Raw genomic sequence first — 72089 nt, 5'->3', positions numbered from 1 at the left:
ATAGTTACATCAGGTAGCTGTGACCTAGGGAACTCATTTCTATATTTAGCTCTGACATTGACTTGCTCTGCATCTTTGGACAAGTTGCTTAAGTTTAAATTTCCAAGTGTCTACTAATCTTGGTGCCCAACTTTACAGAGACTAGTGGGCACTTTTTAAAACATTTGCCCTAAATTATCAAGCAGGGAGAACTGGAGGTCCTGGCAAAGTCAGGGAATTATGATGTGACTGGAATAACGGAGACTTGGTGGGATAACTCGCATGACTGGAGTACTGTCATGGATGAATATAAACTGTTCAGGAAGGACAGGGAGGCCAGAAAAGGTGGGGGAGTTGCACTGTATGTAAGGGAGCAGTATGTCTGCTCAGAGCTCAAGTATGAAACTGCAGAAAAACCTGAGAGTCTCTGGATTAAGTTTAGAAGTGTGAGCAACAAGGGTGATGTCGTGGTGGGAGTCTGCTATAGACCACCGGAACAGGGAGATGAGGTGGACGAGGCTTTCTTCCGGCAAGTCGCAGAAGCTACTAGATCGCACGCCCTGGTTCTCATGGGCGACTTCAATCATCCTGATATCTGCTGGGAGAGCAATACAGCGGTGCACAGACAATCCAGGAAGTTTTTGGAAACTGTAGGGGACAATTTCCTGGTGCAAGTACTGGAGGAACCAACTAGGGGCGGAGCTTTTCTTGACCTGCTGCTCACAAACCGGGAAGAATTAGTAGGGGACGCAAAAGTGGATGGGAACCTGTGAGGCAGTGACCATGAGATGGTCGAGTTCAGGATCCTGACACAAGGAAGAAAGGAAAGCAGCAGAATACAGACCCTGGACTTCAGAAAAGCAGACTTTGACTCCCTCAGGGAACTGATGGGCAAGATCCCCTGGGAGAATAACATGAAGGGGAAAGGAGTCCAGGAGAGCTGGCTGTATTCTAAAGAATCCTTATTGAGGTTACAGGGACAAACCGATGTGTAGAAAGAATAGTAAATATGGCAGGCGACCAGCTTGGCTTAACAGTGAAATCCTTGCTGATCTTAAACACAAAAAAGAGGCTTGCAAGAAGTGGAAGATTGGACAAATGACCAGGGAGGAGTATATAAATATTGTTCGGGCATGTAGGAATGAAATCAGGAAGGCTAAATCACACCTGGAGTTGCAGCTAGCGAGGGATGTTAAGAGTAACAAAAAGGGTTTCTTCAGGTATGTTGGCAATAAGAAGAAAGCCAAGGAAAGTGTGGGCCCCTTACTGAATGAGGGAGGCAACCTAGTGACAGAGGATGTAGAAAAAGCTAATGTACTCAATGCTTTTTTTGCCTCTGTCTTCACGAACAAGGTCAGCTCCCAGACTACTGCACTGCGCAGCACAGCATGGGGAGGAGGTGGCCAGCCCTATGTGAAGGAAGAAGTGGTTCGGGACTATTTAGAAAAACTGGACGTGCACAAGTCCATGGGGCCGGATGCGTTGCATCCGAGAGGGCTAAAGGAATTGGTGGATGTGATTGCAGAGCCATTGGCCATTATCTTTGAAAACTCATGGCGATCAGGGGAAGTCCCGGACGACTGGAAAAAGGCTAATGTAGTGCCCATCTTTAAAAAAAAGGGAAGAAGGAGGATCCTGGGAACTACAGGCCAGTCAGCCTCACCTCAGTCCCCAGAAAAATCATGGAGCATGTCATCAAGGAATCAATTCTGAAGTACTTAGACGAGAGGAAAGTGATCAGGAACAGTCAGCATGGATTCACCAAGGGAAAGTCATGCCTGACTAATCCAATTGCCTTCTATGATGAGATAACTGGTTCTGTGGATGAAGGGAAAGCAGTGGACATGTTATTCTCCGACTTTAGCAAAGCTTTTGACACGGTCTCCCACAGTATTCTTGTCAGCAAGTTGAAGAAGTATGGGCTGGATGGATGCACTATAAGGTGGGTAGAAAGTTGGCTAGATTGTTGGGCTCAACGGGTAGTGATAAATGGCTCCTTGTCTAGTTGGCAGCCGGTATCTAGCGGAGTGCCCCAAGGGTCGGTCCTGGGGCTGGTTTTGTTCAATATTTTCATTAATGATCTGGAGGATGGTGTGGCTTGCACCCTCAGCAAGTTTGCGGATGACACTAAACTGGGGGGAGTGGTAGATATGCTGGAGGGTAGGGATAGGATACAGAGGGACCTAGACAAATTGGAGGATTGGGCCAAAAGAAATCTGATGAGGTTCGACAAGGACAAGTGCAGAGTCCTGCACTTAGGACAGAAGAATGCCATACACCGCTGCAGACTAGGGACCGAATGGCTAGGCAGCAGTTCTGCGGAAAAGGACCTAGGGGTTACAGTGGACGAGAAGCTGGATATGAGTCAACAGTGTGCCCTTGTTGCCAAGAAGGCCAATGGCATTTTGGGGTGTATAAGTAGGGGCATTGCCAGCAGATCGAGGGACATGATCGTTCCCCTCTATTTGACATTGGTGAGGCCTCATCTGGAGTACTGTGTCCAGTTTTGGGCTCCACACTACAAGAAGGATGTGGAGAAATTGGAGAGAGTCCAGCGAAGGGCAACAAAAATGATTAGGGGTCTGGAACATATGACTTATGAGGAGAGGCTGAGGGAACTGGGATTGTTTAGTCTATGGAAGAGAAGAATGCGGGGGGATTTGATAGCTACTTTTAACTACCTTAAAGGTGGATCCAAAGAGGATGGATCTAGACTATTCTCAGTGATAGCAGATGACAGGACAAGGAGTAATGGTCTCAAGTTGCAGTGGGGGAAGTTTAGGTTGGATATTAGGAAAAACTTTTTCACTAGGAGGGTGGTGAAACACTGGAATGTGTTACCTAGGGAGGTGGTGGAATCCCCTTCCTTAGAAGTTTTTAAGGTCAGGCTTGACAAAACCCTGGCTGGGATGATTTAGTTGGGATTGGTCCTGCTCTGGGCAGGGGGTTGGACTAGATGGCCTCCAGAGGTCCCTTCCAACTCTGTTATTCTATGATTCTATGATCTGTGCCTCACTTTTCTCATCTGTACAATGGGGATAATAACCGCCACCTACCTTATAGATGAATTGTGAGGCTCAGTTCATTCAAGTGTTCTGGACTCTTTACCTGGCAGAGACTGTAGACATGCCAAATACTAGTATCACCATCACTGGAATCCTGCCAGAAGCATACAGCATATCTAGCTGGAAGATGTGAAAATGATTTGCAGGCTACATTACTTCCAGCTGGGAACAAAGACATAGAGAGACGCTTTGTCTGTACCAGAAAAGATGCACCAGTTTTAACAAGATTGATTTAAATGAATTTAGTTAAACCTATGCAACCCGTACAGTACATACATAATCTGGTTTAACTCGGTTTTAAATTATTTTAGATTAAGTCAGTGTAACTGTAAACTCACTGAGGCATAAAATCCAATTTTATCTGTACTGTATAAACAGCCAGACTCTTGTGTATAGGCAGCAGCTATACTAGATCAGGAAAAGCTAAGCCTCCCTTGGTGCAGCTGCCGCTGCTGGACTCAGGTTTTGACAGTTTGTGAGTGCTGGGCTTCTGCCAGAGGAAGATTTTGCTTATTATTATGCGCCATGCAAGTTCTGGGGTGACTGAGGAGATGGTATCTTCTATTCAGCTTCCTGGCTTCATTGGTAATCTCCCTGGGCTCAAGAGAGATTACTGATGAGCCCAGGAAACTGATTAGCGGATACCGCCCCCTCAGCAGACCCAGAACCTGCATGGTGCATATAAAATGTTCAGCATGCTTCTGGAAGAGCTTTTGCTTTTCCCGTCAGGCGTCTCGGGAGGGCAGGCGCAGCATGGCTTGTTTCCCATTCAGGAGCTGGGGCCGGCCCGGGGCTTGGGCCATCTGGTATGATTGGGGTGGCTCAGGGCAGCCTGGGCCTCCTCCAGCTGTGTGTCTGCAGCAGATAGATTCATTATGTTTATGACCCCAGCACTATCATTTTTCCTTCCATACCTCCATAACCTCTCACTTTTTTTCTCTTCCCTAACTTCATAATCCTCGAGACAGTTTCAACTATAAGTCAAATAAATGATGTGTTGCATTATTTGTTCATTTGTTAGGTTTTACTAGCTCAGGTAGCTGGAGAACTTAAGATAAAAGGCACTATATAAGAACAAAGTGTGAACTGTTATGAGTCCATAACCTCAGTGACCTATACCCTATTTTTGCCTCCTCCTAATTTACAGCAAAAGTTTTGACCTGAAATTTCTCTGTTATGTTGATTATTATTGGAAATGATGTGTGTGGCACGGTAAATTTGCACAGCACTTTATAAATATAGATAAAGCAGTGTTGCCCTCCCAGAAGAGTTTACAGTCGACACATCGAAGACATAGAACAAGTTCCAGACAAGAGATGTGAGGGGATTATTAATGAAAGCAGACACAAAGAAAGGATTACTAGATGAGGTGGGAGGAGAGAGAGGGCATTTTCAGATGAAGAAAGGGAAATGACATCCCTGGTTTGCAGGACAGCATGACTGTGAAGCTGAGAGAAAAAATGGCAGCAGAAATGTAGATGGTGAGAGATTATTTAAGGTTCATAGATGAAGATGTGGTGCCTGAATCCGATGCACTATTTATACTGCTTGCTGAGTTTGTGTGTGTCACACATCTGGACGAAGGAGACTAGGCAATTTCACATTGTTTCTTGTCATTATCAGGTTCCCTTGTACTAGCAAAGTGTTATGAAGTGTGACAAACATGTGTTTGAAATATATATTTCCACTGGAGCGTGTATAAAGTGGAGCATTTCTTTTGAAGTTTTATAAAAAACCTGACAGTCAGTCTATCTGTCTATTTTCATCATAGACTCCAACCTCTCGCCAAGTAGTAAAACCAGAAATTACAATAAAATTTTCTCTCTCCCTCCAGCCATTACATCCCTTCAAAACTGACATTGCAATGGCAATTGCAGATCTCCTGACTTTGGAGTGGTTTATTTGTTTTATTTATTTAATGTATGTATTTTTGACTCTACTTCTCCGTTATCATTTTTACAGGACTCATATTTTCTGCCTTATTGAAGTTCTGTGGCTGTTAGTGAACTGTTTAACTCTGTACACCATGAAAGTGTGCTACAAAATAAAGTTTAATTGCAAACTAACAGAACAACATAATCCCCCACGGGCAGCTATTGAAACCATCAGCTGTAATTTAGCCACTTATTAAGTAAATCAGGGAGCTGTTATACAATGGAGCAGCTAGATCTGGCTGAAAGCCAGCTAATAATAACAATAGTTAGTCCCTAACAAACTAATTTAGATTAAATCTCAGGGAAAACTTCCTAACTGTAAGTGCAGTAGGACAATGGAACAGACTGCTTAGGGAGATTGTGGAAGCTTCTTCACTGGTGGTTTTCAAAAGGAGACTGCAAAGCCATCTGTCTTGGATGGTTTAAACACAACAAATCATGCATCTTGGCAGGGGGGTAGACTAGATGACCCTTGTGGTCCCTTCTAACCCTATGATTCTAATACTATGTCAGGAAATATATAGGAACAAATCTGAAATTAACTGTGTCTGTACTGTGTCTGTGGAGGATTACATCAGTTTCATCCAGGGTTAAAAACTGAATATCCGGAGAAGGTACAATCCCAGGATAAAATCTGAGAGGAGGTTAATATAACAATAAAATATTATTATTAATATATTATGTGTGAAATTGCATACATGAGCTAATAGTCCAGGAAAAGACAGCGGGCCTGATTCTCTGCCCTACACTTTTTGCCATTATTTACACCAGTACACAGTGAGTATAAAACACTGCCATTTAGATTTGGTAGCTTATTAACCCCTGTTTCTACTGGTGTAAAGAACGACACAAAGTGCAGGGAAATTGTGACTCATACGAAAATCCTGATCCTGCAGATACTTTGCTACTGGTATAGTGCTTACGACTCGGCATAGTGGTAAGTACTATGCCCAGTGGTACTGCATGTGTCTGCAGGATCCAGCCCTGAAATACGACATAACTTGTTGAGTGATGATCACAAACAAAGGAAGGTGAGGGAGAAATCAGGGATGATGTGACAGAAATAAGACCATGAATAGGTGAAAGAGAGAAAGAGAGACAGACTGATACGGTGATCTTTTTATGTTCACTTGAATAAGTTTGCAAGTAGCTCAGGTATTATACTGGATGCTTTCAGAACACCAGACTTCTTAGGAAAGCTCAGAAGGGCAAGGGCGACTCAGGGTTGATTACTGACTGGACTGGCTCTACTCTGACCCTCAATCTGTTCTGTCTGAGAGTTGTTCTCATCCGATGACTATATCAATGGACTATGCGGTTCTCAGTCCAATTCCTAAGTGGGCAGATGTACACATGAAAATAAATCCATCACAGCTCGCATTACTGGCCTCCTTGTTGTCAATCTCAGTAGGGAGGCGGGAGACTGAACTACCTGCTCACTCTTAAGATGGCCCCTCCAAACCAAATTGGTAAAATTGCAAGACATTAGTATTACCATTGCACCTGCTGTCTCTGCATGTGAAATTCTGTGTCTCACCACCAACAACAGATGACACCAGGAAAACAGCTAAGGCACAGCTTGAAATTTAGGGAATAAGAGGCCATCTTTCATAGTTTTATCATTTCTCTTTTAAAATAAATGCCCCATTAAGCCAGTTCCATGCCTACAGATAATTGTACAGACTAATTTGACTGGAGTCCCATCACCTGAGCTATTCCACCATAACTGACAAATGTACAGGACTCCTGCCAGGGAAAATGCAAGAAAACCACTGCAGAAATGATAGGGTTAAAAGATACTAATACTCCCCAATCCATGTCTGCTCATGATTGTTTTCTTTCCTCTTTTTCTTCAGTTCCTTCCCTCCACCAGTTGTCTTGCTCTCTGTTCTCCCCTTTTGTTTTCCTTCCTTCTCTCTCCGCTTTTCTGTCTGTTGGGCTGATTTTCTCCTTTCTCTCACTCCACCTCTTGTTCTCTACCACCTTCATTACAATAGTAATATTTTGCTTTTTGGAAGCTGGAGCACCACCCTGCTGCCCTGTTATCACTTCTCAGCAGAGACCAAGGCCATTCCTCCTCACTGTCTCCCATAGAGAAGGATGCAGCAGGCATGGTGTGCTGCAGCCACCATGAGGTTGCAGTAGTGGCTTAGGAGACGGCTTCCTTTCTTTGTTCTCTGGGCCATGATGCCAATATCTGAAAGCAGTGCCCTAGAACACTGCTTTGCTGCCAAATGCTGGATGCCTGGGATTTCTATAGAATGGGCTCCAGATAGTGAGTGCACAGGGTCATGGGGAGAGGCAAGCCATGGTTTGCGCACTAAAGGCTGTGCCTTAGGCCTTGTCTGCATTGGCTGCGGTGTGTAGGGTACATGGGGCTACACGTTGCAGTGAAAAGCAGGCTACATTCACCCTGTTGTGAGTAGTTACACACGGCTGTGAAAGCCTCTCTGGCAGTGGGGAAAGGCGCTCACAGCAGGATACTACATTGATAAAAACAGCAGTGTAGACAGGGGAGGCATTCCTTGGGCATGTAGACAGCCAGGCATGCTCTTTACTGTAGGCTTCTGTAGTCCACTCACCGAAGAAAAGCCTCACTGTCTACATTGCTGTTTATACCCATGTGAGCTGTGCATGCAGTGTCTACTCTACATACCGCTGCAAGCGTAGACACTCCCTTAAAGGCACAGTCTAGCCCTAGCACTGTGTCTGTGTCAGATTACAACAGTTGTAGCTGAGACCATTAGCAAGCACTATTTGAAAACAGCTTTTTCATGCACAGGTTTGTTTAAATTTTCAATGTTAAAAATAATTAAATGGAAATGAATTAATAATTAAATCCTTGAAAATTAAATAGTGCTGACTGTGACACACAGAGCTACCTCAGAGTTAGGCTGATTGTCTAGGAGAACTCACCAAAATGGCTGTACTCCACAAGAACTGTGTCACTGAAGAGAGACATATATTTAAATCCTTGAGTGCTGGGGTTAGGGGAATGACAAAGGCAGGATCCTGGCTGTGAAAATTATTATTAGTATTATTAATAATAATTTGTATTACAATAGTGCCTGATCAGGTTCAGGGCTTCATTGTGCGAGGCACTGTGCAAACACATAGAAAGAGACAGTCATTGCCTCAGAGAGTTTAAAATCTAAAAAATTCTAAATGGATCTATCTGTCCATACAATTCTCATCTCTTTGTCTTTCCTCTCTCTTTCTCTCTCTCTCACTCTGCAAAGCATTTAGCTCTTTTTTTCCACTGTGTTCATATCCAAGTGCAAAATCCACCTCCTTGATACAGGCTTCCCAAGGAATTATGTCCTTCTGCCTTTAGATGCAGACACACAATAACAAAACACTGACGTTACCATGAGACAAAGAAAGAAGTTCTCAATGAGATTGTGACTGGAGTGTAGACACCATCCTATAGATATCCTAGCTAATTAGACGATAATTACGCATCGATTAGGATAAAATATACCTGCACACTTCATTGTATATTAAAGTAAAAGAGGCATGGTAAATCCAACTGCATATTTAAAATGGGCAAAGTGTATATTTTTCATCCTTGTATTACACAACAGTGGATTAACCTGTTTAACTCGAATTTAAAAAATAAATAAATAAAAAAGCCTTCCCTTTGGAATTCCCCTTTGGGCTGAGACTAAACTAATAACATTTTGCCTAAAGGATTTAGTTTGAGAAGTGATAGTAAGATGTTGAAACTAGAGCTGGGAAAACAACTGATTTTTTTGGTTTGGTGGGTGAACTGGAAAAAACCCCATATCGGATCAAACTAAAATGAAAAGTTTTTGAATTTCTCAGTGAAATGAAAAGTCACAAAAATTTCATTTCAGGTTAAACAAAATGTTTCTCTCTGGTCTTGAGGTTTTTAATGTAATTTAATTTTTTGGGTAAAATTTCAGGAAATTCAAAATAAAAAAAAATCTTTCCAAAATGAAAAGTTGGAACCCTTTGAACATTTTTTGACCAAAACTATTTGCCAAAATCGACCCAAATTCATGAATAGTTTCCGTCACCCAAAATAAGCATTTTTCAGCAAAAAACCCTATTTGCATGAAAAAATGCATCCAGCTCTAGTTAAAGATTCTGAACAGTGATGAGGGGAATTGCTAAGGGCTGGCGGGAAGAATCTCTCCCATAAGGCAAGCAGAGGCAGTGTAACAGCTACAGGGCTGAAATAGCATCTAGCTTTGTGGGCCCTCCATGCATTAGGAATGACTGGTGAACCTGAAAAAGCCTAGGGAGTCATGGTGGATAATCAGCTGAACATGAGCTCTTAGTGCAATGTGGTGACCAAAAGGGCTAATGTGATCCTGGGATGCATAAACAGGGAATCTCGAGTAAGAGTAGAAAGGTTATTTTACCTCTGTATTTGACACTGGTATGACCACCACTGGAATACTGTGTCCAGTTCTGATGCCCACAATTCGAGAAGGATTTTGAAAAATTGGAGAAGGTTCAGAGAAGAGCTATGAGAATGATTGGAAAATATGCCTTCTAGTGATAGCCTTCAGGATCAAAATCTATTTAGTTTATCAAAGAGAAGATTATGGGGTGACTTTATTATAGTGTATAAGTGCCTACATGGGAAATAGAAATTTAATAATGGAGGGCTCTTCACACTAGCAGAGACAGGTATAACACAATCCAATGGCTGGAAGTTGAAGCTAGACAAATTCAGACTCGAAATAAAGCATACATTTTTAAAAGAGAGGGTGATTAAACATGGGGACAATTTACCAAGGGTTGTGGTGGATTCTTCATCACTGGAGATTTTTAAATCAAGATTGGGTTTTCCTAAATGGTATCCCCAAGTTCAAACAGGAATTAATTCAGGGAAGTCCTATGGCCCATGTTATATAGGAGGTCAAACTAGATGATGTCAGTGGTCTGTTCTGGCCTTATAATCTATGAATCTGCTCAGCACTAGATCCATTGACCCACCCAGCCTCACTTCTAAATCCCTACTGTGTAGCAGAAAGTAGCAAGCCTTCATGGAGCGGGTGTGCCAAAAACCAGTTGCCTGTCCAGAGTGGGATGGCTAGAAGAATGCACTTTCTGGTCATGGTAGAGAAGGGCAGGGTTTGTCCACTATGCTAGTGTTTGGACTTGGCATATTTAGTTGAGTAATTAAACATGGATTGATCTGGACCACTCTGGAAAACATGGGGAATGCCCTACGCCATCTGGGCCAGGCACAGACCACTGCTTCCATTTGGAACGTAGCGAAGTCAAGTATTTTTCCACATTCACATTCTCCATCCACTTCCTCCCCCACCTCCTTCTGGCCACTCCCCAGTGTCTAGGGACAGATCAGAGAGTACTTTTCCATCTCAGCATCCTCCAGCTACCCAAGGATATTTTCCACACTACACCCATTGGAGTCACTGAGTTTATGCAGAGAAATGCAGAGCAAATAAACTCTCTGCACTCAGCCCCTTTGCTCCTGTGTTGTTTTCTTTCTTTGCCTTTAACATTTTATAAGTTCAACTAAATGCTGGTGAAATGCTGACTTGACAGCACCTCAGACAGATGATCTCTGCTTATGCCCAGGTACAGTAAGGCAGACTCAGTGTAAACCTTGCCTGCACACACTCCAGTCCTTGCCAATATGCCTCAGTTCTAAACTCAAAGGATACTGGGGTTTCCTCTCCCATTTACTCCTTGTCTCTTTGCAGCTTCTCTCTCTCACACACACTGTCTCTGACCCAGAGAATCAACTTGTATGGGATTCTGTCTCCATTGTTCATTTCTCCTTTGTTTTTTCCACTGAGGCTGCCAACCCTGGGACACCCCTGCTCACAATAGGAAATTTAAAAGGCTGTTTTTTCCTCTCAGTTCACTTGCTACCTCATTACCCAGAAGTTTCTCACTGACCTTGGGGGAAAATATCCTTAAATATACATTAGGGCTTTGCTATAAATTCAGAAAAGTAATACACACCCTTGTTACAGTGAATCTGGACAACACTGATTATTGATTCTCTAACTAAACATTCTTTCCCTTTTACTCACTTCAGTGCCACTGTTGTAGTATACATATGTAGTTTGAAACTATAACACCTTAGTTTTCATTGTACTGCAAATTTATTATGGTAATACCTAAAGGCCCTGACTCGGGTTAGGGTCCCATGCTAGGCAACATACCAGGAGAACTGTCACTGTCCCACAGAATACATAAGTAGACCAATGGGGTGGGAAGAGAAACAGGGGCACAAAAAGGGGTATTGACTTGCCTGAACCACAGAATGTCAGCAGCAGAGATGGGAATAAACCCCACACCTCCCAAGACCCACTCAAGTATCTAAGCCACTGGACCACACTGCCTCTTCTATTCAGGGCCAGGAATTTGGCTCCAGTCCATCTCCTTTCTGCAACTCTTGCACAAAGGCAACAGAAAGCAGGATTAAAGAGCCATTTGGGAATTCCCATGGCATAGGGTAGGGCAGAGCTGGCTGCACATCACCATGCACTGTACACCAGTCTTGGGCCAGCAGAATGGCAGCTTCTAATTCACTGACAATTGGTACAGGTTCTTTCCAAGAGACTGGGAGATTGAAAGAGTAGGGTGCCAGACTAGGAAACTTGCTCATAGTGGGGGAGGCCACACAATTTCCAGAATGTCAGAAATGCTTGCTGCTCATGCAAACCTGCCTCCCATTGCCTTCGCCAATCTTCTGGAAAACTGCAGTCCACCTAGTGCTAGAAAGCACTTCTGACCTCCAGCATGCATTTCCCATGTGACTTGCCTCCCTACTACAGCCTACCCAATTCCCCAGCATATCATCCATATGTGACACCAGTTTCTGGAAAACCTCCATTGCTCTGGTCCATGGTTCCATTTTTCAACCATGACATGATGGAGACATAGAAGAGGAAGAGCTAGGGCACTCTTGGGTGAGAGCTGAGGAGTTGTGAGAAGTCAGGAAGCAGCTCAGAAGTAGGGTGAGCAACAATTTTCAGGAGACTTTTTTTATGAAAAATGTGTCAACCAAACCATTTCACAAATTCACATTGATTCTTTCACAGACAAAACCAAAAAAGAAATATATTTCAGAAATGTCAGATGGTTTATTTCAACATTGTCAGAATGACACATTTTGATTTTTTGGGCTAGATTCACAAGAGGATTGAGGTGCCACTCAACAAAGGCAATGGTAAGGTTCCCCCGTCATGCCCCAAAAGCCCAGTGATTAGGGCATTCACCTCTGAGGTGTAAGACCCAGGTTTGAGTTCCTACTTTAGAGAAGTGACTTGAATCCAGGCCTTCCCTCTACTAGTTGAGAGCCCTAATTCTCAGGCTACAGGGTAGTTTGGTGTTGGCCTCTCTGTCTTTCCTGTTGAAGCCGTTCTACTTTGTATGAGATACATGCATAGTCACTGGGCAAAAGAAAGACTCTGTATCCCACTGGTTATGACAGTCAGCTGGGAGATGTGGGTACAAGTACCTCCTCCAGAGCAGGGAGAGGTAACCTGGTGAGTTCCCTAACTACTGGGCTGTCAGACTCTGACTCTATTTTTGTCACTCTAGCCCTTTGAGATGAAACAAAAGTTTTTCAACTTTTTCAACTGGCTGAAAATTCAAAAAAATTCCAGTGTCAGTTTGACTTAAACCAATTGTTTTTTTTTTCAATTTTTCAGAATGAACTGTAAATGGAAAAATCAGTTATTCACCCCACCCCTCTACTCAGAAGAGAGTACTTACTTATCACAGGGTAAAGGCAGGGTGAGGAGCAAAGAATGGCCACGCCTTTGGTAGGATAAAATCTTGAGGGTTAAATCTAAAAGTCTTTTCTAATCCCATTTTTGATATGCAGTTCTGAGTAGCCCACGTGATTGGTGGGAATGTTTAGAATGTTATGAAAGGTCTGCGAAACATGAATGTGGTTCTGTGGGTTGTGGAGTTTGCATACCATTCTCTCAGCACCCAGGGCTGAAATTCTAGCTGACCTCATTTGTCCCAACACTAATTACAGCCTGGAAGAAGATTGCAGCAGCGATACACATGCTTTACCAAAGGAATAGATAAATTTTGTGCTCAGCTCTGGAGGAAGCTCAAGAAAAATTAAGACGGAGTTCAGCAGAACTGCCCATTCATAAAGAAAACATGCCAGAAAAATGTCAGCAATTTTCAGCCTGGGGAGGAATGAACTCAGGGGCCTGCCAGTATACTCAGTGACTCCCCTCCCACCACTGCTCTCTATAAACACATGCATGGAGGCATGGCACACCTGTTCCTAGGGACCCCAAATTAAGGCTACACTGCCATTCTATGGACCCTGGATCAAGGCCCTGCACTGTTGTTCCCACAGAATCTGGATTGAGAATGCCTCCCATTTCTAGTGACCCCCCACGATCAGAAGTGCGCTTACACTCCCATGTATGAAAGCCACACATCCTCAAGAGCCCTATGTAGCCCTGTACCCCATTCCTATGCACTTAGTTCAAGAACACATTCCCAAGGACCCGAGCTCAAAACCATGCATCTCCATCTCCATGGATCTTAGAGGCTTATGTTGCTATTCTCATGAACCTCAGATGACCTTATACTGCTGCTGTCTTGGTCCTCAGATAGAGTATTCCACCTTTATAGTCTGAAGGAAGTAAAAGTAAAAGTTGGAACAACACTTCTATTTCTTTCCTGGCTCAGGGTATCTCTACACTACGGAATAAGGTCGAATTTATAGAAGTCGTTTTTTTAGAAATCGGTTTTATATATTCGAGTGTGTGTCCCCCCACAGAAAATGCTCTAAGTGCATTAAGTGCATTAACTCGGCGGAGCGCTTCCACAGTACCGAGGCTAGAGTCGACTTCCAGAGCGTTGCACTGTGGGTAGCTATCCCACAGTTCCCGCAGTCTCTGCTGCCCATTGGAATTCTGGGTTGAGATCCCAATGCCTGATGGGGCTAAAACATTGTCGCGGGTAGTTCTGGGTACATATTGTCAGGCCCCCCTTCCCTCCCTCCCTCCGTGAAAGCCAGGGCAGACAATCATTTCGCGCCTTTTTTCCTGAGTTACCTGTGCAGATGCCATACCATGGCAAGCATGGAGTCCGCTCAGGTAACCGTCACCCTATGACTCCTGGGTGCTGGCAGACGCGGTACGGCATTGCTACACAGTAGCAGCAACCCCTTGCCTTGTGGCAGCAGACGGTACAGTACGACTGGTAGCCATCATCGTCATGTCCGAGGTGCTCCTGGCCACGTCGGCCAGGAGCGCCTGGGCAGACATGGGCGCAGGGACTAAATTTGGAGTGACTTGACCAGGTCATTCTCTTTAGTCCTGCAGTCAGTCCTATTGAACCATCTTATGGTGAGCAGGCAGGCGATACGGATTGCTAGAAGTCGTACTGTACCATCTTCTGCCAGGCAGGCAAGAGATGAGGATGGCTAGCAGTCGTACTGTACCATCTTCTGCCGAGCAGTCATGAGATGTGGATGGCATGCAGTCCTTCTGCACCGTCTGATGCCAGCCAAAGATGTAAAAGATAGATGGAGTGGATCAAAACAAGAAATAGACCAGATTTGTTTTGTACTCATTTGCCTCCTCCCCTGTCTAGGGGACTCATTCCTCTAGGTCACACTGCAGTCACTCACAGAGAAGGTGCAGCGAGGTAAATCTAGCCATGTATCAATCAGAGGCCAGGCTAACCTCCTTGTTCCAATAAGAACGATAACTTAGGTGCACCATTTCTTATTGGAACCCTCCGTGAAGTCCTGCCTGAAATACTCCTTGATGTACAGACACCCCCTTTGTTGATTTTAGCTCTCTGAAGCCAACCCTGTAAGCCGTGTCGTCAATCGCCCCTCCCTCCGTCAGAGCAACGGCAGACAATCGTTCTGCGCCTTTTTTCTGTGCGGATGCCATACCAAGGCAAGGATGGAGACCGCTCAGCTCACTTTGGCAATTAGGAGCACGTTAAACACCACATGCATTATCCAGCAGTATATGCAGCACCGGAACCTGGCAAAGCGATACCGGGCGAGGAGGCGACGTCAGCGCGGTCACGTGAGTGATCAAGACATGGACACAGATTTCTCTGAAAGCATGGGCCCTGCCAATGCATGCATCATGGTGCTAATGGGGCAGGTTCACGCTGTGGAACGCCGATTCTGGGCTCGGGAAACAAGCACAGACTGGTGGGACCGCATAGTGTTGCAGGTCTGGGACGATTCCCAGTGGCTGTGAAACTTTCGCATGCGTAAGGGCACTTTCATGGAACTTTGTGACTTGCTTTCCCCTGCCCTGAGGCGCATGAATACCAAGATGAGAGCAGCCCTCACAGTTGAGAAGCGAGTGGCAACAGCCCTGTGGAAGCTTGCAACGCCAGACAGCTACCGGTCAGTTGGGAATCAATTTGGAGTGGGCAAATCTACTGTGGGGGCTGCTGTGATGCAAGTAGCCCACGCAATCAAAGATCTGCTGATATCAAGGGTAGTGACCCTGGGAAATGTGCAGGTCATAGTGGATGGCTTTGCTGCAATGGGATTCCCTAACTGTGGTGGGGCCATAGACGGAACCCATATCCCTATCTTGGCACCGGAGCACCAACCCGCCGAGTACATAAACCGCAAGGGGTACTTTTCGATAGTGCTGCAAGCTCTGGTGAATCACAAGGGACATTTCACCAACATCAACGTGGGATGGCCGGGAAAGGTACATGACGCTCGCATCTTCAGGAACTCTGGTCTGTTTCAAAAGCTGCAGGAAGGGACTTTATTCCCAGACCAGAAAATAACTGTTGGGGATGTTGAAATGCCTATAGTTATCCTTGGGGACCCAGCCTACCCCTTAATGTCATGGTTCATGAAGCCGTACACAGGCAGCCTGGACAGTAGTCAGGAGCTGTTCAACTATAGGCTGAGCAAGTGCAGAATGGTGGTAGAATGTGCATTTGGACGTTTAAAGGCGCGCTGGCGCAGTTTACTGACTCGCTTAGACCTCAGCGAAACCAATATTCCCACTGTTATTACTGCTTGCTGTGTGCTCCACAATATCTGTGAGAGTAAGGGGGAGACGTTTATGGCAGGGTGGGAGGTTAAGGCAAATCGCCTGGCTTCTGGTTACGCACAGCCAGACACCAGGGCGGTTAGAAGAGCACAGGAGGGCGCGGTACGCATCAGAGAAGCTTTGAAAACCAGTTTCATGACCGGACAGGCTACGGTGTGAAAGTTCTGTTTGTTTCTCCTTGATGAAACCCCCCGCCCCTTGGTTCACTCTACTTCCCTGTAAGCTAACCACCCGCCCCTCCTCCCTTCAATCACCGCTTGCAGAGGCAATAAAGTCATTGTTGCTTCACATTCATGCACTCTTTATTAATTCATCACACAAATAGGGGGATGACTACCAAGGTAGCCCAGGAGGGGTGGTGGAGGAGGGAAGGAAAATGCCACACAGCACTTTAAGCACAGCACTTTAAAAGTTTACAACTTTAAAATTTATTGAATGCCAGCCTTCTTTTTTTTGGGCAATCCTCTGTGGTGGAGTGTCTGGTTGGCCGGAGACCCCCCCACCGCGTTCTTGGGCGTCTGGGTGTGGAGGCTATGGAACTTGGGGAGGAGGGCGGTTGGTTACAGAGGGGCTGCAGTGGCAGTCTGTGCTCCAGCTGCCTTTGCTGCAGCTCAACCATACACTGGAGCATACTGGTTTGGTCCTGCAGCAGCCTCAGCATTGAATCCTGCCTCCTCTCATCACGCTGCCGCCACATTTGAGCTTCAGCCCTGTCTTCAGCCCTCCACTTACTCTCTTCAGCCCGCCACTGACTCTCTTCAGCCCGCCACCTCTCCTCCCGGTCATTTTGTGCTTTCCTGCACTCTGACATTATTTGCCTCCACGCATTCATCTGTGCTCTGTCAGTGTGGGAGGACAGCATGAGCTCGGAGAACATTTCATCGCGAGTGCGTTTTTTTTTTCTTTCTAAGCTTCACTAGCCTCTGGGAAGGAGAAGATCCTGTGATCATTGAAACACATGCAGCTGATGGAGAAAAAAAAAGGGACAGCAGTATTTAAAAAGACACATTTTATAAAACAGTGGCTACACTCTTTCAGGGTAAACCTTGCTGTTAACATTACATACATAGCACATGTGCTTTCGTTACAAGGTCGCATTTTGCCTCCCCCCACCGCGTGACTACCCCCTCAACCTTCCCCCCTCCCTGTGGCTAACAGCGAGGAACATTTCTGTTTAGCCACAGGCAAACAGCCCAGCAGGAATGGGCTCCTCTGAGTGTCCCCTGAAGAAAAGCACTCTATTTCAACCAGGTGACCATGAATTATATCTCACTCTCCTGAGGATAACACAGAGAGATAAAGAACGGATGTTGTTTGAATGCCAGCAAACATACACTGCAATGCTTTGTTCTACAATGATTCCTGAGTACGTGTTACTGGCCTGGAGTGATAAAGTGTCCTACCATGAAGGACGCAATAAGGCTGCCCTCCCCAGAAACCTTTCGCAAAGGCTTTAGGACTACATCTAGGAGAACCGCGAATGCCAGGGCAAAGTAATCCTTTCACATGCTTGCTTTTAAACCATGTATAGTATTTTAAAAGGTACACTCACCAGAGGTCCCTTCTCCGCCTGCTGGGTCCAGGAGGCAGCCTTGGGTGGGTTCGGGGGGTACTGGCTCCAGGTCCAGGGTGAGAAACAGTTCCTGGCTGTCGGGAAAACTGGTTTCTCCGCTTGCTTGCTGTGAGCTATCTACAACCTCATCATCATCATCATCTTCTTCTTCGTCCCCAAAACCTGCTTCCGTATTGCCTCCATCTCCATTGAAGGAGTCAAACAACATGGCTGGGGTAGTGGTGGCTGAACCCCCTAAAATGGCATGCAGCTCATCATAGAAGCGGCAAGTTTGGGGCTCTGACCCGGAGCGGCCGTTCGCCTCTCTGGTTTTCTGGTAGGCTTGCCTCAGCTCCTTCAGTTTCACGCGGCACTGCTTCAGGTCCCTGTTATGGCCTCTGTCCTTCATGCCCTGGGAGATTTTGACAAAGGTTTTGGCATTTCGAAAACTGGAACGGAGTTCTGATAGCACGGATTCCTCTCCCCAAACAGCGATCAGATCCCGTACCTCCCGTTCGGTCCCGTTCGGTCCAATCGCTCTTTTGCGATTCTGGGACTCCATCATGGTCACCTGTGCTGATGAGCTCTGCATGGTCACCTGCAGCTTGCCACGCTGGCCAAACAGGAAATGAGATTCAAAAGTTCGCGGTTCTTTTCCTGTCTACCTGGCCAGTGCATCTGAGTTGAGAGTGCTGTCCAGAGCTGTCAGAATGGAGCACTCTGGGATAGCTCCCGGAGGCCAATACCATCGAATTGTGTCCACAGTACCCCAAATTCGAGCCGGCAAGGTCGATTTAAGCGCTAATCCACTTGTCAGGGGTGGAGTAAGGAAATCGATTTTAAGATCCCTTTAAGTCAAAATAAAGGGCTTCATTGTGTGGACGGGTGCAGGTTTACATCGATTTAACGCTGCTAAATTCGACCTAAAGTCCTAGTGTAGACCAGGGCTCAGCAGCTGTACTGCTAGCAGAAAATGTCATCTATATAGAAAGCCCTTCAACATGCAACAGCAAACTCTGAAACTGAATGCATCCGATGAAGTGAGCTGTAGCTGACGAAAGCTTATGCTCAAATAAATTTGTTAGTCTCTAAGGTGCCACAAGTACTCCTTTTCTTTTGTGAAACTCCCTGTAGATCCATTATCACATGACATGGCTCAATCTGTGCTACTGGGCTAGAATTCATTTTCTGTGATGCTACTAGATAAGATTATCCTTACTGTGCCTTAGAAATAAGACTCTTAACATCTGAGATTGCTGTTTTGGAATTCAATTTACACTTCTTCCTTCATTCTATTTCTTTCCCATGTTTCTATATTTCCTTCTATTCTCTCTCTCTCTTTTGGTCTTTTCTCTCTCTTCCCCCTGCTCCATCTCCCCTCCTTCTGCGAGAAGACATGATAATTGAAAATTTGAAAAGGGGTGAGACAGACAGACAGAGATAGATAGAGAGGAGAGTCCAATTATTCTAACAAGCCAGTGCAGAGAGAATACTGAATCTGAATTTGCTCTCCTGCACCTTAAATCCATTCCTCTTGCACCTCAGCCCAAGGCATAACCTACCAACTTTGGGGCTAATATCTAGCCTGGGATTCAAGAAATCAAAGTTCAATTCCCTGCTCTGCCATAGACTTCCTATGTGACCTTGGCCAAGTCCCTTAGGTCCAGATCCTCAAAGGTATTTAGGTGCCTAACTCCTATTAATTTCAATCAATTAATGGGACTTAGTCACCTAAATACCTTATCTACCGTACAGAGTTTTGTTGACAAAAGGCAGCTTTTGTCGACAAAACAGTGGACGCGTACACACTACAATGTGACTTTTGGTGGCAAAAATGCCCTATTTTGGTGACAAAATAAAACCACCCCAATGAGAGACATAAGGCTTTTTGCACAAAAGTTTTGTCGACAAAGTGCCAGTGTAGACACCACGCTTGATTTTATTGCTTTAATTGGCCTCTAGGAGGTGTCCCACAAAGCCCATCCTGACTGCTTTGGTCAGCAGTTTGAACTCTGTTGCCCTGCAGTCAGGTAAACAACCATCTGTCCCTTTCTGTTTAAAGCCCCAGGAATTTTTGAAATTCCATTTCCCATTTGCTCGGTTTGGAAAGGTCTCATTGCATCTTACAAGGTGACCATGGCACCTTCATGCAGCAAATGCTCTCCCGTTTGGACCTCTGTGGAACTGCAGGATCTGCTCAGTATTTGGGGAGAGGAGGCTGTGCCTTAGGCACCGACTTCCCCTCTACCCCGGGGGGCGGGGGCGGCGCTCTACTCCCACACCATCCCAGGTCCTGCCCCCACCCTGCCTCTTCCCACCCCTGTTCCTCCCCTGCCCTACTCCCACCCCACCCCTTCCCCCAAGCCCCCACTCCCACTTCATCTGGCCGCTAGGCCGCACAGCCCTGAGCCTGGGGGGCAGGGATTGACTCTGGCCACTATGCCACACAGCCCCGGCTGGCGGTGCGCAGGCACAACTGCGGGCCAGACCCATGACACAGCCTCATTAACTACTTCTGAAATTGGCTTTGAAAAGTGACTGGCTTATAAGGCTTTCTGCATGTTGTTGAAGTTCAGAGACTTGATGTTTTGCAGTCTTTTCACGTAGTTTGTCAGCATTGACTTTGCTGATCTGTCTGGCAAACCAATCTCCTCCACTTTTACCAATTATAGCATTGGGAAGCTTTCCTTCTTCATTAGCTTTTTTGCAAGAGGTGCACTAGTAGCCATCTTTTGTAACTTCAATAAATGAGAAAACTTTACCAACAAACATTGCAAACTGTGTTTAGGTTTTAGAGACACTGTTTCTTCAGTAGGTAGCTGTATTTGTGCTTCGGGCTGGTCAGAGGTAGATGCACCACTTGAACCTTCAGTTGACATGTTGATGTATTCTTGGTGTGTTCTTCACCTTGGTTAGTTTTTGAGGCCTTTGAGTGGAAAAAATAGTTGCATTGGTTTTTGTCTTTTCATTTTGACCTGCAACATATAAAAGAGATATGAAGAAATTAAATATTTTGTTAGGATAATGCAAATTTAACATAAGGACAATGCAAATTACACCAAAACACATAACAGGTCTAGATTTCTAAAACAAATATTTAAAAAAATATATTTAATTTAAATTGACTTTTGAAAAGTAAGCAGTCTTTGGATAAGAGGGAAATCCTCTCATGGATCAGTAATGAGAAACAAAGCGTAGGAATAGATGGTCAGTTTTCAAAATGGAGAGAGGTAAATCATAGTGTCCCTCCGGGGACTGTACTGGGAACCAATGCGGTTCAACATATCCATAAAAGAGCTGGAAAATGGGCAAACAGTGAGGTGGCAAAATTTGCAGATGATACAAAATTACTCAAGATAGTTAATTCCAAACCAGACTGTGAAGAGTTACAAAGGGATCTCACAAAACTGGGTGACTGGACAACAAAATGGCAGATGAAATTCAATATTGATAAATGCAAAGTAATGCTCATTGGAAAACAATCTCAACTAAACATACAAAATGATGGGGTCTAAATGAGCTGTTACCACTCAAAAAGCAGATCTTGGAGTCATTGAAGATAGTTCTCTGAAAATATCCACTCAATGTGCAGCGGCAGTCAAAAAAGCTAATGGAATGTTAAGAACCATTAGGAAAGGGGTAGACAACAAGACAGAAAATATCATAAAGATGCTATATAAGTCACTAAAACATAGTCCAACAAAAAATGTTCCTTTAACGTGCTCCTCACTTTTCCCTCCACCACACCCCATTCACCATTGTTGTCCTTGGTCAGTGGAGACTCAGTGTTCAGAGATGCTTTCACGTGAGTTTACCTCCCAGGGCAGGGGGTGGTGAGGAGGGGAGAAGGCACCTTGCTTGTCCTCTAGCTGCTCACCGCTCGCTCTGGCCACTGTTGTTCATTGTGCCACTGTTCACTCCACTGCTCTGTTGCAGATGACCCTGCGCTGTCGCCTTCTCCTGCCACCTGCCATTGCGACCTCTGCGAGTTGATCTCTTGAGGTTCCACCCAGCTCTCAGTGGGGGATACTAACTGCTAGTGCAGGCTGGGCTGTCTCTTCCACAGAACCACTGTCCCACAGCAGGTCTAAGCACTTAGACCTGATTATCGGTGATTTCAGCTGTAGTGGTCACTTAACAAAACAAAAGACTCTCTATCAAGCCTAATCAGCTCTATCTCAAAACAGTGGAGAGGAGCAGGTCAAATAGTACTTGTTACTCTTAGGCAGACCATCAAGCAAAACACCTGTCCCACTTTCTCGCTCCACTGGCATCCGAACCCCCTGCTTAGCAAGTGCATTTCAGTTTAGGGTGAAGCACCCTCAACCAGGACAGGCTAAGCACAGTTCTGCTTCCCTTCACTCATACAATAAGGGTAACAACATTTCATTAACACTGCATTCAGGTGATTTGTAACCCAAAACCAGCCAAAATTGACCACTTGGGCAACACAGCTCTGTCTGCTGGATACTTAGGCAGATTAGGTGTGTTCATGTAAATAAAATCTGGTACTGAAGCCTTTCCCCGTAGCCCCCCAGCTCATCACTAGCTGTCAGGGAGAGCTCATTAAACCTTGCTTACAAATCCTAATTTGAAATTATTAGGTTGGCCAACACCACTAAAAGGAATGCACTGACATTGTCGTAAAAACAACAGCTGTGTGAGGAAGCTAGTCTTTGTTCATACATTTCAAACCTATTATGTTTTTTCAGGTACAAGTATTTTATCATAGACTGCATATGCTAAAGTGTGTATTAATGTTTCCATTTCAATTCAAATTTCCAACCAATGACTAACTTGGCAACACTGCGTGTAACTAGTTGACAATTAGTGGGGGTGCTGAAGAAATTCCGGGGTCGAGGAGGATGTAGGGAAATCCCTGGCAGGGAGTGGAGGGAAGCCAACAGGCAGGAGAGAAAAGAAAATCAGGAGTTCATTAAGGACACTACTGTGTGGATGATTAAAGTAATTTAAGAGCAAATGCAGATGCTAAATTCCTTAATAATGCTGCAGACTGAGCAGATGCATGCCCGCTATCCCTGCAACACATTCAGAACTCTTTTCTATTCCCCGACCCCAAACTCTGCCCACACGGTCCTTTCCGCTTTCTGGGTGTTCTTGGTTTCCCATTCATGCCACCCCCTCGGACAACTTTCAAAATGATAGCTGGACCTACACACACTTCTGAAAGTCTTCTCTTCCTTGGTACCGCCTTTCCCACCCTGTGTGTGTGTGTGCATGTGTGTTGTTTTTTTGTGCAATAGAAGCAAAGTTTTTGAACAATAACTAATCTTTACTTGTGTCCGACAAATTGAGATACCAGGCACTACCAAGACGTACAGAGGCAGTTTAATCATTTGCTTACTGGAATTTAAGGCCCCAGATTTCACAATTGCTTCCTATGAAAACTAGATGTAACATAATGTTGCAGTACCAATCATAGATATATACATTACTGGTTCTCATTTTCAAAATGTTGACTCAAAACCTGATTTGAATTGCCCCCCTTTGGGCCCCTCTGATAGCCCTGGTATCTGGCTGCTCAAAATCAGCAGCCAGGTGGTCTGCCTCAGCACTCCACCCATGAGCAAACCTTTCACCTTTAGCTTACATAAGAACATAAGAATGGCCATACTGGGTCAGACCAAAGGTCCATCCAGCCCAGTATCCTGTCTACTGACAGTGACCAATGCCAGGTGCCCCAGAGGGAGTAAACCTAACAGGTAATGATCAAGTGATCTCTCTCCTGCCATCCAAACAAAGGCTAGGGACACCATTCCTTACCCATCCTGGCTAATAGCCATTAATGGACTTAACCTCCATGAATTTATCCAGTTCTCTTTTAAACCTGTTATAGTCCTAGCCTTCACAACCTCCTCAGGCAAGGAGTTCCACAGGTTGACTGTGCGCTGAGTGAGAAGAACTTCCTTTTATTTGTTTTAAACCTGCTACCCATTAATTTCATTTGGTGGCCCCTAGTTCTTATACTATGGGAAAAAGTCAATAACTTTTCCTTATTCACTTTCTCCACACCACTCATGATTTTATATGCTTCTATCATATCCCCCCTTAGTCTCCTATTTTCCAAGCTGAAAAGTCCTAGCCTCTTTAATCTCTCTTCATATGGGACCCGTTCCAACCCCTAATAATTTTAGTTGCCCTTTTCTGAACCTTTTCTAATGCGAGTATATCTTTTTTGAGATGAGGGGACCACATCTGTACGCAGTGAGATATTCTCCATCTTATTCTCTATCCCTTTTTTAATGATTCCGAACATCCCATTTCCTTTTTTGAGTACCACTGCACACTGCATGGACGTCTTCAGAGAACTATCCACGATGACTCTGAGATCTTTCTCCTGATTAGTTGTAGCTAAATTAGCCCCCATCATATTGTATTATAGTTGGGGTTATTTTTTCCAATGTGCATTACTTTACATTTATCCACATTAAATTTCAATTGCCATTTTGTTGCCCAATCACTTAGTTTTGTGGGATCTTTTTGAAGTTCTTCACAGTCTGCTTTGGTCTCCAGTCATTGGGTACAGTAACTGATTTAAAGGACAGGTTACAAACCATAGTTAATAGTTACACAATTTCACATTTGAGTTCTTTCAAAACTCTTGGGTGAATGCCATCTGGTCCTGGTGACTTGTTACTGTTAAGTTTCTCAATTAATTCCAAAACCTCCTCTAGTGACACTTCAATATGTGACAATTCCTCATATTTGTCACCTACAAAAGATGGCTCAGGTTTGGGAATCTCCCTAACATCCTCAGACGTGAAGACTGAAGCAAAGAATTCATTTAGTTTCTCTGCGATTACTTTATCGTCTTTAAGTGCTCCTTTTCTATCTCGATTATCCAGGGACCCCACTGGTTGTTTAGCAGGCTTCCTGCTTCTGATGTACTTAAAAAAGATTTTGTTATTACCTTTTGAGTTTTTGGCTAGCTGTTCTTCAAACTCCTTTTTTGGCTTTTCTTGTTACATTTGTTCAATATCTTCATAAATGATCTGGAGGATTGTGTGGATTGCACTCTCAGCAAATTTGCGGATGATACTAAACTGGGAGGAGTGGTAGATACGCTGGAGGGCAGGGATAGGATACAGAGGGACCTAGACAAATTGGAGGATTGGGCCAAAAGAAATCTGATGAGGTTCAATAAGGATAAGTGCAGGGTCCTGCACTTAGGACGGAAGAACCCAATGCACCGCTACAGACTAGGGACCGAATGGCTAGGCAGCAGTTCTGCGGAAAAGGACCTAGGGGTGACAGTGGATGAGAAGCTGGATATGAGTCAGCAGTGTGCCCTTGTTGCCAAGAAGGCCAATGGCATTTTGGGATGTATAAGTAGGGGCATAGCGAGCAGATCGAGGGACGTGATCGTCCCCCTCTATTCGACATTGGTGAGGCCTCATCTGGAGTACTGTGTCCAGTTTTGGGCCCCACACTACAAGAAGGATGTGGAGAAATTGGAAAGAGTCCAGCGAAGGGCAACAAAAATGATTAGGGGTCTGGAACACATGACTTATGAGGAGAGGCTGAGGGAACTGGGATTGTTTAGTCTGCAGAAGAGAAGAATGAGGGGGGATTTGATAGCTGCTTTCAACTACCTGAGAGATGGTTCCAGAGAGGATGGTTCTAGACTATTCTCAGTGGTAGAAGAGGACAGGACAAGGAGTAATGGTCTGAAGTTGCAGTGGGGGAGGTTTAGGTTGGATATTAGGAAAAACTTTTTCACTAGGAGAGTGGTGAAACACTGGAATGCGTTGCCTAGGGAGGTGGTGGAATCTCCTTCGTTAGAAGTTTTTAAGGTCAGGCTTGACAAAGCCCTGGCTGGGATGATTTAATTGGGGATTGGTCCTGCTTTTGAGCAGGGGGTTGGACTAGATGACCTCCTGAGGTCCCTTCCAACCCTGATATTCTGTGATTCTATGATTGTATGATTTTTACATTTAATTTGGCAGTGTTTATGCTGCTTTCAATTTACTTCACTAGGATTTGACTTCCACTTTTTAAAAGATGCCTTTTTATCGCTCACTGCTTCTTTTGCATGGTTGTTAAGCCACAATGGCTCTTTTTTAGTTCTTTTACTGTGTTTTTTAATTTGGGGTATACATTTAAGTTGAGCCTCTATTATGGTGTCTTTGAAAAGCATTTATGCAGCTTGCAGGGATTTCACTCTAGTCACTGTACCTTTTAATTTCTGTTTAACTAACCTCCTCATTTTTGCATAGTTCCCCTATATTAGCTTCACAAATATTATGCAACATATAACACTCGGCTATGACTATGGGTATATTACCCTCATTGAGGCATCACCAGTGTGCCTTTAATATGCCAAAGGCATAGTCCATGGTCATCCGGCACCTGCTCAGCCTGTCATTGAACTGCTTCTTACTGCTTATCCAGGTTTCCCATGTAAGGTTTTATGAGCCATGGCTGTAAGGGGTACTCCAGGTCTCCCAGGATCACTATGGGCATTTCAACATCCCCCAATGTAATCTTCTGGTCTGGAAAGGATATCCCCACTTGCAGCTTTCTATACAGGCCGGTGTTCCTGAAGATACGTGCCTCATCCACCTTCCCAGACCACCCCATGTTGATGTCAGTGAAATGCCCATGGTGATCCACAGGTGTCTGCAACACCACAGAGAAGTACCCCTTCCTATTGGTGTACTCCTTCTCAAGGTGGTTTGGTGCCAAAATTGGAATATGTGTGCCATCTATTGCCCCTCCACAGTTAGGGAAACCCATTTCTGCAAAGCCATCCACTATTTCACACACATTTCCCAGAGTCACGGTCCTTTGTAGCAGGTGGGGTTCATTTGGGTGGGGTCCAGGTGCAGGTGGTTGGGGCTCAGTGGGGAGGGTTCTGGGGGGGCTCATTGGGGTGGCACAGATGCAGGGGAGGTGGGGCTTGTCAGGTGAGGGTTCGATGGGCCTCCTTAACAGGGGAGTCCCAGCTTCTGCCAAGGGGATGCTGCGTGCTGGGCTCCAGCTTCCCCCCTGCCCCCGCTTCACCCATCCCCTTCTCTTCCCCATCCCATGCCCCTTTCCCACCACTCCATCTCCTCCCCAGGCTTGAGGGGCAGGGGGAAAACCACCCCCCAGCACGAGCTGGCGGAGCAGCTGGGAGCTGGCAGAGCGGAGCCGGTGGGGCTGGGTCGCTCCACTTCTCATCGCCCGGTGAGTGCACGGTGCACCCAACCCCTGCTGCAGTCCCCTGGGATGTAGCTCAGGGGAAGGGGTGGAGTGTGTGTGGGGGGGCTAGGGCAGAGCAGGGGTGGGAAGAGGTGGGGCGGGGGTGGAGCAGGGGCGGAGGCAGCTTTCCTGGCCAGCTCAGCCGACAGGGGGATCGGGCTGGCCAGGGGTCCTTCTGACTCTGGGTCCAGCGCCATGGCAAACCCGGTAGTGGTGGCACACACTTCAAAATGGCATCCTCCCATCCCCCGCAGTGTGACCTTGCACACACCATGTGTAAGAGGTTACACTGGTGGGGGTGAAGTGATGCTGGCAGGGGCAGGCCCATGCCATTCCTAGAAGTACCGGAATGTCCGGTATTCTGGGAATGCATGAATGGCTACCCTAGTGCTCAGCAATTTGGAAAATCAGGCCAGTTATTCAGGTGCCTAAATATGGATTTAAGGGCCTTACCCTCAGCACCAATTTTTGAAATTCCTGGCCTATGGATTCAGATTATCCTTCTGCTGGTTATGCCTGGAGATTCCCAAACATAAGGAGGGGACATAAGAGAGAATTCCCAATTTAATTTGGTGTAAATGAGAAGAGAATCAGGTGCAAAGTGTTCTTCTATCTGGTCTACCTCTCTTTGAAAGCCATTGCCTAGGAAACCATCTCTCCTCAAATACCTTTTTGATTAGTGTCCAGAAACATATGGATAATTAATTCCCCATCCCTTTTACCAGCTTTGGGAACAGGTGCCTTGAATAACAGCTCTACTTCACAGCACTTAAATCCTAAACCAAGATAATTGCCTATGTTTTTATTGCACATCTCTGAGTCCCTAGCAATCATTACCTTTTAATGACTCTCCCATCTTTTCTGATGGCTTTGTTTATGTCATTAATTTCCTTTCCAGGTGATACCAAAGACTGGTCCGACAGGACTCTTAAATGCAAATGACATTCAAATAGACTGTAAGGTTGGCATTTCTGTGTGGGACAAGATTTTCCCAATCTTTGAATGAACCAAGTATGTAGGCTTCAGCTCTAGTCAAGACACATCACCAATGTTACTATTGCAAATTTAAAATTGCCACTAAATTCCCCCATTACATTAATCTGGAAGGAGTATAACCACATCAGATAATAATGGGGGAAGGAGTTTTAATTCTTTCAGGGTCTTTGTGTTGTCTAAAAGAATTCTCATCCATCTCCAGCTATCTGCCTCCAAGCAACCAAGAAGTCACTGACTCAAATGAGCCTCTGCTCTCAGAAAAGAGTTATGCGCTGGTAAGAATGCTTCAGTATTTTTCCTCAAGGTGGTTTATAAGGGGACGTGTCCTCTTTCTATCGGTCTTGATTGTGCCCATTGCTATTATTATTAAATATTTATATTGTGGTAGCATCCAGATGTCCCAATCAGGAGCCAGATCCCAATCAGGAGCCAGACCCCAATCGGCAGGTGCTTTACTAACACAAAAAAAAGCTCCCCTAAGGAGCTTACATTCTTAGATCCCATGGTATCAATCACTAGCTGGGCAACAAAGTCACTCCCCTTGTATTGCTGAAGGAGAGATGAGAGAAGAAGAAGTTTCTCACATTGTGCCGTAACGATGGTTCTTCAAGACATGTGTCTCATGGATGCTCCACTGTAGGTATGCTTGCATCCCTGCACCGCTGATTGCAGAACTTTAGTAGCAGTGTCTGCTGAGCCCACACAAGTGCGGTCTCTCCTCGTGCTGCACCACGAGGCTAGTCAGCGCATGCAGGCAACGCCCCCTCAATTCCTCCTCCACCACAGAGTCATTGACAAGAACTCTGAAGTAGAGGGGAAGAGGGTGAGTTGTGGAGCACCAATAGGGACACACATCTAAGAGTCATCACTACTGCACAAGGTGAGTAACTTCTTCTTTGAGTAGTGTGATAGATCCAGGCCGTTGGGTACAGCAGAGTAGCCCCCCCCCCTTATTGGGATCCAGGAAGTCAGAGGCAAACCCCCCCACTGCTAAAGGATCCCCCCGCAGCCTAAGGGGGGGGGGGGTCCACAGGACCTGGAAAACCAAGTAATTACGGGGGACAACTAATGAACAACAGGGACGGAAGTGCTGTCAAAGGGTCAAACGAAGGGAACCAGACGGGGACACTGAGCAGAGAACCCCGGACAGCGCCCACTGCTCCTCAAAGGTGTCAAGGGAGTCAGTGGATGCCGCCCAGAGGAACTCTGCCCGGAGGTGTGAACGGACAGAGGAGTGGAAATAGGCCCCACAGTCGCAGCAGATTCCATCGGCCAACCTCTTCATACAGCAGAGTAGCAGAAGGCAGATCTACTGGCCACTGGATTAACAGTTTTCTGTTCCCTGACTGACCAGAGCAGGGGCTGCTCCAGGCTAATGAGAACACCTGACTCCAATTAACCTGCAAAGAGTCAGGTGAGGCCATTAAGCTAATGTGATCACCTGACTCTAATTAAGGCCCCTCTGATACTATAAAAGGGCTCACTCCAGTCAGGCAGAGGAGAGCCAGGGAGAGGAAGTGTGGCTGAAGGGCTGGTTAATGAAGACACCCTCAAGTCATTGGTAAGGGAACCCTAAGGTAAGGGTGAAGAAGGGAAAAGCAGGAGAACTGTGGGAAAATGTCCCGGGGAAATGTAGCAACTCTGGTAGTGAAAGGTTGGCTGCCAATAGCTGCTATCACTAGGGTCCCTGGGCCAGAACCCAGAGTAGAGGGTGGGCCCGGGTTCCCCCCAACCCACCACTACAGAAACATCTCCTGGGAGGGGAAAACAGGCCCTTGTCAGGACAGGATGCTAAACTGTTTTGGTAAGAGGCAGTAGGAGCAACAGAGACTGTGGGAGTTCTCTCACCAACCTCCTTGCTGGCTTATGATGAAAAGAGCTCAGTAGACTGTATCCCAGGCCCTAGAGAGAGAAGGGCTATGTGGAGGGTTGCACTGAGTCTCTGAAGCTAGCATAAGCCACCTGGAAGTGTGGGACCCACGGGGACAAGGTTGGAGCTCTGCCACAGTACTCTCCATATGGGTGCTTAATTGTAGGTGACTCCCAAGCAGTACTTATATGGGGGGCTGGGACTTTGGAGTCGGGTCAGTTACAGATGACAGCAGTGTGGAGCTGAAGATGGCATCAGAGGCAGAGTCCCCAGTGATCGCATAGTGTTCTGTGAATGTGTGGACTGACATCTATGTCACCGCTCTACAGATCTCTGAGATAGGGATATTCTTGAAGAAGGTGATGGATGAGGAGATTGACCATGTGGCGTGTGTATGAATTGAGTCTGGAAGGGTCATGCTGCAAATTTGGTAGCACTGTCTGAAGCACTTTGAGACCCACTTACAGAACCTTTGGGCTGATATTGCTTAGTCCTTGGATATTTCTGAAATGGAGAGGAAAAGTCTAGGGGACTTCCTGAAGGTCCTATCCTGCCAAGGTAGAAGGCCAGGGCTCTTCTGACATCTAGGGTGTGAAGTATAGCATCCCTGTTGTCTTGGTGAGGCTTGGGATAGAAGATTGGAAGGTGAATCAATTGATTCACATGAAATGGAGAGGTTACCTTAGGGATGAATTTTTGATGTGGCCTGAGCATAGCCTTATCCGGAAAGAATACTGTGTAGGGGGATGTGCCCTCGGGGATGCTCTCTCTCCTATTCTTCTGGCTGAGGTAATCACGATCAATAAAGCTGTTTTCATCAATAGTTACGTCAGCAAACAGCTGGCTATGGGTTCAAAAGATGGCCTAGTCAGCCCTTTCAATGCAAGGTTTAGGTCCCACATAGGGGTAGGAAGTTGAGGCTGAAGGAAGAGGTTTATTATGCCCTTGAGGAACTGTTTTGTGCTTGGGTGTGACAGCACTGAATACCCCTTTACAGGTCGGTGAAAGGCTGTTATAACTGTTAGATGGACCCTAAGAGAGCTTAGGGATAGGCATGACTTTTTAAGGGTCAGACCATAGTCTAAGATGTGTGGAAGAGACATGGATGTTGGTGAGATTTGTTGGGATTTGTTCAGATTTGTTGCACCAAATCTGAAACATGGACCATTTCTGCAGGATCATGTGGAGGATTTCCTAGGCTGCAATAGAACCTCTTGTACTTCTCTGGAGCAGGAGCTCTCTAAGTGTTGGAACCAAGCAGGAGACATGCTTTGAGGTGGAGAATCTCCGAGTTGGGATGCAGAGTATGCCCTTTATCCTCTGAGAGGAGGTGCAGAATGTTCGGGAAGGAGAACAGTGTGCACGTCGCGAATTGTGCCAGGTAAGGGAACCAGGTCTGTCTCGGCCAGGTAGGAGTGATCAAAATGAAATGAGCGCCATCCCTTTTTATTTTTAGTAGGAGTAGAGGAAATGGAGGAAAGGCATAAAGAAGGTCCCTGTCCCATGGGAGAAGGGTATCGTCCAGACATTGCTGTCCCATCCTGCCCTGGAGCAGTAGCACAGACATTTCTTGTTCTGGTAAGTGGCGAATAGGTCTGTGGATGTTGTTCCCTATCATGTGAATAGGTCATGGAGCACAGACTGGTGTATCTCCCGCTCGTGATCATGTGGGGATCTGTGACTGAGATTGTCCACTATCAAGTTCTGTGTGTGCAGGAAATAAGCTGCAGACAGTGTAATGTTGTGTTAGATGCACCAATTCCAAAGCCTCTTTGCTGACTACAGGCCAGTCAGCCTCACCTCAGTCCCTGGAAAAATCATGGAGCAGGTACTCAAAGAATCAATCCTGAAGCACTTACATGAGAGGAAAGTGATCAGGAAAAGTCAGCATGGATTCACCAAGGGAAGGTCATGCCTGACTAATCTAATCGCCTTCTATGATGAGATTACTGGTTCTGTGGATGAAGGGAAAGCAGTGGATGTATTATTTCTTGACTTTAGCAAAGCTTTTGACACAGTCTCCCACAGTATTCTTGTCAGCAAGTTAAAGAAGTATGGGCTGGATGAATGCACTATAAGGTGGGTAGAAAGTTGGCTAGATTGTTGGGCTCAACGGGTAGTGATCAATGGCTCCATGTCTAGCTGGCAGCCGGTGTCAAGTGGAGTTCCCCAGGGGTCAGTCCTGGGGCCGGTTTTGTTCAATATCTTCATAAATGATCTGGAGGATGGTGTGGATTGCACTCTCAGCAAATTTGCGGATGATACTAAACTGGGAGGAGTGGTAGATACGCTGGAGGGGAGGGATAGGATACAGAGGGACCTAGACAAATTGGAGGATTGGGCCAAAAGAAATCTGATAAGGTTCAATAAGGATAAGTGCAGGGTCCTGCACTTAGGACGGAAGAACCCAATGCACAGCTACAGACTAGGGACCGAATGGCTAGGCAGCAGTTCTGCGGAAAAGGACCTAGGGGTGACAGTGGATGAGAAGCTGGATATGAGTCAGCAGTGTGCCCTTGTTGCCAAGAAGGCCAATGGCATTTTGGGATGTATAAGTAGGGGCATAGCGAGCAGATCGAGGGACGTGATCGTCCCCCTCTATTCGACATTGGTGAGGCCTCATCTGGAATACTGTGTCCAGTTTTGGGCCCCACACTACAAGAAGGATGTGGAGAAATTGGAGAGAGTCCAGCGAAGGGCAACAAAAATGATTAGGGGTCTGGAACACATGACTTATGAGGAGAGGCTGAGGGAACTGGGATTGTTTAGTCTGCAGAAGAGAAAAATGGGGGGGGGGATTTGATATCTGCTTTCAACTACCTGAGAGGTGGTTCCAGAGAGGATGGTTCTAGTCTATTCTCAGTGGTAGAAGAGGACAGGACAAGGAGTAATGGTCTGAAGTTGCAGTGGGGGAGGTTTAGGTTGAATAGTAGGAAAAACTTTTTCACTAAGAGGGTGGTGAAACACTGGAATGCATTACCTAGGGAGGTGGTAGAATCTCCTTCCTTAGAAGTTTTTAAGGTCAGGCTTGACAAAGCCCTGGCTGGGATGATTTAATTGGGGATTTGTCCTGCTTTGAGCAGGGGGTTGGACTAGATGACCTCCTGAGGTCCCTTCCAACCCTGATATTCTATGGTTCTATGATTCTGTGCACAGGTAGGGAGACCTGGTTCCCCCTTGCTGACTGACGTAGTACATACAGCTATGTTATCTGTTAGGAACTTTGTGTGTGATCCTGTGATCAGCAGGAGGAAATAGGTGCAGGTGTTCCTGACCACTCATAGCTCAAGTTTGATGTGAAGGGATATATCCATGAGCGACCATTTGCCTTGAGTCATAAGACCGTTTAGATGTGCACCCAACCCTGTGAGTGATGTGTCGGTGGTGAGGATTAACAACAGTGATGCAAGAAGGGGATCCCTTTGCTCACAGTGGCTGATGAGATCCTGAAGGGGAGGACGCTGTATTGTCAATGGTCATGTCCCAGAGTGAACTGAAGAAATTGTCTGTGAGCTGATAGGATTGAGATGTGAAAATAGACATCCTGGAGGTTGAGGGCCCAAAACCAGTCTCCTTGTTCCAGTGCTGGAATGATCATCAATAACATGACCATCTTGAACTTCTGAGCCTTGACAAACTTGTTGAGAACTCTGAGGTACAGTAAGGAGCTCCAACTCCCTTCCTTTTGGGTATTAGGAAGTGATGAGAGTAGAACTGCTTGCCTTGTAGATGGTGAGGCAGTGGTTCTATGGCTCCTGACTGGAGGAGGCAATTTGTCTCCTGTTGTAGTAAACTCTCATGAGAAGGGCCCCTGAAGAGGGATGAGGAGTGTTGTGGAGTGGGTAGGAAGGTGAAATGGATGGAGTACCCTGATCGGATGATCTCCAAGACCCATTGGTTTGACACTATGCATTCCCAGGCACTACAGAATTCTGCCAGTCTCTGGCCAAATGGGTGTACAACAATAGTCAGTTGTGTCAGTCAGGGGGAGTGGTTTTGCAGTGCCTCAACCTGCCAGTCAAAAGTGATGCTTAGATGCATGTGGTTGGGATAAAGGGTGTGGGCCAGACGACTTATGTTTTGGGAATTTCCCTTTCTTTCTTTGCAGCTCGTAATGTGGCTGCGGTTGGTATTGAGCTACATATGGTCTATGCTGGGATTGCGGACTAAATAGTCTCTTTTGCCCTGGTGTATAGATTCCCAGAAACCTGAGGGTGGCCCTGGAATCCTTCAGGTATGAAGAGAGGCATTGGTCTTTTCAGCTAAGGGCTTCGTGCTCTCAAAGGGAAGATCTTCCAACGTGGACTGCACCTCTTTCAGGAATCCTGACAAGTGGAGCCATGATGCCCATCGCATCACCACTGCCGTTGAGATGAATTTCGCTGCTGTGTTGGTGGCATCAAGGGCTGATTGTAGCAATGTTTTTGCCACCAGTTGCCCTTCCTTTATGATGGCCGTGAAGGTTTACTGCTATATCTCTGGCAGTTTATCAATAAAGTTGTTAAGTTTACTGCAGTTTGTATAATTGTATTTGGCCATGAGTGCCTGATAGTTGGTAATATGGAACTGTAAGGTGGCTGAGGAATAAGCCTTTCTGCTGAAAAGATCAAGGCACTTCCAATCCCTGTCATAGGGGGTAGCTCTGGACTGGTGTTGCTGGCCATGGGAATTGACAGTGTCCGCCACGATGGAATTGGGTGGTGAGTGGGAAAAGACGAATTCCGATTCCTTGATGGGGACATAATATTTTTTGTCTGTACATTTGCAAGTTGGTGCCATTGTTGCTGGGGTTTGCCACACTGTTTTTGTGGGGTCTAAAATGGCTTCATTAATTGGGAGGGTAATCTTTGAGGAGGATGAAGAGTGGCGAATATCAAGGAGCTGATGGTGGTTGTCCTTGACCTCTTCTAGTGGTATGTAGAGGGTGTTCACCACTGTCTTTGACAGCTCCTGGAAAAGGTGGAAGTCGTCTGCCAGAGATGGTTGGGTGAGAGATGATGGTTTTGTCTGGAGAAGAGGAAGATATGGTCTTTGGTGTTGTGTCTTCCTTGGTGCCAGCTTCCTGTTCCTCCATCTCCTGAGGCACCTCTGAAGCCCTGGATGCTGCAGCTGAGGAGGTGTGCCTGGAGGGATCTTGGGCAAGGCCTGAAGTTCAGGCAGCAGGCTGTCAGTGCACAACCCAAGGGTCCCAATACAGCCATTGTGGTGGCATACAGCCTGATGGAGGTGCCCATGGGTGGCCATACCAAGATGGTTGTGGTGGAGCCATCTGTGCGTACATTCTTGGGCCTTGTTGGTAGTGGGTCTGATATGGAGCCTGCGAGGAGTACTGTGAGACCACCTCCTCTGGCTCACTACCTCAGCCCTCACTAGTCAGTGGAGGGGCATGGCTTGGCTGTGGGAATATCCTCTGTGCCCGGTAAAATCTTGGTGTCATGATGTTGGCACTAAGCGGCAGGGACTCAGGTGCATCCCATAGGCTGAGGTCTTTGGTTCTGCAGAATTCCACTGGTACCAAATGTCCTGGTGTCGGTGCCGGGGGGTGGGGTGGGTTAGGGAGGGGACAAAGACCTTGTCTGCACCAGGATCTCCAGTGCTGGGTGAATTGTCGCTGGTGGTACCGAGGTTGACACATGTCCCAGGAGCATCTCCTTAGAGTGTTTACTCTTGTTCCTTGGTACCGAGGACTTGGGGGTTTGTGCCCATAGTGTCCATGGGCCTGTTGACGGTACTGATAGCCCACGGTCATCGTGCGGCATGGGAACCGGATTTGGGTGGTCTTGGTGTTGACCGTGCCAAGGATACCAAGCAAGATGGTGATCACTTGCGGCTATCTCTGAGCTCACTTAGAGGACTTCCCACTCTCTCTTCAGAGGACTCATGAGAGGAGTCCTCAACCTGCTTCTTTGAACCACTTTCATTAGATGTCAAAGGTTGTGTGGAAGACTCATGTCTGCAGGAAGATTGAGGTCAGAGTGCTGCCTCCATGAAGTTGATCTTTTGGCAGAACTCTCTGTCTTTGCGGGATTTGGCCGCAACTGCTGGCAGAGGGTACACTTTTGCTGAATGTGGCCATCACTGAGGCAACGAATGCACTGGGGGTGCTTATCTGCTACCAGGATCACCTCATTGCCGGTATAGCACTTCTTGAAGCCCAGCGAGGATTAGCCTGTGTGCGCTGACTAGCCCTATGGCACAGAATGAGGAGAGACAGCGCATGTGTGAGCCCAACAGACACTGCTATTGAAATTCTCCAATTAGCAGCGCAGGGATGCACACACATCTACAGTGGAGTACCCATAGGGACATTACTCAAAGAAGAACAAAATGTTATATTCACGGTGTACAAACAGAGAAAATTAATGAAAACTTGCCGGAGGGCTGCAGTGTAATACTATTTTCTTGCTTACAGAGAAAGACAAAGCAGGCTGCTCCCTAAAGCAGTGAGGCACAGCTTTATCCACCTTACTATAGGCTGGCTGACTCTCTGCCAAGCTGACTGCTGGTAGGCCCAGATTGCACACTTCCCTACAGAGCCCCCTGACTGTGAGCAAGACCTGGAGAAACCTCTGAGCATTTAAAGTGACAGCTTACAATTTCAATACAGTTTTCCACACACCACTCTAAAGCCTTACCCTCCAACTTCCTTGCCCCTTTCACCAGTGCCAGCATAGTGTGCACCAAATGCATTGTCTGATCAGACACATTTTCTTTAAAGTTCCCATTTTTCGATGTGCTTCATTACCCCATATTACTCACACCTGATCAGCACAGCATCACAAGTGTAGACAGAGGCTGAGCCTGATATGACATCCTTCCTTTATTGTCTCTGTAATGTGTGGATTCTTATCAAGCGAATCTGCACCCACCCTGGTATTTAGGGTAGATATCTCCTCCCCGGTTGTAAAATGTGGAGGTTGCTCAATTTCCCCATTTATATAGGCAATGCCTCTGGACTGGGTGAGAACGTTTGTGGGTTGAGCATCACAGCTTGCAGCTTCTTTTCAGGGCACTAAAGATGGGCCTGAATGGGAATAACATGCTGAATTTCCTTCCCTGAAGTTTGGATATGAATCCAGAAACCTGTTTCACCACTCTCACAGCCCGGTGTAAATCAGGAGTAACTTTGTTGAAGCCTGTGGTGTTACGCCAGAGTAAATCAAGAGTGAGAGGAGAATCAAGACCCTGACTGCATAACTCAAGCAGGCCTGTCACTATAATGGTTTGAATCAGAATAGAAAACACAACCCCATCCCTCAATAAGTAAGTGGAAGTTTAGATGTGGGTCTCTTTCTGGGTCTGAATGGCATGGCTCCTCCCATCCCTACATGGATACATCCCAACAGACTTGCTTAGAGACTCAGGGCCTGATTCTCCACTCACTTATGCTGGTGTTACACCATTGACTTCACTGGAACTACTCCTGCATTATGCCCTTGTATAGGGAATGTGAATGAGCCACGCCTTGAGCGACATAAGTTACACCAACCTAAGCATCGATGTGGACAGCACTATGTCAGCAGGGTTGATTAATTAAGTCGATGTGAGAGCTCTCTTCTGCTGGCTTAGAGAGTCTACACTAGCTGCACTATAGTGACACAGCTGCATCCGTGCAGCTTCGCTGCTGTAAACTCGGTAGCTCAGCCATTGCTTTAGTCAGGCATTGGGGCCCTGAACCTGACTGGAAACTTGCAGATGCTTCTGTAATATAAGCAATTAATGTTATGCAGTTTGGTGGACTGCAGGGCAATGTATTGTATAGGACTTGCACCCTGTCATCCCTGGCTACCCAGGTGGAGTGGAGTTACAATAAATGTGTAACAGAAATGACTGACAAATGCTGTAACTTGGAATTTCCTGTATTTGGTGGATATAGAACCTCAACCATAACGTTGTGAATTTGATTTAATTTCCTTGTCTTTACATTGAAAAAAGAAAAGGAAACAAAAGGAGAAATTGTGAGGATCCTATGTTAAAATGAATGGTTCAATTTACCAGTAGCCATTTGTGCTATATTGATCTGCTAATTCCACAGCCCCCTGAAGAGACTTTGGCTACTGGCCAATAGCATCCAAATATCACAGAGATGGGTTCGGTATAAAATTCTGGACAGATCAACAGACCTATCCTTTCAAGTCCTCTGGGCAAGTTTTACAGAATTATACAATGCCCACTGGGACAAATCAGCATTGGTGTAACTTGATTGAATTCCCTGAGAGTTCACAGAACTTCATAAACATGATTTAATTAAGCCTTATAGGACTACGATGATAAATTACAGAATAATGCAATAAATTCAATTTTTCTTGTTTTTTTTACCACCTCTGATGCACTCTGCCCACTGATCACTCTCCCGCTGGGGCTCCTTCTAGCCTTCCAGACTCCTGAGTAGCTTCAAATGACCATAGCAAGAATGGCACTCCCAACACTGACACCCCCAGCTAAGCAAACACCCCCTTCAAAAATTAAAAGAAAGGACAGATAGAAAGAAAAATGCCAAAAGCCAGAGACTCCACAAACTCAGGTATTGCTATCGATTTTGCATGGAAGGTGTGCTGATACTATGGTGATGAGCAGCAGTAGTGAACCTATGGATTGAAAACTGGTTTGTGAACCATAAGGGTTAGAAAGCCAAGCTCTATGCTACTAGAAAGCCATGAAGTGAAAGCTCCTTTTCCAGTACATAAAGGCATTTGTTTTGAGCCCTGGTAGGTTGCACAATACTGTCCCTTTTAGTCATAAAGTTATGGATGGGAAAGGGTATTGCAGGGAACTTTTATAGATTTTGAAATGTTGTAATTTGTCTCCTGCTGAGACCTGCATATCTGGACTTGTGGTGCTAAGGAATTGGGTTTTACAAAGGATGGGAGGAAGAATCATCCAGGGGATTAGGATACTAAATTGGAATTTGGGACATTTGGGTTCAGTCATTCATTTTCACCTTTATGTGACTGGATATTTACTTGGGAGCTACAGTGCCACCATAAACTTCCTGTGTGAGCTCAGGTAAATCAAAAGGAGTACTTGTGGCACCTTAGAGACTAACCAATTTATTTGCATCCGATGAAGTGAGCTGTAGCTCATGAAAGCTTATGCTCAAATAAATTGGTTAGTCTCTAAGGTGCCACAAGTACTCCTTTTCTTTTTGAGAATACAGACTAACACGGCTGCTACTCTGAAACCTCTCAGGTAAATCAGCTACTCTTTCTGTAAAATGGGAATAATAGCATTTCCCTGCCTCACAGGTGTGTTGTGAGGACAAATCCATGAAAGACTGTGAGGTGCTTAGATACTATGTACTATGTTACAGTTTGCAGGAGATAATGCTGCCTGCTTCTTGTTTACAACGTCACCTGAAAGTGAGAACAGGCTTTCGCATGGCACTGTTGTAGCAGGCGTTGCAAGATATTTACGTTCCAAATGCGCTAAAGATTCATATGTCCCTTCATGCTTCAGTCACCATTCCAGAGGATATGGGTCCATGCTGATTGTGGGTCCTGCTTGATAACAATCCAAAGCAGTGTGGACTGACGCATGTTCATTTTCATCATCTGAGTCAGATGTCACCAGCAGAAGGTTATTTTCTTTTTTGGTGGTTTGGGTTCTGTAGTTTCCACATCATCTTTTAAGACTTCTAAAAGCATGCTCCACACCTCGTCCCTCTCAGATTTTGGACGGCATTTCAGATTCTTAAACCTTGGGTCAAGTGCTGTATCTATTTTTAGAAATCTCACTTAGAAACCTTCTTTGGGTTTTGTCAAATCTGCTGTGAAATTGTTCTTAAAACAAACGCGTGCTGGGTCATCATCCAAGACTGCTATAGCATGAACTATATGGCAGAATGCAGGTAAAACAGAGCAGGGGACATACAATTCTCCCCCAAGGAGTACAGTCACAAATTTAATTATTTTTTTAACAAGCATCATCTGCATGGAAGCATGGAAGGGGTTTATAAATGTTTAGCATATCTGGCATGTAAATACCTTGCAATACTGGCTACAAAAGTGCCATACAAATTCCTGTTCTCACTTTCAGGTGACATTGTAAATAAGAAGCGGGCAGCAGTATCTCCCATCAATGTAAAACTTGTTTGTCTTAGTGATTGGCAGAATAAGAAGTAGGACTGAGTGGACTTGTAAGATCTAAAGTTTTACTCTGTTTTGTTTTTGAGTGCAGTTATGTAACCAAAAAAAATCTGCATTTGTAAGCTACACTTTCATGATAAAGGGATTACACTTCAGTACTTGTACAAGGTGAATTGAAAAAATACTATTTCTTTTAGAGTAACAGCCGTGTTAGTCTGTATTTGCAAAAAGAAAAGGAGTACTTGTGGCACCTTAGAGACTAACCAATTTATTAGAGCATAAGCTTTCTGAGGAAGTGAGCTGTAGCTCACGAAAACTTATGCTCTAATAAATTGGTTAGTCTCTAAGGTGCCACAAGTACACTATTTCTTTTGTTTATCATTTTTACTGTGCATCTATTTCTAATAAAAAATAATAATATAAAGTGAGCACTGTGCACTTTGTATTCTTTATTGTAATTGAAATCAATATTGAAAATGTATAAAAACATCCAAAAATATTTAATAAATTTCAATTGGTATTCTATTGTTATAAGTGCGATTAATCGCGATTAATTTTTTTGAGGTAATTGAATGAGTTAACTGTGATTAATTGACAGCCCTAGTATTAATCCACACTCATGATAACTGACCAAAAAAAAGTAGCCGGGCCCTACTTCCCAAAGAAATGGGGGAGCATTAACAGGCATTGAGGGGGAATGCTGGGGGGGGTACTAGGATTTTGGAGAGAGCAATAAGTGTCATTGAGGAAGTGTTGGGGGTGTGGAGGGAGCAGTAGCTGGCATTGATTGGGTGTGGGGGAAGGACTAACTGGAATTGATGGTGAATGCTGTGGGTGGGGGCATTAACTGGCAGAGAGGGAGCACTGGAGTTGGGGGACCACTAATGTGCAGCAGGGACGGGTGGAGTGTGTGTGGTGAGAAGTGGTAAGGGGCAGTGAGGGGGTGCACGCTGTGTGGGGGGAGGCAATAAAGGGTAGCGGGGGGTGTGTTGTATGTAGGCAGAGAGTCAGTAATGGGCAGTGGGGGGGAGGATGTGTGCTTTGTGTAGTACGGGTGTGGGGGGGTGTTGGTCCCATGAGTGAGGGGCCGGGGTGGGGAGATTGGGGCACAGTGGGGTGGGAGGAGGGGATACTGTCACCTCCTCCCACCCCACTGTGCCCCAATCTCCCCGCCCCGGGCAGTGGCAGAGGCGCTAGTACCTACCTCTCTGCCAGAGAGGCTGGAGCCAGGTCTGGGAGCCAGCCAGTTCTCTATCAGCAACAGCAGCTGTGGCTCTTCAGGCCCTCTCACATTCTTATTCCGGCAACCAGACTTTCAGTGTCTGGTCAGCAATGCTGACTCAACACTGCCAGGTCCCTTTTCAACCAGACTTTCTGGTTGAAAGCCAGACACCTGGCTACCCTATATCGTACTGCTATGCTCTCTGTTTTCAGAATCACTGTGGCAGGGTAGAGGGTCACTATCTGAACTCTGGTGATTCTACCGCAGCTTCTCTCTCCTCTGGTTTGGGGAGGTGTTCAGAGGAAGTGCTAGAGAGTACTGTTTGGGAGAAAAAGCTGGGAGAATTTCTTCATGGAGATCAGACTTCAGTCACATGGGTCAGAGAACTGGACTGAATATCATACTGGGGATTTTCTCTTTATTTGCTCCTGCTCTTACAAAACTGCACACTTGAGGGCAGCAGAACTCCTACATGTTCTCTTGATTCAGCCTGCTGTGAGTATGCAGAAATTTGTTACACTGGAATGTCTGACACTGAAATTTCTTAAAGCTATAGCTCCCAGATAAATATCCAGTCACCAAAGGGTAAAAGCAAACAAAATCTCATTTGTCCACTGGTTTTGCTAACTGGCTACTCTGCAGCTTTGTGTTTATTAGATTTTTATTTCTTACAAGTAGAGTCCCACATGGTCATTCTGAAGTGGATGAGAGGTATCTTTGCATACTATATATAGAGACCAAGTGCTGGGTTCAGAGGAAAAGCAAGCAGCCTAGTTGCAAATTAGAAAATTACCAACTGGTTCATTAGGAGAGATAAATTCAAACTGCATGACCTGGAAAGTTCTCTGAGCATAGAAGATAAGGTCAGACTGGTTTCACAGAAACTTACTTACACATCTAGCAAGGATTTTATAGCATTAAGCCCAACTGGGTGTGCATGAACAGAATACTGGTTCACACCTGACTGGTGTTGTGTGACAATAAGGGCAAAAGATATGTGCCTTCAATCAGCAGAGAAGGGTACCAGTTTCATAAAATGCATACTCCCTTTTATTGTAGTTGTGAGTCTTTTTAATTTTAAATTTAAAGACCTGGACATCTTTGTGGTGGTTCAGTGAAAACTTCTGCTCCATGTGCTGCTGTCACCGGGTGGCACTGTTACACATAGTCTTGTACGTTCTTTTTGTTAGTATGCAAGCAAGTTTTCAGTCTTGGAAGGAATGCTTGTCATGTTGGTAGATTTTGCTTTTCAAGGTTCTGTGCACAGTCAGTGGTCATTGGCAGGGAGCTGTGTGAGTGGCAGGAAAATTTGGATGTATCTAGGATTCAATTATTCCTTTGTTCTGCTTGGGCAAGATATATTCAAATGTTGATAGTCTTTAATGACTGGCCTATTCATAGACAGATGCTGCAGTGCCATCCCCTACTCCTTAGCACAAGGAGTGTGAGGAAAGAATACAGTAAAAGGACAGACATAAGAATACAGACAATTCATAAAATCAAACTGGGATTCACGTGTTATTCATACACAGGGTTCCCAAATCACCACACAGGCAACAAGCCAAACACTAACTGGCAAGAAGTTAGATACAATTTCCCGTGTGGACCGGCTATCCCCAGCTGTTCCCTACAGAATGTTTTCCTTTGAAGAATCTGGCACTGGCTGCTGGAGCTCTGAGATGTGTGCTACCTAGGGCAGGGGTTCTCAACCTTTTTCTTTCTGAGGCCCCCGCAGCCCCGCACAACATGCTGTAAAAACTCTATGGCCCACCTGTGCCACAACCACTAGTTTTCTGCATATAAAAGCCAGGGCTGGCATTAGGGGGTAGTCAGCAGGGCAATTGCCTGGGAACCCATGCCACAAGGGCTCCCAGGAAGCTAAGTTGCTCAGGCTTCGGCTTCAGTCCCAGGTGGAAGGGCTTCAGCCCCATATGGTGGGACTTCAGCTTTCTGCCCTGGGCCCCAGAGAGTCTAACACTGGCTCTGAGCCCGCCCTGCCTACTGCCCAGGGCCAGCCCAAGGTTCCCCACTGCCTGCCAATGGCCCCGTTCCCCCACGTGCGCCCCCCTGCCCCTGCCACCTGGCTAAAAAAGGGACTATCCCAGCCAAAATGGGACAAATGGTCACCCTAGCACTATGCCTTTAGTACAAGAAACTTGGGAGATGGCACAGTGATGAGAGTGGAGATGAGGTGAACTCAGAGTTCTTGATCCTCCAATTACCAGAAAAAAACAGGATATGTTGTAGGAAGAACTTTTATAATGTGAGGTGTTTCAGCTAGGAGGCCATTTTCTAGTTCTCTGCTTAAGCACTTCGGAAGCTGAACAGAAGACTGAGGTGAGCAGTGGTGGGCAGAGGAGAATAGTTTGAACTGTTTGTAGCCACAGTGCAGTCTCCTTTGGATGAAAGTTCACAAGTTGACAATCTACAATTGGTCAACTCAGCTACTTAGAAAACTCCAATTAGTACAAAATGCTTCAGTTCGTCTCCTTGGCAACATAGGCTACTCCAAACACATTACACCTGCCCTCCACTCTCTACACTGGCTTCCCATAGAATTTGGAATCAGGTTCAAGGTCTTGGTCCTTATCTTCAAATCTCTCCATGGCCTGGGCCCACACATTCAACTTACCAGGCCAAACACCTATTTTCCCATGGTCTGTGAATCACTGTGGGGCTCAGGAGTGAAGACAATTGGGTGGGTGGGTGGGGGCAGTGCATATACCCAAAGGCTGAAACATATACACAGGGAATTTTTACCCTGAAAACTTAGTTTCAGTGCATCACAGAGATATGCACAGCTGTTTGCTCCCCTAGGTATTAATGACCTACTCTGGGTTAAATAATAAACAAAAGTGATTTTATTAAGTAATAAAAAGTAGGATTTAAGTGGTTCTAAGTAATAACAGACAGAACAAAGTAAGTTAGCAAGCCAAATAGAACAAAACTCACAAGTCTAAGCCTAATACATTAAGAAACTGATTACAGATGAAATCTCACCCCCAGAGATGTTCCAATAGGCTTCTTTCACAGACTAGACTCCTCCCTAGTCTGGGTCCAGCAATCACTCACACCCCCATAGTTACTGTCGTTTGTTCCAGTTTCTTTCAGGCATCTCTTTGCTGTGGAGAGGCCATCTCTTAAGCCAGCTGAAGACCAAATGGAGAGGCTTCCAGAACCTTTTATATTCTCTTTTGGGGGCGGAAACTCCTTTTTTCTTCTGTACAAAGTCACAGCAACAAAATGGAGTTTGTAGCCACCTGGGCAAGTCACATGTCCATGAACGATTCAGCTTTTTGCAGTCCGATGCCATTGTTTACATGTTCGTTTTAATGTTCCCAGGAAAGCTCAGATGTCGATTGGTGTCTCCCAAAGTCCATTCTTAGTTAAGTGTTTCTCAACTGGGCACTTATTGAGAATAGTCCTTTCTCAAGAAGCTGACCAAATGCTTCACTGAGGTTACTTAGAATCAAACACATTGCGATACAAGTACATCGCCAATATTCATAACTTCAAATACAAAAATGATACATACATACAGACAGCAAAAAGAAAAGGCGTACTTGTGGCACCTTAGAGACTACACAGAACCAGTAATCTCATCATAAAAGGCGATTAGATTAGTCAGGCATGACCTTCCCTTGGTGAATCCATGCTGGCTGTTCCTGATCACTTTCCTCTCATGCAAGTGCTTCAGGATTGATTCTTTGAGGACCTGCTCCATGATTTTTCCAGGGACTGAGGTGAGGCTGACTGGCCTGTAGTTCACAGGATCCTCCTTCTTCCCTTTTTTAAAGATTGGCACTACATTAGCCTTTTTCCAGTCATCCGGGACTTCCCCCGTTCGCCACGAGTTTTCAAAGATAATGGCCAATAGCTCTGCAATCACAGCCACCAATTCCTTCAGCACTCTCGGATGCAAATCGTCCGGCCCCATGGACTTGTGCACGTCCAGCTTTTCTAAATAGTCCCTAACTACCTCTATCTAATATCTGTCTGTGTTGTAATATAGTTTATTGCTACTATAACAAATAATAATCTTATTTCTCTTAGCCTTTTGCTTAAATCTACGTGCCAACAGCTTGCAAGCATTTTCTCCAGATTCCAAGGTGTTTTGCTTCAAACAGAATAAAGCAAATTCAGCCTTTTGGGACAGTCATTTGTTGATTTCATATCATAGATTGATGAAGAATGCACAATAAGGTGGGTAGAAAGCTGGCTAGATTGTCGGGCTCAACGGGTAGTGATCAATGGCTCCATGTCTAGTTGGCAGCTGGTATCAAGTGGAGTGCCCCAAGGGTCGGTCCTGGGGCCGGTTTTGTTCAATATCTTCATAAATGATCTGGAGGATGGTGTGGATTGCACTCTCAGCAAATTTGCGGATGATACTAAACTGGGAGGAGTGGTAGATACGCTGGAGGGGAGGGATAGGATACAGAAGGACCTAGACAAATTGGAGGATTGGGCCAAAAGAAATCTGATGAGGCTCAATAAGGATAAGTGCAGGGTCCTGCACTTAGGATGGAAGAATCCAATGCACCGCTACAGACTAGGGACCGAATGGCTAGGCAGCAGTTCTGCGGAAAAGGACCTAGGGGTGACAGTGGATGAGAAGCTGGATATGAGTCAGCAGTGTGCCCTTGTTGCCAAGAAGGCCAATGGCATTTTGGGATGTATAAGTAGGGGCATAGCGAGCAGATCGAGGGACGTGATCGTTCCCCTCTATTCGACATTGGTGAGGCCTCATCTGGAGTACTGTGTCCAGTTTTGGGCCCCACACTACAAGAAGGATGTGGATAAACTGGAGAGGGTCCAGCGAAGGGCAACAAAAATGATTAGGGGTCTAGAACACATGATTTATGAGGAGAGGCTGAGGGAGCTGGGATTGTTTAGCCTGCAGAAGAGAAGAATGAGGGGGGATTTGATAGCTGCTTTCAACTACCTGAAAGGGGGTTCCAAAGAGGATGGCTCTAGACTGTTCTCAATGGTAGCAGTTGACAGAACGAGGAGTAATGGTCTCAAGTTGCAGTGGAGGAGGTTTAGATTGGATATTAGGAAAAACTTTTTCACTAAGAGGGTGGTGAAACACTGGAATGCGTTACCTAGGGAGGTGGTAGAATCTCCTTCCTTAGAGGTTTTTAAGGTCAGGCTTGACAAAGCCCTGGCTGGGATGATTTAACTGGGAATTGGTCCTGCTTTGAGCAGGGGGTTGGACTAGATGACCTTCAGGGGTCCCTTCCAACCCTGATATTCTATGATTCTATGATTCTATGAAGGTTTTGTGTTTCTCTGGGCAGGGGGCAGAAGCATACTCTACATGCAAGGTCTTAATTTCCTCTGCAAGTGTATCAATTCTATGCTCTTTCAATTTTTTTGAAAGGTGGCATACGAATTGACACAGCCTCTGATGAAGCTTCCAAAAGTGTGGCAGCTGATGAAGAGGTGAGGGCATTTGCTTTTTTTTAAAGTTCTAAATCCTGCTGGATAGAGTTAACAAATGGCGTATCACACAACAGTGAGGTATTTAATCTCCAGATTTTAGTTGGGGATGCATATCCTCGAGGCCTAAAAGACTATGTATGGAGTCAATAGTACCAATGCCACAATCAGTGACAGAATTGATCAAGTCTTATGACACTAAGAAATAGTCCAATCTTGCATATGTTGAATGAGCTGCAGAAAAAAACCCTATAGTCTCTGGCTGCAGGATCACCTAGTCTTCACACCTCTTGTAAACCAAAGTCATCCATGTATGTACCAAGTATTAGTACTAGTGTTTTATTTGGAGATGGAGACGATTTCTCAAGGATTAGTGCTAGAGTGTTGTTAAAGTCTTCAGGTGTAATAATAGGATGATGGCCCACGTCATTTATACTAAAAAAAAATCATGAGAAAATTCGGAATCCTCCTAGTCTGGCCCACAGGAATTGGCAAAGATGATTACAGAATTGTCAGTTTCAGGTATGACAAAAGAAAAGGAGTACTTGTGGCACCTTAGAGACTAACCAATTTATTTGAGCATGAGCTTTCGTGAGCTACAGCTCACTTCATCGGATGCATACCGTGGAAACTGCAGCAGACTTTATATATACACAGAGAATATGAAACAATACCTCCTCCCACCCCACTGTCCTGCTGGTAATAGCTCAAATAAATTGGTTAGTCTCTAAGGTGCCACAAGTACTCCTTTTCTTTTTTCGAATACAGACTAACACGGCTGTTACTCTGAAACCTGTCAGGTATGACAGTAAATCTGCCCTCCCTGTCATACCTTGTACTCAGAATATTAACAGTCACCTTTTTATGTATTGGTAGAGCAATGCCCCGCACTTTACAATTAAAGCAACGAGAAGCTGAGAGGCCTAGCCCATCTCTCTTCTGTTTATAAGCTTTGAGTTCCGTCAGATGTGTCTCCTGGAGCATGGTCATGTGAGCATTTTCTTTTGTGAACAGTGAGTATATTTTTTTCTTTTAATAGGATTATTAAAACCCTTGAGATTCCAGGAGGCGCATTTAATTATTGGAGCCAGCACGGGTCAAAAATATTGGCTAAAATATACAGTTGCTTTGTGAATAAATGACAAATTTCCTATTCTCCTGAGCAGCATACAGTTCTTGCATATCTGAGAAGCAAAAGTTATATAATCCAGGAATAGAGTGTCACTTTCCAGTACATATTCTACAAGAGTGGGAAGGAAATTCCCAGTATGGAAGGGTGTAGCCTGATTTAGGGTGTACTGATAATATTAATTTAATTTATCAATTTAATTTCTATTTTAATTCATTTTAATTAATAACTATTATTATTAATAATATTAATTAGTATGGGCTATAGGCTCACCAATCTGTTTGATCAGAAGATAAAAGTTCTTGTCCCAAATCAGGCTCCCCAGAATTTACAAAGGAACCTTGGGGGTATGGCAGGAAGCTCACACTGAGACAGATATAGCCTTAAAGACTTTTTATTAAAATCAATAATAGTAAGTAAATGGTAAAATACCCAGCGTTACAAAGTTACAATTGCATTACTGCTATTCAAAAGATACATATGACAATATAGAATTATATGCAACAAAGCTTTGGTTAATATACTCACACCCTTCCTTGATAACCTGGTGGTAAGAGACACAGGACCTTGCAGTTCAGGTTTCTCAATTCTTGAGTGAGGATGCAGTGCTTAGAAAAAGCTCATTCTAAGAGCTATCAAAACTAACTTAGATTTACTTGACTAACTTAAACTTAAAATCAAAACCTAATAAACAAACTAAAAATAAAAACTTAGGGAAACCAAGTTTAGCCTAGTTCCCTTGAAACTTAAAGTTTAAGAACAAGTATAGCCTACTAATAGTGGTAGTCATGCTAGATAGATAAAATAAAATAAAATAAAATAAAATAAAATAAAATAGAAAGAGTGAATGAAAGTAAGATAGAGTAAAGTTGGTGGGTCACCTCTTTTATAGGGCAAAGTGCCGAAATCTTTCCTCCTATGCCCAAATTTCATTCCTCACCCACAAAATGTTAGGGTACGTTTACCCCATAGGCTAATATGTATGTGCGTATTGATAACAGGTATGTACGCACATCAGTCTCTTGTGGTGTACTTGTTAAGCCTGTGGATACAACACTGAAAAAAAACCCGATGCCATTCTCCATTGTCTATTGGTCTGCATAAAAGGCCATAGACATAGGTGTGGGTACTTATCTATTTAGGTAACAAGATATAGGTCAGCTTTGCTTTCTGAGTAAAAGGTCTTAATATAGATATTCTAACTTTGCCTTAGCTTAACATACAGGATATGGCCTGTAGGTCTCTTGCATTACAGCCAAACTTACTTTAATATAAATTTATAAACCTATTACAATACATCAAATACTAAAACTATAAGAAAAGATATAGATATAGATATAGATATAGATATAGATATAGATATAGATATAGATATATGCAAGCAAGCAAGCAGGTTAGTCCTGTAGGCTACAAGGGTAACAGGAAAGAGACAGGAAAAGGAATTAATAAGTGAGAAAACAAAACAGAAGAGATAGTGAAGATAGAAATACACATTAGTACCATACAATCCAAATGAAGAATCTGTTTAAATGGTCCAAAAATAAACACATGACACCCAGAGGGGACAGCTGGATCAAGTAAAACTTGGAGATCCTCACAGCCACTAGGGCCCCAAACATTACAACTATAATAATCACCTATTATCAATAGAACCTTGATACATTAGTCCATAAAGAAGAACCATCTAATAAAGCAATGATTTTATATACATACACTTAATAATCAAATTACAGATTTTACTGTTGGTCCTTTCCAATGAGTTAAGGCTACAGGAAATAAATTGATAATATTCCTTTAAACCCTTTAACCCCAACAAGAGAGAGAAAAAAGAAAATCAGCTAACATATCAATATCAACTAGTGCCTATCAACTTATTTAGAGCCACCATATCAGATCTCAGAGGGCAAGAATCATTCCATAGATGTCTCCTCTTGTGAGGGAGAAGTTTGGAGATTGTTGAGGTATTTCTCTGCCTCCTGAGGGGAACTGAATGATACTTCTTACCATTCTTAATATGGAGTACTCCCTGGTATTTAATAGAATACTTCTAGTAATCATCTTCCTAGCCAATTGTTTTTCTTGGGGAAAAGCTGCCCTTATTGCAACCACATCACAGATATAATCTTGAAAGAGCACTGTGTTAATTGCTGGTTCTCCCCATAACAGTTCTCTTCCCCCCCCCCCCCCCCGGATTTCTGCAATATAAGCTCCTGAGTAAACTTCAGGAACTTCACAATCAGTCCTCTAGGCTGATCTCCTGCAGCTAGCTAGGGGGCAAAACAAAAATCTACTGGCAGATCAAACAACTTAGTTCTCAAGTTAGGGACAAATTCAAAGCTTTTACGTTTCTCTATACTGTCAGGGACACCCACAATCCTGATGTTACATTGTTATGAGGGGCTTTCTAGAGCAATTAGCTTGGTCTTAATAGTCTTGACATCATTACAGTTCTTCATAACCTGCCATTTGTTAGAATCATAGAATCATAGAATATCAGGGTTGGAAGGGACCCCAGAAGGTCATCTAGTCCAACCCCCTGCTCAAAGCAGGACCAATTCCCAGTTAAATCATCCCAGCCAGGGCTTTGTCAAGCCTGACCTTAAAAACCTCTAAGGAAGGAGATTCTACCACCTCCCTAGGTAACTCATTCCAGTGTTTCACCACCCTCTTAGTGAAAAAGTTTTTCCTAATATCCAATCTAAACCTCCCCCACTGCAACTTGAGACCATTACTCCTCGTTCTGTCATCTGCTACCATTGAGAACAGTCTAGAGCCATCATCTTTGGAACCCCCTTTCAGGTAGTTGAAAGCAGCTATCAAATCCCCCCTCATTCTTCTCTTCTGCAGGCTAAACAATCCCAGCTCCCTCAGCCTCTCCTCATAAGTCATGTGTTCCAGTCCCCTAATCATTTTTGTTGCCCTTCACTGGACTCTCTCCAATTTATCCACATCCTTCTTGAAGTGTGGGGCCCAAAACTGGACACAGTACTCCAGATGAGGCCTCACCAATGTCGAATAGAGGGGAACGATCACGTCCCTCGATCTGCTCGCTATGCCCCTACTTATACATCCCAAAATGCCATTGGCCTTCTTGGCAACAAGGGCACACTGCTGACTCATATCCAGCTTCTCGTCCACTGTCACCCCTAGGTCCTTTTCCGCAGAACTGCTGCCTAGCCATTCGGTCCCTAGTCTGTAGCGGTGCATTGGGTTCTTCCGTCCTAAGTGCAGGACCCTGCACTTATCCTTATTGAACCTCATCAGATTCCTTTTGGCCCAATCTTCCAATTGGTCTAGGTCCTTCTGTATCCCATCCCTCCCCTCCAGCGTATCTACCACTCCTCCCAGTTTAGTATCATCCGCAAGTATCATCATTGTTCTCTTTAAATTATCTTATACTTCCAAAATTCTGTGTTCGGCTTCACCCATGCATCTGGGCACATGGTGCTTTGAAGGGTAGAAATTGTAGATTTAATTGAACTATGGCTGTCAAGCGATTAAATAAATTAATCGCAAGTAATCGCACAATTAAAAAAATTAATCATGATTAATTGTGCAATTAATCGCACAGTTAATAATAGAACACCATGTATTTAAATATTTTTGGATGTTTTCTACATTTTCAAATATATTGATTTCAATTACAACACAGAATACAAAGTGTACAGTGCTCACTTTGTAGTTATTTTTATTACAAATATTTGCACTGTAAAAAACAAAAGAAATAGTATTTTTTGATTGACCTAATACAAGTATGGTAGTACAATCTCTTTATCATGAAAGTTGAACTTACAAATGTAGAATTATGTACAAAAAAAACCTGAATTCAAAAATAAAAGAATGTAAAACTTTAGAGCCTACAAGTTCACTCTGTCCTACTTCTTGTTCAGCCAATCGCTCAGACAAAACAGGTTTGGTTACAATTTGCAGGAGATAATGCTGCCCGTTTCTTCTTTACAATGTCACCTGAAAGTGAGAAAGTTAGCATCGCACTGTTGTAGCCGGCGTCGCAAGATATTTACATGCTAAAGATTCATATGTCCCTTCATGCTTCAATCAGCATTCCAAAGGACATGTGTCCATGCTGATGACAGGTTCTGCTCGATAATGTTCCAAAGCAGAGCGGACCGACGCATGTTCATTTTCATCATCTGAGTCAGATGCCACCAGCAGAAGGTTGATTTTCTTTTTTGGTGGTTCAGGTTCTGTAGTTTCCACATCAGAGTGTTGCTCTTTTAAGACTTCTGAAAGCATGCTCCACATCTCCTCCCTCTCAGATTTTGGACGGCACTTCAGATTCTTAAACCTTGGGTCAAGTGCCGTAGCTATTTTTAGAAATCTCACATTGGTACCTTCTTTGTGTTTTGTCAAATCTGCTGTGAAAGTATTCTTTCCTTTTCTTTTTGCGAATACAGACTAACACGGCTGTTACTCTGAAACTTAAAATGAATGTGTGCTGAGTCATCATCATGCTATAACATAAAATATATGGCAGAATGCAGGTAAAACAGAGCAGGGGACATACAACTCTCCCTCAAGGAGTTCAGTCACAAATTTAATTAATTCATTATTTTTTTAACGAGCATCATCTGAATGGAAGCATGTCCTCTGGAATGGTGGCCGAAGCATGAAGGGGCATACGAATGTTTAGCATATCTGGCACGTAAATACCTTGCAACGCCGGCTAGTGATTGTACTACAGTACTTGTATAAGGTGAATTGAAAAATACTATTTCTTTTGTTTATCATTTTTACTGTGCATCTATTTGTAATAAAAAATAATAATATAAAGTGAGCACTGTGCACTTTGTATTCTTTATTGTAATTGAAATCAATATTGAATATGTAGCAAAACATCCAAAATATATATAATAAATTTCAATTGGTATACTATCGTTTAACAGTGCAATTAATTGGGATCAAAATTTTTAATCGCAATTAATTTTTTTGAGTTAATCGTGTGAGTTATCTGTGATTAATCGACAGCCCTGTTTCCAATTGTTAAATACCTTTACTATTAAACTGTTACATCTTATTTCCAGTATGAATTTGTCTAGCTTCAACTTCCAGCCACTGAGTAGTAGCGTACCTTTCTCTGCTAGACTGAAGAGCCTGTTATTAAACATTTGTTCCCCATGTAGATAATCACGGACTGTAATCAAGTTACGCCACAACATTCTCTCTCGTAAGATAGGTATATTGGGCTCTTTGAGTCTATCACTATAAGGCTCTTCTCTGAACCTTCTCCAATTTATCAACATCCTTCTTGAATTGTGAGCACCTGAACTGGACACAGCATTCCATCAGTGGTTGCACGAGTGCCAAATATAAAGATAAAATAATCTCTCTACTCCTACTCAAAATTCCCCTGTTTATGCCTGCAATGATTGCATTAGCCCTTTTGGTCCCAGTGCCATTCTGGAAGTTCATGTTCAGCAGATTATCCACTCCCTCCCACAAATCTTTTTCAGAGTCACTGTTTTCCAGGATAGAGTCCCCCATCATGTAAGTATGGCCTACATTAGTTGTTCCTAGATGTGTACATTTATATTTAGCCATATTAAAATGCATATTGTTTGCTTGCGGTCAGCTTACCAGGCGACCCAGATCACTCTGTATCAGTAACCCATCCCCTCCATTATTTATCTTTCCCCCAATTTCTATGTCATCTTGCAAACTTTAGCAATGATGATTTTATGTTTTCTTCCTCGTCACTGATAAAAAATGTTAAATAGCATAGGGCCAGGAACCAATCCATTTAATGTATGCTATGTTAACTTTATATTGTTCTAGCTGTTTAATAAAAAATATCATGCAGTACCAGGTCAAATGCCTTACAGACATCTAAGTATTTTAAGTTAGCACTATTACCTTTATCAACCAAATTTATAATTTCATCAAAAAAAGATATCATGTTAGTTTGACATGATCTATTTTCCATAAACCCTTGTTGATTTTCCTTAATTATATTACTCTCCTTTAATTCTTTATTAATCAAGTCCTGTAGCAGCCTGGGATTGATGTCATACTGACATGCCTATAATTACCCGGGTGATCCCATTTACCCTTTTTAAATATTGGCACAACATTAGCTTTCTTCTAGTCTTTTGGAAGTGATCCAAGACTTATTGAAAATCAACATTAATGGTTCGGTGAGTGCCTCATCAGCCCTTTTAAAACTCTGGGAAGCAAGTATCTGGACCAGTCTAACTTTAGTAGCTGCTGTTTAACATACTTCTTAACATACTAGTGGAGTGTTGTCATATGATATACCTACATCATCTGTTTTTCCCCCATATAGAGAACAGAAATATTTATTGAACACTTCTGCATTGTTAGTGATAATTCTAATATTTCCATCTAGTAATGGACAAATACCATTGTTAGGATTCTTTTTGTTCCTAATATACCTAAAAAAACCCCTCATTTTACTGTTCTGGACTTTATTCTGTTCGCACATTATAAATGTATCTAATCTATTAATTTTTAGTTCTGTGATCCATTCCTCTTTATCTACCAAGACAAGGTCTAATATAGAATTTTCTCATGTTGGATGCAATGCTTTTGGATTAGAACATTGTCATGTATCATATCTAGGACTTCCAAGGACGTTTTTGCAGTGGCTGCAAGAGATCTCCAGTATATGTCACTCAAATTGAAGTCCCCGATGATCATGCAGCTACACATCATTAATAGGTATGTAAGGAGCCAGTCATCCTGTTCCCTAGTGTGATTTTGTGGTCTATACCTTGTGCTTTATCTGTTAGGATATTGATCCAGAAGCATTCAAAATCATTTTCTTCTGAGTTATCAGTGACTTGGAAACAGATAATGCCATTTTTGACACAGAGTGACACTGCCTCTCCCAAGGGGAGGTGAGGGCCACAGGATTGGGAGAGTGACAATCCTGAGGGCCTGTTGCTGCCCTAGAGACCAATCATGAGCCACAAAGAAGTAAATGCAGCACATACTGATTTTGGTCATGACGTTTTGGATGTAAAGGGCAAGCATTTCAAAATGCTCTGAGAAAGAAGCACTATCTTCCCTTGAATGTTTCCTTGCCTCCCATAACTCCCCAAACCTCACTTCTATTTGAGTGGCTATAGGCCTGCTTGGGTTTGGGAGTTGTTTTCAACATCACACCTTTAAATTCTGATCTAAACAAGGCCACAGGGAGTCCAGTAATGGCAGAGTTAAGCAAAGTGTAATAATTTAAGAGGGATGATATTTAATGCTGGTAGGATGATGGAGGAGTAAAGACAACAAATTGGGATTTGTGATTTGTTTAATTTGAAAAGTTGGTTGCTACTGTGAATGCATTTAGGGAGAAGGAAGAAGAAATAAACCAGTTAAATATTTGCAGCTGGAATCTGCAGACACAGAATTGAAGGCCAGGTTGAAAATCTTGCTAATTACATCAATCCTTGTGCCTAATACTAGACCCCAATCCCACCTAGAAGCCAATTTCTCTCCTTTCCTGGGATTATAAAACATGACCCCTCACATTATTTTTAGAGACTTGAATTAACTCTCAATTAGATTCAAAATTATACTCTTTTTGTTATTATTATGTATTATTACCTTAAATAATCATCATCAACATCATGGCAAATCCCGATACGATGTGGCCTCCTTGCAAATTGGTTGTGCTAAAGGTGTCTCGCAGAGGAAATACAAAATTTGTCTTGTGCCCTTTTTTTTACATCAGTATGGTGTGTCAATAAGGCCTAGACAGGTTTTTTTTGTTTGTTGTTTTAAAAAATAAGATTTTTTTCCTACTTGATTTTTTTCATTGTGTTTTCTCTACCCTTAAACACGCTGTTGTTAGTGAAGAACTAGTGAAGAATCACAGGAAACACTACCCAAAAAGATGAGCATCTGAAAGAGGAAGGGATACTTAGACTCTTTCAAATTTTAATTTGTTTTTGTTAACATCTGTTTAACTCCAACGTTTAATGAGCATTGGGAAGGAAAGATGACATTGTTCTAGGTTCAAAACACTTGAGCCTTTAATTAACATGTAAGAACTCCTGATAATCATCTCTGACACCCTGAAGAAAAACAACAGAAAAACAACTGGTTGGAAAATCATTCCCAGAGAGTAGTTATGAGTGGTTCACAGTCATGCTGGAAGGGCATAACAAGTGGGGTCCTGCAGGGATCAGTTCTGGCTCCAGTTCTGTTCAATATCTTCATCAATGATTTCGATAATGGCATACAGAGTACACTTATAAAGTTTGCGGATGATACCAAGCTGGAAGGGGTTTCAAGTGCTTTGGAAGATAGGACTAAAATTCAGAATGATCTTATTAGAAGAAAGAGCAGGTTGACCCAGAGGCGGATTTGAGTACAGGCTTCTTTATTGCAATACTTGTTCCCCTTGACCCAATTGTCAAGTAAGCACTGGATTAGTTACAGAACACTCTTTTTATTGAAGTTAGTATGCAAACACCTACATCCGGTACAACACCCCAAAACCCATTATTAAGTAATAGAAACAACCAAACAATTAGTATATCCACCCCTCTCTATTGTTTACAACATTACACATGTTTTACAGGCATTTTTACCTTGAAAATACATTTCTATGCAATAATTTGTTACTACAAATTTCCTTAATCAGCAGTTCCCAGGAGAGGGAAGAAGGGGCCATGAGCAGCTCTCAGGGGAGGGAGGAAGGGGCCATGACTCAGGGCTCACTTGTGAGCTGGGAAAGAAGGGAGGGGGAGATAACACTTCTTTTACACAAACGGTGTTTTTTAGACAACTAGAACAGAAGTACTTGTGGCACCTTAGAGACTAACAAATTTATTAGAGCATAAGCTTTTGTGGGCTACAGCCCACTTCATCGGATGCATATAGTAAGAGACAGATATATATAAATACAGATAAGTTGGAAGTTACCATACAAACTGTGAGAGGCTAATTAGTTAAGATGATTAGTTAAGATTAATTAGTTAAGTTACATCAATTAGAAGTAACGGAGGAGGAAAAGGACCTTGGAGTATTGGTTGATCATAGGATGACTATGAGCCGCCAATATGATATGGCCGTGAAAAAAGCTAATGCGGTCTTGGAATGCATCAGGAGAGGTATTTCCAGTAGGGATAAGGAGGTTTTAGTACCGTTATACAAGGCACTGGTGAGACCTCACCTGGAATACTGTGTGCAGTTCTGGTCTCCCATGTTTAAGAAGGATGAATTCAAACTGGAACAGGTACAGAGAAGGGCTACTAGGATGATCCAAGGAATGGAAAACTTGTCTTATGAAAGGAGACTCAAGGAGCTTGGCTTGTTTAACCTAACTAAAAGAAGGTTGAGGGGAGATATGATTGCTCTCTATAAATATATCAAAGGGATAAATAGCGGAGAGGAAGAGGAATTATTTAAGCTCAGTACCAATGTGGACACAAGAACAAATGGATATAAACTGGCCACCAGGAAATTTAGACTAGAAATTAGACAAAGGTTTCTAACCATCAGAGGAGTGAAGTTTTGGAATAGCCTTCCAAGGGAAGCAGTAGGGGCAAAAGATCTATCTGGCTTTAAGATTAAACTTGATAAGTTTATGAAGGAGATGGTATGATGGGATAACATGGTTTTGGTAATTAAATATACATGGTAAATAGGCCCAATGGCCTGTGATGGGATGTTAGATGGGGTGGGATCTGAGTTACCCAGGAAAGAATTTTCTGTAGTATCTGGCTGATAAATCTTGCCCATATGCTCAGGGTTTAGCTGATCGCCATATTTGGAGTCGGGAAGGAATTTTCTTCCAGGGCAGATTGGAAGAGGCCCTGGACGTTTTTCGTCTTCCACTGTAGCATGGGGCACGAGTCACTTGCTGGAGTATTCTCCGCTCCTTGAAGTCTTTAAACTACGATTTGAGGACTTCAATAGCACAGATATAGGTGTGAGGTTTTTTGCAGGAGTGGTGAGTGAAATTCTGGGGCCTGCGTTGTGCAGGAGGTCAGACTAGATGATCACAATGGTCCCTTCTGACCTAAATATCTATGGATCTATAAGCTGTTAGCAGCAGGAGAAAAAAACTTTTGTAGTGATAATCAAGATGGCCCATTTAAACAGTTGACAAGAAGGTGTGAGGATACTTAACTTAAGGAAATAGATTCAATATGTAAAAAGAAAAGGGGTACTTGTGGCACCTTAGAGACTAACAAATTTCTTTGAGCCTAAGCTTTCGTGAGCTACAGCTCACTTCATCGGTAATGACCCAGCCACTCCCAGTCTCTATTCAAACCCAAGTTAATGGTATCTAGTTTGCATATTAATTCAAGCTCAGCAGTTCCTCCTTGGAGTCTGTTTTTGAAGCTTTTCTGTTGCAAAATTGCCACCCTTAAATCTTTTACTGAGTGGCCAGAGAGGTTGAAGTGTTCTCCTACCGGTTTTTGAATGTTATGATTCCTGATGTCATATTTATGTCCATTTATTCTTTTGCATAGAGACCGTCCGGTTTGGCCAATGTACATGGCAGAGGGGCATTGCTGGCACATGATCATAGAATATCAGGGTTGGAAGGGACCTCAGGAGGTCACATTGGTAGATGTGCATGTGAACGAGCCCCTGATGGCGTGGCTAATGTGATTAGGTCCTATGATGGTGTCACTTGAATAAATATGTGGACAGAGTTGGCATCAGGCTTTGTTGCAAGGATAGGTTCCTGGGTTAGTGTTCTTGTTGTGTGGTGTGTGGTTGCTGGTGAGTATCTGCTTCAGGTTGGGGGGGGCTGTCTGTAAGTGAGGGCTGGTCTGTCTCCCAAGATCTGTGAGAGTGAGGGATAATTTTTCAAGATAGGTTGTAAATCTTTGATGATGCGCTGGAGAGGTTTTAGTTTGGGGCTGAAGGTGACGGCTAGTGGCGTTCTGTTATTTTCTTTGTTGGGCCTGTCCTTTAGTAGGTGACTTCTGGGTACTCTTCTGGATCTGTCAATCTAAGTTTTCATTTCAGCAGGTGGGTATTGTAGTTGTAAGAATGCTTGATAGAGATCTTCTAGGTGTTTGTGTCTGTCTGAGGGGTTGGAGCAAATGCGGTTGTATCTTAGAGCTTGGCTGTAGACAATGGATCGTGTGGTATGTCCTGGATGGAAGCTAGAGGCATGTAGGTAAGTATAGCGGTCAGTAGGTTCTGGTATAGGGTGGTGTTTATGTGACCATCTATTATTATCACAGTAGTGTCCAGGAAATGGACCACTTGTGTGGACTGGTCTAGGCTGAGGTTCTTGTTAAGAGTAACAAGAAGGGTTTCTTCAGGTATGTTGGCAACAAGAAGAAAGTCAAGGAAAGTGTGGGCCCCTTACTGAATGAGGGAGGCAACCTAGTGACAGAGGATATGGAAAAAACTAATGTACTCAATGCCTTTTTTGCCTCTGTCTTCACGAACAAGGTCAGCTCCCAGACTACTGCACTGGGCAGCACAGCATGGGGAGGAGGTGACCAGCCCTCTGTGGAGAAAGAAGTGGTTCAGGACTATTTAGAAAAGCTGGATGAGCACAAGTCCATGGGGCCGGATGCGTTGCATCCGAGAGTGCTAAAGGAGTTGGCAGATGTGATTGCAGAGCCATTGGCCATTATCTTTGAAAACTCATTGCGATCGGGGGAAGTCCTGGACGACTGGAAAAAGGCTAATGTTGGATCATATTAAAGAAGTTCTGTCTTAAAATCACAAATGAGTTTGATTCTCCATAGTTTAAATTCCAGGGTATTACTAATTAAGAGGTCTCTTGGTTTTTGGCACTGTTTCTCTCCCTCTATGTGTGAAACTTGCAAGCTGCTAATTGTGTTAATACATTCTAAGACAGAGTCTGTTCTCAAAGCATTTCTTTGTAATAACAACTACTCACACAGAGAGAGACTCAAAGTAATACTCTGTAACAACAGAAACAGCACCCAGAGACTCCCCGCCCTTTTGTTGTATTCATCTCGCTTTGTTAACAATTGTGATTAAAATAGAGATAGAGGATGTATGTGGATGGATGCTTGCTGTGGATAATAACTGAATGATCAGGTAGGTGCCAGCCTAAGAATCCAGTGTCCATCGGCTGAAGAAGGCGTCAAGTGGAAATAACCAGAGGACTCCCTGAGGGCAGACTGGAATCCACCCAACAGCCTCAAGAATGGGAGAACCAAAGAACAAGATAACATCTGGCAGCACGGAGCCGTCAGGAATGTGCCATCTGCTGATTGATTCAGCAACAACATGATGTAGCAATTGCCATAGACTGGCATAGGAAGAAATTCCTATAAAAATGGACTCTAGAAAGTGAGAACTTTGGGGTCTGATTCTGCAAACCAACTTCCAGGAGCATCAGATGAGCATCTGACAAGGCCCTGTTCCCTCCTCATGTCCAGGCCACCTGGCCAGTGGCTTGGCATGAGCAACTCTAAGGCTGGTAACTATGATAACAACCTTGCAGAACCTGTGTGTGTGTGTGTGTGTGTGTGTGTGTATGAACGAATGTGTGTGAATAAATATGAGATTGAATGGAATGTTATAGCTATAACTAACTGCTTACTCTGATTCTTTCTGTATTCACAATAAATGTGGTATTTTCCTTTTTCCCTTTAATAAGATCCTGCTGGTTTTTATTTTATTGGTATAACACTAATTTAGTGCTCATCTTTAAAAAAGGGAAGAAGGAGGATCCTGGGAACTACAGGCCAGTCAGCCTCACCTCAGTCCCTGGAAAAATGATGGAGCAGGTCCTCAAGGAATCAATTCTGAAGCACTAGAGGAGAGGAAAGTGATCAGGAACAGTCAGCATGGATTCACCAAGGGCAAGTCATGCCTGACTAATCTAATTGCCTTTTATGATGAGATAACTGGTTCTGTGGATGAAGGGAAAGCAGGTGGACGTGGTGTTCCTTGACTTTAGCAAAGCTTTTGACACTGTCTCCCACAGTATTCTTGTCAGCAAGTTAAAGAAGTATGGGCTGGATGAATGCACTATAAGGTGGGTAGAAAATTGGCTAGATTGTCAGGCTCAATGGGTAGTGATCAATGGCTCCATGTCTACTTGGCAGCCAGTATCAAGCGGAGTGCCCCAAGGGTCAGTCCTGGGGCCGGTTTTGTTCAATATCTTTATTAATGATCTTAAAGGATACCATCTGGAGGATGGTGTGGATTGCACCCTCAGCAAGTTTGCAGACGACACTAAACTGGGAGGAGTGGTAGATACGCTGGAGGGTAGGGATAGGATACAGAGGGACCTAGACAAATTGGAGGATTGGGCCAAAAGAAATCTGATGAGGTTCAACAAGGACAAGTGCAGAGTCCTGCACTTAGGACTGAAGAATCCAATGCACTGCTACAGACTAGGGACCGAATGGCTCGGCAGCAGCTCTGCAGAAAAGGACCTACGGGTTACAGTGGATGAGAAGCTGGATATGAGTCAACAGTGTGCCCTTGAAGCCAAGAAAGCCAATGGCATTTTGGGATGTATAAGTAGGGGCATTGCCAGCAGATTGAGGGACGTGATCGTTCCCCTCTATTCGACATTGGTGAAGCCTCATCTGGAGTACTGTGTCCAGTTTTGGGTCCCACACAACAAGATGGATGTGGAAAAATTGGGAAGAGTCCAGCGGAGGGCAACAAAAATGATTAGGGGACTGGAACACATGACTTATGAGGAGAGGCTGAGGGAACTGGGATTGTTTAGTCTACAGGAGAGAAGAATGAGGGGAGATTTGATAGCTGCTTTCAACTACCTGAAAGAGGGTTCCAAAGAGGATGGATCTAGACTATTCTCAGTGGTAGCGGATGACAGGACAAGGAGTAATGGTCTCAAGTTGCAGTGGGAGAGATTTAGGTTGGATATTAGGAAAACCTTTTTCACTAGGAGGGTGGTGAAACACTGGAATGCATTACCTAGGGAGGTGGTGGAATCTCCTTCCTTAGAAATTTTTAAGGTCAGGCTTGACAAAGCCCTGGCTGGGATGATTTAATTGGGGATTGGTCCTGCTTTGAGCAGGGGGTTGGACTAGATGACCTCCTGAGGTCCCTTCTAACCCTGATAGTCTATGGTTCTATGATTCTATGATGGTGGGATGGAAATTGTTGAAATCCTGCTGGAATTCCTCAAGGGCTTCTTTTCCAATGGTCCAGATGATGCAGATGTCATCAATGTAGCACAAATAGACTAGGGGTGTTAGGGGATAAGAGCTAAGGAAGCGTTGTTCTAAGTCAGCCATAAAAATGTTGGCATACTGTGGGGCCACGCGGGTACCCATAGCAGTGCCGCTGATTTGAAGGTATACATTGTCCCCAAATGTGAAATAGTTATGGGTGAGGACAAAGTCACAAAGGTCAGCCACCAGGTTTGCTGTGACATTATCGGGGATACTGTTCCTGACAGCTTGTAGTCCATCTTTGTGTGGAATGTTGGTGTAGAGGGCTTCTACATCCATAGAGGCCAGGACTGTGTTTTCTGGAAGATCACCAATGGATTGTCCACATATCTATTCAGGGGACACCATCATAGGGCCTAATCACATCCGCCACACTATCAGAGGCTCGTTCACCTGCACATCTACCAATGTGATCTATGCCATCATGTGCCAGCAATGCCCCCTGCCATGTACGTTGGCCAAACCAGACAGTCTCTACATAAAAGAATAAATGGACACAAATCAGACGTCAAGAATTATAACATTCAAAAACCAGTCGGAGAACACTTCAATCTCTCTGGTCACTCGATTACAGACCTAAAAGTCACAATTCTTCAACAAAAAAATTTCAAAAACAGACTCCAACAAGAGACTGCTGAATTGGAATTAATTTGCAAACAGGACACCATTACATTAGGCTTGAATAAAGACTGGGAGTGGATGTGTCATTACACAAAGTAAAACTATTTCCCCATGTTTATTGACCCCCACCACCACTGTTCCTCACATGTTCTTGTCAACTGCTGGAAATAGCCCACCTTGATTATCACTACAAAAGGTGGGTTTTTTTTCCTCTTCTGCTGGTTATAGCTCAACTTACCTGATCACTCTTGTTACAGTGTGTATGGTAACACCCATTATTTCATGTTCTGTGTTTATATAAAATCTCCCCCCTGTATTTTCCACTGCATGCATCCGATGAAGTGAGCTGTAGCTCACAAAAGCTTATGCTCAAATACATTTGTTAGTCTCTAAGGTGCCACAAGTACTCCTTTTCTTTTTGCAGATACAGACTAACACGGCTGCTACTCTGAAACAGATTGAGTAGTAAATTATTAGCAACTAATAGTCAAAACAGTAGCTACACTGAATTATTTGCAAACAATCCCTTGGTCACAAAATCGTGACTAGGTTACATTCAAAATATTAGACATAGTCTTAATGTGAATGAACAGATTCAGCAAGATGGAACTCTATATATAGATTATTTGCAAAGAGTAGGAGAGGCTAAATGTGCTGAGTAAATTATCCACTGTGAGCAGTTTAGTCAGGTTTACTTCTACAATTGCAATTATTAGATGAAGCATTAATTTGTTTTTAGTCAGTTGCATGGCTCTTAGTGTGTGTCCATGGTAATGAAAGTCAGTAATAGAATCCAGCCCTGATTTGCATCCTTCAGAACATAGCTGAGCCTTGCTGGATCAACAAATGGAAAGAAAAAAAACCCCCAAACAAACAACAAACAACAACAACAACCTATCCCTCAGTATTTTTTTCTCTCTGTAAAAAGGACAAAGGCCGTGTTCTAGCAGAGAAGTACCCAGGATCTAATTTCTTCTCAGACTAGTCAAAGCAGAATGGCACTACAGTCAAAGAGACATTTTTCTAGCCAGGCACCATCACATCTTCTGGAACAACATCTTCCCCAGGAGTTTCTCAGAGTTACTAGTTGTACATTTGTGGTGAAGGATCCATGTGTCCTGAGTTTTCTTTCCCTTTTGTCCAACAGTGTGACACAAACTTCAACTCTCTACCAGGCCTATCAAGTCCACCATACTTTCCAGGAGGGATGTAGGATTTATAATGTGTGTATGTTGGGTAAAGGAAATGCAGATTGCTATTTTTCAGGGCTTTAGTGTGGGTTTAGCAAAATCTGAGCTTTTTCTTAAATCGTCAGTGCTTGAAGCCTTGTGAATCTACCAGAAGTTCAGCTTTCATTTAAAATAAAAAGTTTCTAGCTCTCAGAGTTGCAAAAAATAAGCTTGAAACTGAGAAACCTAAATATTCTAAAGCCAGAAGGCAAAGAAAAGAACACTAAAATGGATTATTATTAAAATGTCATTGGTTTTTGAGCATTTTGGATTGGAAATACTGGTAATAGTATTAATAATTTTGATAGGCTGATGGGTGAGGAGAGTCCATGGGTTATGATTTTTAATTGTCTACTTTGTAATGTTGGCTAATATTTTGACTTGTACATACACCGAGGCATAAAGGAATGACAAAAAATTAAATTAAATGTTTATAGGCAGAAAATTAGAGGTTGAAAAAAGTTAATGAGTGTTCATGCATTAAACCAACTTCAAGCATTGAAAAGTCATGAGTCAAATCCCCAATAGCATGAGATTGGGTTAAAAGTTTTCAGATTTAAAAAGAATACTTTTTTTTAGTTTTGGGCTCATGTTTTCAAGTTTTTATTTGCAATCATGAGGGCTAGAAATTTACTCCAGACAAACAAACACCCCCAAAAATCAAACCTGAGATTCTCATGTAATCACGTGACTCCAGGAGCTGGGGCTTCAAGATAATCATTAAATATTCTGAGCCTCATTATAAAATTATGAGAGGAGACCACACTGTCTTACATACTCCCACAAACACGCATGTGCCCACAGGCACTAAAATTCGGAAATTAGAGGGGGAAAAACCCACAAAACCAACCAAAACAACAGCAAGACCAAAGAGAAGCATGTGGCAGTGCTAGGCAGAGGAAAGTTACTCACTTACAATGACTGGTGAACAATGTTGAAGAGCTCATAGGCATCTGCTGCACCTTCGGAATATTTATAAAAGCAAAGGTGAGGTATTCGGTGAGGACTGGAATGCTTCACTTTTGGGATTACTACAACTACTGGCTTCTACCTTTCAGCAGTGGAAGACCTCTGCTGCCAGACCTTAGACTCTAAATACTGAGCACAGCAGATGTGCATCACAGGCCAAAGATATTCTGTTCTTCCATTTTGTGCTTATTTATTGGGAGTTTATTGCGGTGGGGGGGGGCGTGATAATGTAATATAAATCATTTAATTAATTTTACTTTTGGCATGTTGAAGGAAGGGGCACACTTTGTTTGAGTGCATGCAAGGTCATGAATTTTCCATTGGAATGATTTTCTGATGGAAAATGAATTTCTGAAAAAGAAAATTTTTCTCAGGAAAATTTTCATTTTTGCTGAAAACTGTTATTTTCCCATTGTGAAAGTAGACAAATGAAACGTTTCATTTCAACTTATTTAGACTCAATCAGAATATTTTATTTTTTGAAATGACTTGAAACATTGCATTTTCAATCAGTTCAACCAAACTTGAAATTGTATTTCCATATCTTTGCATTGCCTGATGGGAATTGTAGTTCAGGCCCCAATTCTCTCCTATGAGCAGGGCTCCTTGGAGAACTATATCTTCCCATAATTCCCTCTGTGCTCTGTGTGACATTGGCAAACCAGGTGCCAGCTTATGTCTAGGTCCCCATGTCACACTTGGATATTGACAGTTACATAGGGTTAGTGCTGTGCCATTTTATTGATGCTTCAGGGTTGTTAATGCGGAGAGTGCTGCTGTTCTTGGAACGCTAATGTCTGCTGCACTAGCAGACAGATCTTGATGTTATTCATAAGAAATACCACAGTTCAGTGGTGAAGGCACTTGACCAGGTTTTTTGTTGACAAAGCACAGTCCTGGAAGCTACAGGTACACTAACACATGCATGCCTGCGACAAGGTACCACTTCAATCAGCCATCCCCAAACTAGTACAAAGTTGCCCCTCCTATGATTTTTCATTTTATACGTTGATACAACCAAGTTACATATTATACTCCAGATGCTGTTAGTTGCCACCTGCTAGTTCAAACAAAACATCCTCATTATCCACTATCCTGTCATTCCATCCTTATCTTTACAAGGTGTCAGTGTGTTCTTGTACCATCTCTTAGGAATGTGTTTATGTAGTGACCTGAGATATGTGTGTGTTTTTGTACCATCCTCTCTGGTTAGCAATGTGCTTACTTGGTTAGCTGACACCAAGCGTGTTACTGTTCTGCCAAGGCCAGGCCTCCTCTGGTTCACAGCATTTGGTTCATACTGCTAGTTATGCCTAGGGTCCAGCAGTGCCAACACATACCTTGTCTGGTTCACCTGTTAGTATTATTAAAATGGTTCTTAGAGTTATAAAAATGTGCTTAGTGTTTAGACTTTATTGAATGCTTGTAAATTGCTGCATGCATTAATCTCATTTATAACATTTGTATCCCATTGTGACATTCCCTCTGGTGTTATGGTGATTTTGTGTGTGTGTTATTCTTTTTTTTAGTTTTGGGCTCATGTTTTCAAGTTTTTATTTGCAACCATGAGGTCTAGAAATTTGCTCCAGACAAACAAAAAACCCCAAAAATCTGGAGGATCTATGATGAGTGCTGCATTGGTGGGGGGGAGGGGTGTGGCCGTGTTGTGAGCTGGGTGTGACATTCCCTTCTGGTGTTATCTGGACCAGTGATCTTCTAGGTCACTCCAATCCTTAACTCTGGGAGCCAGCCTTACCCTGCCCTGCTCTGCTGTGAGAACCCCCACTCCTGGGCTGTTCACGCACAGCCTCTAGCATGTAAGTTGCTCCTTGGATTGTGCAACTGAAAGACACTAGCCAATAGCTCTGGTTCCAGACACAACCCTACGAACCTCCGTCTTGCAGTGTCCAGTTATGCCCGCTGGATGCTGCAAGCTTATATGAGTTTGTCAATTTAACAAAGAAATTGATATGAACCAGGCTTGTTATCCCCAGGGGAGTCTCTGACATGCTTCAAACCAAAGGCACTGCTTCAGGTAGAATAAACAAACAGATTTATTAACTACAAAGATAGATTTTAAGTGATTATAAGTCAAAACATAACAAGCCAAATTTGGTCAAATGAAATAAAAGCAAAACTCATTCTAAGCTGATCTGAACACTTTCAGTGCCCTTACAAACTTAGATGCTTCTCACCACAGGCTGGCTGGTTGCCCTTCAGCCAGGCTCTCCCCTTGATCAACTCTTCAGTCACTTGGTGGTGATGTCTGTAGATGGATGTGGAAGAGATTGGAAGAGCCTGGCAAATGTCTCCCCCTTTTATCATGTTCTTTCTTCCTTCTTGGCTTTGCCCCCCCAGAGTCAGTGGGGTATTAACGCCTAGGCTGACAAGGCCAAGGCCTAGGGTGGCAAAATTGCAGGGGCGGCAAATTTATAATAGCAGCCAGAGGCTGCTTCCCCTGGCGTCAGTTCGCGCCCTCTGCTCCCGGCCTGGCCCCGCCCCAACTCGTGCCCTTCCTTGCCCCTATTGGTCCCCTTCCCCAAATCCCCGCCCTGGTCTGGCCTCCACTCCTGAGCGCACTGCATTCCCCCCACTTCCCGCCTCCTTTGCGAACCTGTTTCGTGCACAAGCACTGGCAGAGAGCAGGGAGAAGCAGAGCCTGGCAGTGCACTCAGGAGAAGCGGTGGAGGTCGAGTCAGAGCAGAGGTGAGCTGGTGCGGGGGGGCAGGGAGCTGCTGGGGGGGCGGCAATTATTTCAGGGCCTAGGGGCGGCAAAATCATTAATCCGCCACTGCTCAGAGTCAGGTAAGCATTACCTCATCCCATTCCCGAACTGATCAAACGAAATGGGGTGACTCACTGGAGAGTCCAATATATCCTTTGTTGATGCCTAGGCCAGTGTCCTTTGTTCCTGTGAGGCTGGGCTGGGTTTGTCCCATACAAGCCCTGACGAGGTGTGAACTGCCCCTCTGCTCTTGGGGAGTTTTCAACCAGGCTTACTTTAAGCCACGAGGACTCATTTTCAGCCTCATAACTATATACATGAAATTACAACCTATAACATTACTATAAGAACGATTACTACAACAATAATGCTAAGTACATCATGAGCCTTCTGAATACATCTGACATGACACACTTTCTTTTAGATACCACACAGTCATATTATAAGCATTAACATGGGGGTGTAGTGTGTTCCTACAAGGTACAAAACATCACACCCATATTGTAAGGTAATATTTGAGCATTTGCATTGTAAGGCTCTAACTATATAAATCACCAGAGGGAAAAAAGACAGTAATTAGTGTGGAATGCTAGCCTACAGTAAAAGGGGTTATGTTCTACCCCACAGATAAGGCCCATCAACACCAGCTTGTGGAACATCAAAGAGGACAAAAGACTTTGCTGATTGCTTTCTCTCCCCTGCCTCATGAAGAGAAGTGAATTCCTCCCATCAGCTGAGCTGGCAGCCCAGAGAAGGGGCGGAATGGGAATAAAAATCCTTGACAAGGAGAAACTGTATGTTTCTGCTTCTTGGCCTCTGAGAGGCAAGGATTTAATAATTTTATTAAGATAATGTTGAAATAAAAAGAAAACGGTACAGAGTTTAGGCATAGAAGTTTCTGGTTATCAGGGAATAAGGTACAGATTATCAAGGGGTGCGAAATTCAGTTTAGGAGCTGGTGGCGTAAGGAATACATGATCTGCAATCTCCCCGATTGGGGGTAAAAGTTTAACCGGTCAAAATACAGACATTGAGATATGGGGGTATGTTGTTCATATAATGGCTTTGTTCAGGTGTGGAGTATAAGCGGATACGATGATAGAGATGGATCTACCCTCATTTGGTGGGATTTAATGTTCAGTGAGTTTATGGTTCCAGTTCATATGGTCCAGTGGAAAAAGCCTCTCAGTCCCTTTCCCATAGTGGATGCACGATGTCGTACCAGCTCACACTGTCTGGTACTGTCGGTGGCCGGTGATGTGTTCGATGTAGATGTCCCTGGACCATCGGATGGTGTCCGAGACCATGAGGCGCCGCATGAGCCGTGCGTAGCGTCGACCGATCCCACAGGTCCGCAGCACACACTCGTTGCAGGGGTCCCAAGCGCCCAAGGCTCCAACGATCAGGGCATCCATCTGCACCTCGTAGCCCTTCGCTCTCAGGGTTTCGGCCAGAGGGGCGTATTTTTCCAGCTTACGAGCCCAGGCTTCTCGGAAGGCCGGGGTCCTGTTCTCGAAGGAGACCGTGATGTCGAGGAGAATGATCTTTTTCTGGGCCTCGTCGGTGACTACCACGTCGGGTCACAACTGGCTGTCAGTACCGGGGATGGCGCCATTCACGGCGATCGCCCCCAGGCGCGGTGCGATGGCTTTCACTAGGCGGTTCTGGATGGCATTGTGGCGCAGCTGCCAGGCTCTGGAGTGGGGCTTGCAGCTGCACAGGACGTGGGGCAGGGTCTCGTTGGAGTAGCCACACTTCCTGCAACGCTTGTCTCGGTTCCCGTGGTGGACGGCTCCGTTGAGCAGGATGCAGTTGAGCCGGGCACGGTGGATGAACCGCCAGTCGGCGAAACGGGTGAAGCCGCCCCCAGCGAGGAAGTGGTTGCTGGTGTCCCACTTGCTGGTCAGTTCGAAGGCTTTACCCTGGTCCGGTTTACGCTTCAGGGTTTCCATGTACAGTGAGTGGATGGCTGCCTTCAGGGTCCTCTCCAGCATGCCCCTGGCACTTGGGGTGTCGATGGTGTTGCCCTCAGACCTGATCTGTGGCACCAGGACTCCCAGCTCCTGGCGCTCCTCGCACCACTCCCAGCGGCAGCTGATGCGCTTCCCCAGGCGACGCGTGGCTTTGCGAGCGCGGGATCACAGTGAAGCGATGTTGCGCCCGTCCCGTCTGAATTCGCCATCCAGGAAACCGCTCAGGAAGCTGGCGGTATCTTGGTTGGAGGGGGCTCTGCCGATCCGCTTCTTTGTTGTGTCATGGAGGGCGTTTGCTGCGATGTTCCTTTCCATGGCGTCGGGACACGTCAGCAGGCAGAAGGCGTGGGTGATCGCTGCCATGTCACACAGGTCACCCATGCGGGGACATTGGCACCGCCATGCCTGTGGGCGATATAGACCAGGTCATTGCTGGCTCTCTGGGGAAGGAACAGCCACTTCTTCACCAGCTGCCGGATGATCTTGTCTGCCTTGTTGAGGGGTACCTTCGCCACGGCGGATCCCCTTAGGACAAACGACATGCGGGGGATCAGGAAGGTGTTCAGGGCATTTATCTTCTGCCACGGTGCTAGCAGGGAGGCGTCGATCTTGGCGGCATCCTGCAAGATCTTTTGGATGGTATCCTCAGGTGTCTGCCGGACACGGAAACCCGTTGGCGTGCCGAGGTGCTGGTAGGCCTGCCCCTCTGCCAGGGGGATGACAGGCTCGCCCTGGATCTGGAACTCTGTCGAGTGCACAGAGTCCCTTTTGCTGCTGTCGATGTGGAGAGATGCACACTTCTTTGCATTGAAGCGGAGCCCCATCCAATCGGCAGTTCGACTGGTGGCATCTAGCATACGTTGGAGGTTCTCTGGGTCATCCGCGGTCAGGACCAGGTCATCCACGTAAGCGAGGACGCTCACCCTCTCACCATGGAGGTTGAAGCCATCTGCATCATTGGAGATCACTCGCAGCAACGGCTCCACAATGAGGTTAAAGATGATGGGGCTGAGGGGACAGCCCTGCTTAACTCTGCTCCAGATTGGGATCTTGGCAGTCTTCCCTTCGACTGAGCGAATGGTGGTGCTGCATCCCTTGTACACCTCTCAGATCACACGGAGGAAGTTCTCTGGCACCCCAAACTCCTGGAGCGTGGCAAAGATGTGGTGGTGGGGCATGGACCCAAAGGCATTGGCCAGGTCGAGCCACTCTACCACGCACTGCCTCCGCCCCCTTCTGGCCATTTCGATGATGGTTTGGAGGACAAAGTTGTGTTCATAGCAGCCCTCGCAGGACATGAAGCCTTTCTGGGTGGAGCTGATGGCTCCCCCGCTCACCGACCACTACGATATCCTAGACGCCAGGCAGCTGGCATAGAGCTTGTACATCGTGGAGCAGAGGAAGATGGGCCTCCAGTTGCTGGGGTCATCCCGCTCACCCTTCTTGTACACCAGTACCGTCATGGCCTTCTTCCAGGAGCTGGGAGTCCGGCAGAGTCGCTTGCACTGATTGAAGAGCGTGGCGAGGACCAGGCAGCCGGGATCTCGCTTTTTCAGGAGGCTGTAGGGGATGCCGTCTTTCCCAGGAGCTGTGTTTTTTGTTTTTGAGAGTCTGGCCAACACTTCCTTGGACGTAAAGTCAGTTTCCAGGACACCTGCGTCGTCGACACGGGGCAGGGGGCGGAGGTGTTCTGGGCGCTGGGCGTCATTCCGGGCTATGCGGTCGAATACATCCTTGAAGTAGCTGTAGAGACGCTCAGATGGGATCGTGCACTAGGGCGAGGGCCTGTCGAGTATCTCCCTCATGGCTTTCGAGCAGTTTGCCCGGTACAGCTTTTGGATCCTTGAAGCCGCTGCTGGATTGTAGCGGCGGCTGGCGTTTCTGCTTCTGGCTCCCCTGGTGGTGGTGTTGAGGTTTGGAGCAGGCGTTCTGTGGGCGGGCCTGGCGTTCTCCTGGTTGGAACTTCTCCTGGGAGAGGTTTCCACAGACAGTTCTAGGGTGAGCCTGTCTACGAGGAGGTCGAAGTCGTCAAAGGAAGCTGTCGCTTGTAGCTCCTTGGTCCAGGCAGTCTGCCACGGAGTGGCAGCCCTCACCATCGGCTGCTGGCCTTCATGGTCCTTGACCTCGTCTGAAGCAGGCTCAAAGCCTGCATGGTCGGCCTGCCATAAACATAAGATAAAGATCTCCAGTGCTTAAGAACATAAGAATAGCCCTACTATGTCAGACCAAGGGTCCATCTAGCCCAGTATCCTGTCTTCCGACAGTGGCCAGTGCCAGGTGCCCCAGAGGGAATGAGCAGAACAGGTAATCATCAAGTGATCCATCCCCTATTGCTCATTCCCAGCTTCTGGCAAACAGAGGCTAGGGACACCATCCCTGCCCATCCTGGCTAATAGCCATTGATAGACCTATCCTCCATGAATTTATCTAGTTTTTTTTTTTTTTTTTAACCCTGTTATGGTCTTGGCCTTCACAACATCCTCACAACATTATCTGGCAAGAAGTTCCACAGGTTGACTGTGCATTGTGTGAAAAAATACTTCCTTTTGTTTGTTTTAAACCTGCTGCCTATTAATTTCATTTGGTTCTAGTTCTTGTATTATGAGGAGTAAATCACACTTTCTTATTTACTTTCTTCACACCAGTCATGATTTTATAGATCTCTAACATATCCCCCTTAGTTGTCTCTTTTCCAAGCTGAAAAGTTCCAGTCTTATTAATCTCTCCTCATACGGAAGCCATTCCATACCCCTAATTATTTTTGTTGCCCTTTTCTGAACCTTTTCCAATTCCAATATATCCTTTTTGAGATGGGGCGACCACATCTGCATACCGTATTCAAGATGTGGGGGTACTATGGATTTATATAGAGGCCATATAATATTTTCTGTCTTATTATCTATCCCTTTCCTAATGATTCCCA

At 44.6% G+C, this 72089-nt stretch overlaps 1 protein-coding gene and 2 long non-coding RNA genes across 4 annotated transcripts; 2 read left to right on the top strand and 1 right to left on the bottom strand.

Annotated features, from left to right (window-relative positions):
* Positions 1-16341: 16341 nt before the first annotated feature.
* Positions 16342-18211, bottom strand: LOC140905704 (uncharacterized). Its single transcript, XM_073329144.1, has 2 exons — positions 17564-18211; positions 16342-16975 (listed from the first exon to the last, which is right to left on the bottom strand). Exons 1-2 carry the CDS (start codon positions 18153-18155, stop codon positions 16890-16892), a joined length of 678 nt encoding a protein of 225 aa, XP_073185245.1. The 5' UTR covers positions 18156-18211; the 3' UTR covers positions 16342-16889.
* An 11058-nt stretch (positions 18212-29269) lies between these two features.
* On the top strand, positions 29270-34099 carry LOC140905677 (uncharacterized). 2 transcript variants are annotated; one of them, XR_012156922.1, is made up of 4 exons: positions 29270-29324; positions 30810-31014; positions 31090-31211; positions 33830-34099. It is a non-coding gene; the product is annotated as an uncharacterized lncRNA (long non-coding RNA). The 2 variants fall into 2 exon arrangements; XR_012156926.1 differs by having other exon boundaries at positions 29271-29340.
* Positions 34100-47271: 13172 nt separating this feature from the next.
* On the top strand, positions 47272-67955 carry LOC140905693 (uncharacterized). Its single transcript, XR_012156937.1, has 3 exons — positions 47272-47392; positions 54106-54204; positions 67821-67955. It is a non-coding gene; the product is annotated as an uncharacterized lncRNA (long non-coding RNA).
* The last annotated feature ends 4134 nt before the right edge of the window (positions 67956-72089 follow it).

Source organism: Lepidochelys kempii, chromosome 1 (assembly GCF_965140265.1).
Source record: "Lepidochelys kempii isolate rLepKem1 chromosome 1, rLepKem1.hap2, whole genome shotgun sequence".
NCBI lineage: Eukaryota > Metazoa > Chordata > Testudines > Cheloniidae > Lepidochelys > Lepidochelys kempii.
Note: the sequence above shows the minus strand (reverse complement) of the source record. Positions and strands in the feature narration are given on the sequence as shown.

Coding starts and splice junctions, on each gene's coding strand:
- LOC140905704 (XM_073329144.1), bottom strand. CDS start 18,155: ATGCAGAGCTCATCAGCACAGGTGACCATGATGGAGTCCCAGAATCGC. Junction 16,976..17,563: donor AGGCGGAGAAGGGACCTCTG/GTGAGTGTACCT, acceptor TTTCTCCATCAG/CTGCATGTGTTTCAATGATC.